Genomic DNA, 71,917 nt, shown 5'->3' on the forward strand with positions numbered 1-71,917 from the left:
ACCATGATCCCATGGATAAATTCGAAGTACACTTGATGTGTGGTGTCTGAGGTGGCCAAACAAAAGTGCAAAACACTCCTATGAGCGCAGCTAAGCCTATCGCACAAATTACACGCTCTGTGCCCTCCGAATTATGTGTGCGACCGATCTAGGTAATTTGCAAAGAAAAAGTGTACTAAGCAAGCGTTTGGATACAAACCAAATGGGGAGACGGAATGGGATTTGCTCCTCTTTGACTCAAAGGCCCGACATGGAATTCTAAATTGAAACCCGGGTCACACCGTTTACACATCATACAAAAGCAGTCTGACAGACACGATCGAGTCATCGCGAGATCCGTGTTTCGAATGCCGCGTTCCATGTTTCTTCTTCAACTCATCGCCCTGCAGCATTTGAAGAACGGACCTCGCGGTGAGTCGCGTTCGAATCTGTCTGCAGAGCGTCCTTCGTAGGATTTATGAGCAGTGTGACCCCGGCTTAACGTTCAGGTATGAATTTTATCAAGAAAATCCTGAAAGATTACGTAGTCGGGGCGGTATGTCATAAAGCAAAATCGACGGGATTGCCGTGCTGGGAAAGGACAATCAGAGATGTAAAAAAATTGCCATGCGAATATTAAAAAGAATCAAGATCGATTATCCGCGTTTCTATGAGAAAGCTATTGACGTCGCACTGAGTTTCTATTTGTGCACGAGCTCACTAGGTAACCGGACAAAAGCTCACCGACAAAAGCTCATCTAATTTTTGGCTACGAGGGCGAAACACAGGCAGGGATAAAGTGCCACGCGATGAACATTGCACCATTTTTAGGAGAACTGGTACCACATACTATACAAAGGTGTAGACAGATAAGCCATAACAGGCGAAGCAACGATTTGGGACCAAAAGTTAGGTCACCGATATTGAGTGGAGCTGATAAGATCAAGCTTGCTTAACTCAAGGTATGCCGGAGCACCCTTGCGCCACGCCGAAGAAACTTCGTGGATCGAAGTTTTGAACCCAAAGAGTGACCGAAAATGTGAAGTCACCTTTCGTAACCTCGCTTTTTCAATGTTCTTATGTCACTCTAAACACGCACATAAAGGTTAGGCGGAATCTACTCATCGATATTGCAAGAGCGCAGTTGCATATAATGGTCAATGTTAGTCTGGAAATACCTTTAGCTTAAGTTACTGGAAATAGGTTTACACAGGCTGGTGTAGGCGTGTTAGTTCTGCCTCGACAAGTTGAAGTTGCTCGAGCGCTTGTAAACTTTATTTAATTTTGTCAACGCGCGATTTAGGTGTATTTCTGCAAAGTAAAAAAGGAAATAGCATGGTACCGAAATTATGTATGTTTTGCTGTTTCTTTATGCATATTAAGGCGTCGCAACGAAAATGGTTTCATCGGGACCGCCAACTAGGGCCGCCGTTATGTCCACGCGTCTATGCCTCGCCGTTCCGTCGCGGTCAAATGCATGGGACTTTCGCTCTAGATTATTTTTATTGACACTATAATCCCTACAGAAAAGCTTCGTACCCCAACTACGGGTTTGTGGACAAAATTTGTGTCAGATAAGGAACCTCTTTGCTATTGACTAGGGAAAAATATATTCTGAAAGGTGATTATAAAATGACGGCTCAATGACTACGGCACTACCGCTGCCACAATGAGACGCAGAATGCCTCCAACATGGTGTCAAGGCACTGATAGCAGACGACAATGTTGGTTTCGATTTCGTGTCTAACCGGAAGTGACGTCAGGCGCAATCGCATACTTTTGAACAGCATGCGAAAGGAGGAGAGGGAAGCTGCTTTTGTAAGAATTTTGAGTGACAGGTTCATCATCTATAATCTTCTGGGAGGAGGATAGCGACACCTGGCGCAAATCCGGGAGGCACAAAGGAGGCTCCTGATGACAGGAAAGCTTCTTATTCCAATTTTCTCTGGAGGTCATCGGAAATGACGTCATGTGCAAGCCACGTATACATAAGCAAAAAAAAGAAAATTAGCTCACAGAAGCAGGCGTGCACATTAGGAGCGCTACAAGCAGCTAAATTTTACCTGAAAAAGAACAACAAAAAAACTGACGTATATGCACATTTTATTATACCTCACCCCAAATCAACCCGAATTCCTTATTTGATGATGCGTGTGACGACTCACTGAAGCAACCGTCATACTCCTTAAAGGGCTACTCCACCGACTTTTTCATTGTCTCCGATTTGCTTGAAATTTTGCTAAACTAACCAACAAACATCGCGAAAATAGTATCCCAAATATTAGGTCAAAATATTATTTTTTCGCGAAGTTATTGAATTTACAGTTTTGGTCCTCACCGTGTTTTTCAAGCTCGAAGTCTCTACTGGCAACAGTGAAAAAGTGACGTCAGTGGAAGGCAGGGGTTCACTCTTTGGGCTGTAGATTTTGTTTTAAACTGATTCGAAGCAGTTTCATGGGGTCAAATGAATGCTTGGGAAGCTCGCTGCAGTACCCGCGCTCCAGCACGGAGCAAATGATCGGCATATTCTATTTTTTGGCTGCTTGCTCGACTGGCAAGCCTGCCTGCCACTGACGTCACGGCCCTGAAAAGCGCGCGTATATTTGAATGTTGGTTTTTGCATCATTTTCATTTGCCGATTTCGCAATAACTATTATGAATTTCGCGATTCTGAATAGCATGCCGGAGAGAGTAAAGGCCGGGCAGTCAGAAAATATAGTTAGTTGAGGTAGCTCAAAAAATCGGTGGAGTATCCCTTTAACACTGACTTTGAACTCCAAAAAATTTCCCCTCTGTTTTGGGTTCCTACTTCCCCGGAATCTGTGCTTTATCCAGCAAAGGATCACATGAACACTTTTTACAGTGGACTTCGAAGTTCCACGAAGGAGACCGCTTTACAGAATCTTGATGCTTTATGTACGATTGGCTGGTGCACGAAAGCACCCGATGACAAAAGCCTCCCGTGAAATGACCACGACTGACACAACGCCCTTTTGCCCCGCCTTAAAATGGCCAGTTTCATCGGAGCCAATGATGCGAATCCCCAGATCAGGTAGCCGGGTCCTCACCGTGACGGCGGAGCATTTTGCTTTTAATTAAGAGACAATAGGGAGTTTTCGTAGACCGAGTTTCTCCCTCCGCTAAGCCCTCCGCAACGAAGAAGCCGCTAATGCGCCTGCACGCCGATGCCCTTGACTGTAGAGTTCCGAGTAGCATAGTGTGTTGCGGACAGCGTTGCGGGACGGCGAAAGCGATCTACGAAAACTCCCTAATAAGTGGGCACGCGGGCGCGTGTAGCGTAATCATGCCGTCATTTGTTGACCCTCAAGATATTCGATTAAGAAAGAGAGCATTGCAGGTTGAAGCTTGCACAGGGATTCTTCACGTGGGGCTATCATGCTACACACGTACGATCGCCCATATGTCGTTGGTATTTTAGACTACCGATGTGGCGCATTCCACATGTTTGTGTGCATTTATTTCTTTTTTTTGTGTGCGCATGCTCTTTTGTTTTGTTGATTTTGAAGCGTAATCTAGTTAGCTTCAATGGTGCTCTGAGAGAACGCCGACCATCGACACTTTTTGTTTTCGTTGGTAGACATTTTATTTTCTATTGTCTCCTTTTAATTTTGACAGTAGGCTTCAAGCTGAGTTTCGAGCTTCGTGTGTCTTAGTCGCTTTTTGTCCTTTTGCTCTAGAGTTTTTTTTAATTTTTATAAGCAATTTTTATCACATTCGTTTTGCGACACCCGGATAGCAAATTGGAGCAGAGACAGACGGAAGTATATGAGAAAAGGAAGAGCAAGGGGAGGGGCGAGCCTAACGGCCTCGGATCGGGTTGCTTACCAAGGTCGCTTGGCCATACCCATGCCGCACCCTCTCTTCCCCTCAGAAAAGCCGAGAGACGTAATGACATAACAGTTACCCTCCCGTTTTCCCCACACAAATCTCTTTTGTGAGCGAAGAGGACTCGGTGTCCTTGAGCGAGAAGGAATCCGTTCATTCCCAAGGTGACAGTGCGGCGGGAGCTACGCGCCCGCCGGATCAGTCGTCACCTGCCCCGCTCTCGGCGCGTGGTTACGGGAAGGAGCGTGATCACGTGGTTAAAGTTAGACGTGTGATTGGTCCACCGAGCTCCTTGGCTTCCACTACCCTCTCAGCTTAGGGGTAACGGAGTCAAGCCCGCGAAACATACCCGGAAAGTGATGTCGCATTGACCAGGGCCACACGATAAGGTAGGGACTGGAGAACGGTGGGGAGTGCTCGACTGGTTCGGGGAACTTTCGGCGAAATTCGACGAAGTTTGCCATCACGAACAGTGTTGCGCAACCGGGAACTACAAACGGGCATAAACAGCTCTTTTCTCAAAAAGAAAAGAATTGCAAGATCAACATGCGCATATCAGGACACCGTGGTGCAAGTTTTTAAGTTGTTTTAATGCATTTTATTGCTTAGCGGACTGTTTTTATTGTGCGAAGCGGCTCGGCATTTTCGCCATTCAGTTCTCGCTACCGCTACTGGAAACGGCAAGAACGGTCGTTTTAGAGCTCCGATCACCAGCCGCGCATTCCGTCTTAAAGGTCCCATGAAACGAATTTTTTGTTGGGATAAATAATTTTAGATTGGGATTTCACTAATAGCATATCGTTCAGCGGGACAAAAGAAAAAAAAAAGGTAGAAAGTCAAACGCCTGACTTTCAGTGCGAAAATTTGAAAACACAATAGAGTATTTCGTACCTCCTCCCCTTCGTAAGCTCACTGCCTTTTCACTGTGAGACATCCGCGGTTCCCAAAGCGCGTCATCGGGTGCAAACGCACGTCACACGAAACTGGACCACACTTATTCCCTTCATCCCTAAGCTAACATTGTGGTGGAAGCTACGCGCTTGCCGGACCAATCAGCCACCTCCCTTTCAACACCTATCTCATTCTCTGCACATGGGTATGCGCGAAGGAGCGTCGTCACGTAGCAAGTGTGGCTGGCCCAACGAGCACGTAGGTTCCACAGCACTGTCAGCTTCGGAGTGAACGGGTTGGGGAAAGCAACTTTTGTCTGAATTTTGAGTGACGGGATAATCTTCTAGGAGGACAATGGTTTTGTTCGGGTACACAAACCAGACTCCGAAGGGCCTCCCTTTTTTTCGTCTTCTTGAACGGTTTGGTGGAATGCGGATTTATGAATTGAGGAGGAAAGCTAAGCAGGAAAAAGTTGGAAAAGCCTTTCATGACACTTGGCCATATTGTGGCTTAAAATCATGGTTGGCAGTTATGTGAAGCTTTATTTGAAATCACAGGAAACGTTTTTTTGTCCTCCACAAATGTTTAAACGGTTCGCGACAAAGCAAAGCAATATTACGTGAGCTTCCTCACACCGAATCTAATGTTGAGGTGGCCGCACTTTGGAATCATGACGATCGGCAGTTACGTCTGCTCTGCGCAAGCACCGGAATGGCGGCGCCCACAACAATGTCGGCGAACGGAGTGCCGATACTCTAGGCGCAGGTCATTTAGTGGCTTCAGTCAAAACCATGGATATACTCTCGGCAGCGCCTACACACCTGTGATCTTCCTTTGTTGTGTGCATACATGTCACTACTAGCTTCGACGGACCGCCCTTCCTTCCATGTGAGTGATAAGGAGAGAACCTCTTGACCATCGGGGACACGTGCTCTTGCTACGCAATGTATGCTTTGTCAGGATCTGATGAGTTTGGACTGCTTCGAACTCTGTGACAGGAATCTCCGACGAGTCCAGCCTGCAACCCACAGAGATCGGCCCGACTGGCCTTGTACAGCGTTAATTGTAGGAGTCGTTTATTCTACTAGATTGTAGATACCTTAAATTGGTTATTTTTTATCTTCGAAGTCATTTTCCTTATATTTTTCCTGCTAAAATGTGTGTGTCTTCGTGTCGTAAGATGTTTGCTGTGGTTATGTCCTCCCAGTATGTCTAAAGCTAAATACCACAGAAGCGTTGGTTAACCCTTATTTGCCCAGATTCCGTTTGGCTGGAAGAGGAGATTAATTTATATCAACGTGCTATGTGAGTGTATTTGCCAGTAATTTGTTTACTCGTCAAGCTTCTTTTATGTGCGTGATTTATTTGAAATTCTTGATTGATTCAAGCGTTATGTTCTGTTCAGCTGTAATGTTCCTTTCGTATAACACTTAAGCTATTTATTGAACTGTTAATTTCGTAGTACATTTGACACTGGTCAGCTGAAGAGGGCCAGCGACTTGATTTATAACTTGTAAATATTATGGAGGAAATATTGGTACATTTGTAACTACATATTTCTGTTCCGCAAATGCCGTAAATCTAAAGTTTTTTTTTTTTTTTAAGTTAACGTAGAGATAAAGGGTGTAACTTAAATGGTGAGATTGCAATTAACAGGTCTTAAGGCTAAATGAAGGGTTGAGGAACCCTATGATGTTGCAAGAGAAAAGTTGAGTAATTTATAGATTAACCTTTCTATTATTTGATTAATTTCTTTAATAACTATCAATATTTAATACTAGATCGGTCGAGCTCTGAGTTAGGACAAGTCGGGCGTACGAAACAGCAGTTAACGCCCATGTCGGCTTGCTGGAAACAGCGTCTCAGCTGAGACTGGGGAAAGCACTGTCAAAGCCAGCGCACAAGCTGAGCGCGACTCATCCTCGTCTCAAGACGCTGGCGCGCCCCACCCAGTGAAGGTTCGTTCTTTTCTTACGATTACGTCAGGGACCCGATGACTGAGAACGTCGATGATCTGCGGATGTTGGTGGTCATAAAAATGACTGACAGGACTCTATCAAGGAGAGAAATATTAAAAGAAATGTCTATTTACAGTAGAGATGAAATCGTTGCCCGACCGACGTTCTTCACGGCCCTCGCGCGTCTTCTTTTTTCTTCTTTTTTCCTGTCTCGCTCGACGAGCTTGAGTCAAGCTCATTGGTGTCGCTCGAGCCGCAGCCGCGTCGCTCACTTTAAAGTCATGACGGAGCGCAAAGAAAGACGAAACCGAAACCCTGCGCATGTCGCGCCTCTGGATTTACGGTTGTCGTTTACGTTGACCTTCACACATACTTTGCATTGCCTTGTTTCAACCATTGTCGGCTGGGACGCTGATTCCAGCAAGCCGGCCCAGGTGTCTTACCTGCTCATCTATTTGTTATATAAGGCAGTACTGCTATCTCCTAGAATACTCACGTTTATTGTATACAAAATAACAAAAAAATAATCGCTGGAAAAGAAAGTTTTCATTATAGAAAAGTAAATATTAAAAAAGTCGGTAGGCCTTTCTGAAATTTTATACTTAGAGAAGAATTGAATCGATTAATCGAACAGTTGATTAAAGGGCGACGAATAATAAAGCTATATTTTATTTGGATATTCAAAATTGACAAGGGTAAGAGAGAAATGACAGTGACTGAATATGAAAGGTAAATGAATATTTAAAATTACAGTGGTATGAGGTAACCTAGGGGGACTGGCACCTGAATCGAGGCCGCCGCTTCAGTTCTTTCAGAACTGTGTGCCCGAAACTCTGCGTGGGATCCAATCACGTTCTTGCCCGGTTCACAGCTTGCAGTGGTGAATCCTGGCACTCACTTTTGCTTTAATGTTTCTTTAATTGAAATACATAATAAATTGTATTGACGGTAGGTACACTTTGAATTGCATGCTTTTGTCCTTACGAGGATGTAATAAATTTTCCCACAGTGAATGTGGCTTGTTTACTCCAGCTTTCTTTTCAGAAGTATATGTAGTGTTCTAGTACAACCCGCGCTTGAAATTGGATGCCGAAATTTAAATAGCCAGGGCATAAGGTTGGGAGCCAATATCGGAAAATCCAATGATTAAACGTGGACGTACTATTGGTGTGGCATTCACAATCAATAGTGGTTCAATGATGGCTTAGGTGTTGGCGAAATTGTGGCCCAACGTTGGGCTTAAATTTTGGTTAAAAGGCGGTCCAACGATGGCTTGAATGATGGTCCAATATGAGCCTAAATATTGGTTGAATCGTGGTCCTTCATTGGCTTTAGTTAATGGTCCAACGTTGGATCGGGTAGCGGTTTCGAGAAAATCAACATTAGGCCAACATTAAAACCAATGTTTGCCAGTTGCAGACCTATTTGGTGAACCAATGGTGTGCTGCTTGGGGCGCAGTAATTGTCTAAAAAATAACGCACTATTTGTTTTTTTTTTCTTTTTTTTATTTGTGAAGGTGATGTGTTTTGTCGTCTGCTTTCAAGCACGCTCTTGCTGGACTAAACCATCGGTCTTCCTCGCGCAGATTCCGTCTGCGACGCAGATGACTTCTACAGTCATTATATGGAGCTGTGACTCTAGTGTGCAGTGACATCCAAGCGTGCTTTGCGATCCGGGATCCCTCAGTCTTAGAAGACCGTTTTTGGCCCTTCGATACGATACTTCAGCGGTGCGATCGGCCATGGAGTAGTTATTTCTGGGCGCGTAACGGGCCGGCTGGAACCACCCCTACTGTTCTCGCACCAATTAGAAAATTTCGATTCCGGTGTCGTAGCGAGACTTATGGGCACCCTGGCGGCTTCCCAGCCCAGTTGCCCCACTGCGAGTCAAAGGTGCCGAACTTTTCCCGCGTGGCGGCGACGTCACGCCAGCCACGCGCACGTCGCGTGCGCCGCCTTGATAAGGCGCATCAGAGGCGGCGCACAGGGAGTCGCTGCCTGGACTCAGGTGCCGCTGGTCATCATGTTAATCGTCTCGACCATGTCCCATTAAATGTAGTTTCTTGTTGTTGAAAGCGTTGGCTCCGTGTTATTCCTCCGGGTCGTGTATGCAGCAAGGCAAACCGACCACAGACTCAACGGGTTTTAATCACGACTGAAAATAAACATCTTGCTCTCCTTTAGCTGCGGCCAGTATATTTGAGATTGCTCAAATTCGCGACAGCGAGAAATGAAAAAAAAAAAAAAAAAAACAAAGAGATGTGCATTCTCGTTTTTTCTATTTATATTCCTAAAAAGTTGACGCAAAATCCCTCATGCGTCCATGGCCTAGCGAGTAAGACGTCTGCTACTTTGGCCTACCTAGCGAATCGATTTTCTATTAAAAAATTAAGGAAACCAACCCGTCCTGGGATTCGAAACTCAGGACGGGTTGGTTTCTCTCATATTATTCCTTATGAAAGTTTTGCTAATAAACTGCCTGTTAAAAAAGATAAAAAAAGAAGAACAAAAAGCAGGTTCGACTAAACTTGTCAAACCAAACTGGTCTCCAAACAGAAAGGAACGAAGGCCGAGCGCGCCATCTATCGATCTTCTTTCCAACGAATTCCCGCGACGCCAGAGGAGCTACGCGTGTGCTGATCGGTCTAATCCCTACACCCGTTTTCGGCCCTTTCGCCTCCCTTAGCCTTGCCGCCGTGCCCGGCCTTCCCTCCTCTTTCGGCGTTGGCACCCCTCCCGGCCCTTTCGCAGTCCTCGGCCTAGCCCCCGCACTGAAATAACTATCCAAGGTGTCTCCCTTCATTGTTCCTAAGGTTATGTAAAGCACACTAGGAATGAAATATGAAGCTAAAAAGTTTTCTCAGGTGAACTTCTTGTGGAGGTATCCCAGAAGTTCCAGGCCACAGCTCTGCTGAATATTCAAACTATCCATGACCTCAAGGTAACCGTTTTCCCTCACCACACACTCAACACTATCTGCGGTGTGATATCAGAAGATGATCTGGCAGGACAGCTCCGAAGAAGAAATTGTGGAGGGCCTGCAGGGTTCAAGGTGTTGTCGCCTCAATATGAATTAATATCTGAGGGGATGGCGAGGAACGACCCACTAAACACATAATTCTAACCTTCGAGAGAAGTAGGCTGTCACCTTCAGTGAAAGCAGGTTACACCAATATCACCGGTGCGGCCATACATTCCAAATCTTCTCCGCTGCTTCCGTTCACAGTCATGGTTCGTGCACTTGCCGCGGTCGTGAGACCTGTGCCAGATGCAGTTGCAAAGACCACCCTGCTGATACTTGTAGAGCAGACTACAAGTGGGCCAACTGTGATGGTGACCACCCTGCATAATCAAGGGCTTGTGCCCACTTCAAGAAAGGATGGGAATTTTTGCGCTCAAAGCGAAGTAGAGCATTGGTTATCAGGATGCGGGGCGTCGTCTATCCGCTTTTCAGAAAGGTTTTTTGCCGAAAAGGTGTCCAGCTTGGTAGCTGCACTGCCCGAAGAAAGAATACATCACTGTAACCCTGTTTGGCAGTAAGTGTTTTCTATTGGACCGCTGACTGTGCCTGACTGCACGTCAAGCATGTCTGATTGGCCGACAAGTTAGTCTGACCGACAGCCAAACTCCAATCAGACTCCACTTGTCGGCTTTCTGATGGTTTTCTGGTGGCAGTCGGCCGCCGCGAAATGCCATCAAGGTGTCTTGGTGGCGATTCTGATTGTACATCGATTGTCTATGACTGTACGTCAAAAAGCTTTGACTTGCAGACAGACGTACGGTCAAAGGACGTAAAGTTCGTTCGGATACCACTATTTCGTCAAATCTATAAATACGAAAAATGATCTATGCACGAGAAAACGATTTCAGGACGTGAGCACATAAAACCGCTGATGTTAGAGATATGACACGCAATCGGCCGACACCCTTGATCAGAAGCCCGCCGAAACGCCGAACACGCCACTTTAGCTTCGCCCATAGAGGCTTCGCCGAGCTTCCATGAACGATCGCTCTCGACTCGTTTTGTTTGCCCGCTTGCTCCAAGCTGTCGATCCCGCCCGGGCTTTACAATGTCTTGTGTTTTAGTAGAATTTCTATTCGACAAGACCCAGCCTGTTGTGAGTTCTGACGATGTAAGGGACTTTAGCGGTGTAGTTGAAGACGACGAGGTGTACCAGGTCTACTGGGCCGGAGACGCGCGAACGAAAGGATCGTTCCAAGACGCGAAAGTAATCTACATGGTAAGTGAGTCGAATTGAAGTACGGCGAGTGGTGTACGAATGTTTGCATAACATGCTGAAGGTTTAACTGCATATGCAGCCGAAGCATTCTTTAGAGCGATGCGCTCATTGTCGGAATCTCGCGCTGCAATACCAGTATGCTCCTGACTCGGTCCGAGAGGTTTGGGCTTGAACGTTTATACCTTTCTATCTGGCATGGGCTATTGGCCTTACCGCTGTGTCGCACCTCAATATTATTGTTTCATGAAGAGTGCAAACAAAAAGCATCCGCGAGCGTAGTTCAGGTATGTCTGCTGCTCGCGTTCGTCCGTGGAAGCAAGGGCTGTCTGCCGTAGCATGTATGCTTCCTCTCTAGCTTCAACGGAATCGCATAGGTTATGTGAATTAAAGTGTATACGGTCGTCCCGAAAGGTTCAGACAACCAGGGAATTTCTTTGAAACGTGCTTACGGTGCATGTGGTCCCGTTCGTAAACGGATGTCCCTTGCGCCCGAAAAACGCAAATTTCAAAAAGGGGGAAAAAAACAAAGGACGGCTACACACTTTTCCTGATTTTTGATGTCATGTATTACATTCATTTTAAAGATTTGTGAACAGTTTCACAACCATGCAAGATGGCCACCTCGGCTTGTAAACCATTTCATAGCCATCCAAGATTGCCACCTCGGAATTTGAGCTTTATATAAAGAATAAAGCTATACGCACTCCGGAGTGCACTTCGGACGGAAATGGCTATACACACTCCGTTAAACTCGTATAAAACAAATAGTCAAATCGACTTCTCCTAAGCAATGGCATAGGCCGCATAGCATAGGGGTTAAGGTGTCCGCTTTGTACGCAAGTGGACGCGATTTCTTTCCGCGGTGGACCTGCTTTTTTTTTCTTTTTTTTTCTCGAACATTTTGTTCTGTTGAGGCATTTGGCGATATTTATGAGTGCGTATAGTTTACTCATATAAATGCTGCCCTTGTTGATGAAATTCTCTTGGCAGTGGCAGTCGGACGTCATTTGATGGACCATCAGGGCACGTTCCACCAAGGCTGACTGGCAGTCAGTGTCCCAAATTACGTATCTTGATGGAATTTTCAATATGGTGTCCAAAGCACCAGCGGCAACCCAGGTCTCTTTTTCTGACCATGGGAAACCGCTGTGATCCCTCCACGCCCAGGTTGAAAAACGCTGTAGCTGGGCAATCACTCTCAGCTGCAAAAGCAGCTGACACACCCTGTGCTATCAAGGACCCAGGTGTCACTCAGGCGATGGGGACGAATCCATCGTCCCTTCCTTCTACTCAGTCTCCTCGGAAGTTGAAGCGAGCCCATCACTCCTCTACTCTTGGGAAGACATCGCTGAGGAAGCAGTACGTTTCACGTGCAGTGAAGAATAAGAACGGGGCAGTGGGTCGGCCCGGTACGTCAACCGCCCCTCTAGCAGGGAAAGACAGAGGCTGGGGGCTGCCCCCCTTTCCCGATCGTCTGATAGCTCCCATGCTCCTGGGAGGCCTGCCAATAAGGCTCTGGACGCAGAGTTGACTGGTGATGCTGGCACAGTTTCTGCTCCATAAACTGACCTAAGGGACATGGAGTGGCAGACAACGAATCAGAAATAGAACGGGAAAGTACCACTAGTTCCCCCATATGACTTTTATATTTCTACTTTTTTATTTCTTCAATTATTTCTTTTGTAGGGCCATTTCCATAAAGAATGACTGCGATAATTCAATGGAACTGTCGTAGTCATCTGAGGAACTTCGACGATGTGGAGTTCTTCTCGGAGGAACATCGGCCTTATGCTCTATGTCTGCATGAAAGTCACCTCCACGCAAGTCATAGAAATTTTCTTAGGCGGTATTGTATTTTTGAAAAGAGAGATGAAGCATTTGTTTCTGCACGTGGCTTTGCAGTGAGTGTTCCCATGTACATTCCCTGCTCTGCTATCGATTTATCCACGACCTAAAGGCAGTGGTGGTGCCCCTCTCCCTTCACAAAATTGTCACTCTGTGTTCCTTGTACATACCTACTTTTGTTGCTGTTACTTTAAGTGGTTTTAATGATCTTCTACTCCAACTCCCGGAACCTTTTCTTTTAATTGGAAATCCTAATGTCCGCAACTGTGTATTGGGTAGAGACCAAGTGGAAGCCCGTGGTAGAATGATTGGATCAATTTTAATATCGCATTCACTTTGCCTTTTTAATGCAGGAGAACCAACGTTTTTTAACCCACCATCATTATCATCCTCGTGTATTGATCTTTCTATTGGTAGCGCTTCCTTTTTTACTTCTCTTACATGGGTCGCACGCACTAACCCCCATGGAAGCGGTTACTTTCCGATTTCCTTGAGAAAAAACATCCTCCCTAAGTGCGTGCGGGAGCGTTCTGCCCATTGGAGGTTCGGGAAAGCGAATTGGTCTGCATTTTCCTAGGCGACACAGCTTGCATGTACATCCCTTGAGAATCTCGCGGTGGACCAAGTTACAGAACTATTAAGCGAGCTTATTCTTTATGCAGCAACTCTTGCTATTCCTCTGATGTCCACGCATCTTTCGTGGAAACCCAAGCCGTGCGTGAGACGAGGAATGTTCTGAATCGCAAAAAAAACAGGGCATGGGGCATTTTCGACGTTACTCCACGCAGAGGTAATATCCTCGCTTTGCAGCAAATGAGAGTTCGGGCAAGATACATTCGCCGCGAGTCCAAGCGAGAGGACTTCCACGGGTACGCCTCTTCAATAAATAGCACCGCAACACTGAAAGAAGACTGGGATAAAGTTCATCGAATCAAGGGGCGATACCACGTTTTCTCAGTCCCGCTTCTCTCCCACAATACAGTTTTTCCAGAAAGCCTGGAAGGACAGGCTAATCTTCTTGGTCAACATTTTGCTCGTGCATCAAGTTGTGAACACACTTCCTTCGCATTTCTTAGATACAAAAACAAGCGGACGCGCATCCCGTGAAGACTTCAAGTTGGTGGCCGTGAGGTTTACAATCAACCCTGCACGCAGCACGAACTCGAAATGGTCTTTCGCCCATGAAAGCTTTCAGCTCCAGAACCTGATGGTATACACTACTGGATGCTTACGCACCTTGATCCCTTTACAGTATTCTTTATTTGGTACATTTTCAATCGCGTGTGGCAAGGGGCAGGTTTCTACTGGCAGGGAAGGTAGCCGCAGAAATACCACTTCTGAAATCCGGGAAGGATGCTTCCTCACATCGAGTTACCGCCCAATTGCCCTCACCACAGTCCTGAGCAAGACATTTGAAGGTATCGTTAATAAAACGCTTTTGCGCTTTATAGAAAAACAAAACATTCTAGATAAGGATGAATGTGGATTCTGGTTCTGCCGTTCCACAGTTGACCATTTAGTACTTCTCGAAACTGCAATTTGTGAAGCCTTTGTTCGTAAACAACACTACTTATCAGTGTATTTGTACTTGAAGAAGGCATATGATAGAGCACAATGGTATAGAATAGACTCTTTGCAAAAATCCCAAAAGCCCGCGCGCGCCGCGCGACGAATCATGGGAGTCCTTGGTACGCGCCTCCTCCTGCTACCACGTGACCACGTGCCATACGCGAGCAGGCGCAGGTTACCACGGCAACAACTTTTTAGCAGCCGAGTCGGGCAAGCGACGAGCCAGCGGCTGCCCCTTTTTCATCCCTCTCCTTTGTACCGACTCTGTCGTCTGCTGCCCCAACGCTTTGTCAAACCTGGTCGAAACCTGCCACGGTTGCGGTGCAAACTAAATAGATTCGGTGACACTTCAATACCTGAAGGCAAGGTACGACGAATAACGTATTCAAATAAATTCACTTGTCGCGATGCCCTTACGCTGCCGCAGACGGTACCCCGCCAACAACGTACGACTCTTCGGATAGGCTGGATGGCGGATGGCTGCAACGGCGGCTGGCAGTAGCTGCCGGGACGCGCGCGAAGTGGCGGAGGCGCGGCGAGAAAGCGCATGATCTGTACCGTGGGTTCTCACAATTCCCTGCGGTCGTGGCCTTGTACGTTTTGCAATAGGTCTATTCTTCGTGACTTGTATGAAATAGGAGTACGTGGGAGGATGCTTGCGACCATAAAGAGCTATCTGTCGGAGGGAACCTTTTTTTAAGTTGGGTACGGTTATTTTGAGCGAATTTGTTCAAGAGGCTGGAGTTCCGCAAAGCGGTGTCTTGAGTGGTACTCTAGTTATAGTCGAGATGAACTCAGTCGTTTGGTCCATACCTCCGTCTGTGCAATATTCCTTTGATGTGGACGATCTTCAGACCTCTGTCTCATCACGAAATCGTTCTATCTGTGAACGTAGACTCCAAACTGCAATCAACAACCTCTTGAAATGGGCAGACAAAAATGGTTTAAGGTTTTCTCCTGATAAGACAGTGTGTGTCTGCAACTCTTGTAAAGTGGAAATCGCCGTGGAACCTTTTTTACGGATGCACTAGGCTCCGACCCCTGCAAGTAAAGAACATAAGTTTTCCTTCACATATCACATAAAAAATCTGAAGATAAAATGTCAGAAATCACTGAACCCCCTAAAACTTTAGTCACACAAGACATGGGGCTCTGATCCTCTATGTCGTTTTCAAATTTATCGCTCCGTGTTCCGTTCACGTCTGGACTAATGTAACTTTGTATATACATCTGCTAGACAATTTGCGGTTAAGGCACTCGACCCCACCCATCATCAGTGACTTCGCTTGGCAATAGGTGCCTTCCGAACACCGCCTGTGTTCAGTTTCTATGCTGAGGGAAATGAGATGTCCCTTGACAGACGGCGATTCTCCTTGGGATTTATGTATTCGTTAAAGATACGATCGATCGCTCAGCATCTAGCCCGGGAGGCAGTAGAGTACAAGGAATATCAGATGACGTTCGAAAATAAGTCAAGCATTCTCCCTCCATTTGCGATGAGAAGTAGGATTGTGGCGGAGTTAGTTAGGGTAGACAGTAATCTCCGAGTTGCTACAGTTTCAAAGACGGTGGCGCGATGAGATTTTAACTGCATACGCTGCGATTTTTTTCCAACAAAGTTTAACAAGAAGGATACCACATCTGAGGTCATGTAACAAGAATTTTACGAACTCCAGTAGGAACATGATTCTCATTCACACTACCACACAGACGGCACAAAAACCAAACCATTTGTTGGCTGCGCCATGATCAGCCCTTCAGTAGGAAGTGTTTGTAGGCTAAATTCATCCGCGACTGTTTTCACTATTGAATTGCACGGCCTTCTGTTTACGCTAGATCGTATCTTCCAAACAAGTATCGCATATCCCAAACAATGTCCTTATTCTTTTATTACAAAACAAAATAGTAGCACCGTCCAGGAAAGTATGTAATGTTTTATTCTGCTGGGTACCGAGCCATGTCGGAATTCAGAAAATGAAGAGGTAGATCGTGCCGGGGGCACTTCTGGCACCCGTGCTGTAGACATTAGTAGTACACAAATTAGAGATTACTGTGCCCTAATCAAATATTATGTTAATGCTCAGTGGCAAGCATAATGAAGCCTGCAGGTTTCAAAAAAACTGCACATAATTGAGCCCTTCCTCAGTGAATGGAAGAGTACTAGGCACAGAGACAGGTTTTATGAGATAGTCCTCTGTGGACTACGCATTGGGCACACGCGGCTCACGCATGGTCACCCCTTACGGGGAGATGAGGCTCCAGAATGTAAACGTTGCCAGGAACCTTTAAATGCATTGCATATCCTTCTGGAATGTCCTCCTTAAGATGATAAACACCGTTTTTACTTCTCCGAGCTCTACAAGGAGCATGTCTCTTTACACCAATGTGTGCTGCTTGGAAGCCCAGGTGTTTAAGTTTTTAGAAAGTGTTGACAATTTAAGCATACTGTAGCCCTATTTATAGTGTAATATCCTGCTCATATGTCACACATTTTTCATGTTCATAAATTTATAAATTACCAGCTACTAAAGCTTTGCTCCTAAATCATCTTATGCAATAGTTTTATTTCTTGGCGCATCATAGCCTTAGTGGCTTTTGTGCCAGAAAACCTCAATCTACTACTATACTACTTCTTTCACTGAATAATTCATCATCCACTTCTGTCTACAAAGGTAATGCTTTGAAAACCAGTAAATTTAGGGTATCTAGCATAAATTACATTCAGAATCACTGAATATACCCGTTGTTTATTTGAATAGTTGTCGTGCACAGAAGCCTACTACAGGGGTGCCCAGTCCCACACAACAGTTCGATGGACTTAAGGAATGCAAGAGCTTTGCGGCACTTTAAATTTGGGAAGAGATTTAAGTTTTTATTTGTGGTTAGAAGACCCTGCATGATCTCTCTAATCTTGATTCGGTGTGCGACTTGGCATGCATATTATGTAAGATTATGAACGCAAAATATACCCGTGGCGATGATGCTCTTAGGTGAGAATAGTTTCGAGCTCAAGCTCAAGCTCTTCGCAAGCGAAACCAATGCTACAAACACTATAATTTGTTCACCATTAAGCAGATACTTCACTGGGGGAATACAGGACACTCTCTTTATTTGCATAAGACAGAAAAACGGCCGCGCCATGAGCCACCCTGGAGACTGGTCTATTTAACGACGCCCCCTTCCCGCCTCCTTCCTCTCGCCGCCAGAGCGCGCAAAGGCGACGCCTCGGACTACGGCGCGGTTGACGGGGTCCCGGATGCGAGGACCATGTTGCGCTTTGAGGCGCTCTTTCGCTAGGTACTCGTCGAGGACATTGAGGTCGAGAAAAAATAACAGCACAACCGGCTTGTGTTAAACGGTCTATCCGACTGCTCGTTCGCTCGCGCTCGCGATTCCCCATCCCCCTCGTCTTCTTTTAGCTCCAGGCTAAATGTCTCGTGTCAGTGGTGTTCATTGTTAGTTTTTCTACATCCTCCCCCCGCTCACGAAGTGAGGAAATTGGGGATAAGATTTACAAAGTTTCCAAAGGGTAGAGCAGCTGCACTGGCCGTCGAATTACACAACCAGACGGCAGCTTAACAGCACACGCCCTTACATTTCCATCTCTTCCTGGAAGAACTTCAACGACACGTACCAAGGTCCAAAGATGTCTTGGAGTGATACGGTCATGCAACAGTACTACATCACCAACGTTCGGTGCACGGCTGCTGAGCGGTGGTGCAAGGTGGGCCGAACGAAGCTCTAGTAGGTATTCTTTCTTCCAACGTACCCAGAAGTTGTTCATGAGCCTCTGCCTATATTTCCACCGGCGTGTTAGTGAATCTCTTCATGACGTGTGGGTTGGCTCTGCCTCTGGAAGAGTTATCAATCGCCTTCCTATAAGTAGGTGAGCGGGGGTCAAGACCGCTGGTTCACTATTATCGGCATGAAGGTAGGTGAGTGGCCGAGAGTTCAGCGCTGCCTCGATGTCAGTCAGTACCGTCGTTAGTTCTTCAAACGACAAGCTCTGCCGTCCAAGAATTTTCCGGAGGCACGTTTTCACCGACCTCACCATCCTTTCCCACCAGCCTCCCCACCAGGCTGCCCGTTCTACAATGAACTTCCAGGTGATTCGGTTAACACTGCAGAAGTCTTGAGATTCTGCACTGCGAATAGCCCCCCACAAGGCCGGCAGGTCCTTCGCTGCTCTCTTGAATGTCAGCGCATTGTCGCTATAAATGGTGCTTGGGAGACCTCTTCGTGACACAAAGCGTCGCAGGGCAAAAAGAAATGGCGCCGTGGCCGCGGTAGATACCAGCTCGAGGTGTAGTGCCCGGGTGGTCGCGCAAGTGAATAAGGCAACGTAGGCCTTAACGCACTGCCCTGCTGAGTTGACCAACAGTGGCCCCGCGAAGTCGATTCCCACGACTTGAAAGGGTTGACTCTCTTCCACTCTGTCCCGTGGTAGCGGAGCTACGGGGGCTGTGGCCGGTTTTGCTTGGAATCGTCGACAGATGCGACATTCCGCGATAATCTTCTTCACGGCTCGTCGTGAACTTAAGAGCCAAAATCTGTCACGAATTTCTGTCAGAGTGGCCTGCAAGCCTCCATGTAATACTCTGAGGTGAGCATTCATGACAAGCAACTTGGTGAAAGGGTGGTCTCCTAACAGAAGCGTAGGATGTCTCACCTCCTCCGAGGCTGTGGCTTGGTGAAGTCTGCCTCGAGTACGCAAGGTTCCTGTGTCGTCAAGAAAGGGCTGCAGATCGGTTATTCTCGATCCTTTTGAGATACTTCCGCCTTAAACCAGCTCCTGGATCTCTCTGCCGAAGCATTCTCGTTGGACATTCTTGATCCAGAAAGCTTCTGCATCTCTAATATCATCTGCCGTTAGGGGCAGTTCAGGTGACTTGTTCTGTCGACGACAACCTTGAACAAATCGTTTTATCCACGCTGTGACACGCAGCATCTTGGTATAGCTGCTGAAATTCTCCAATGTCAAGAGTGCGGTTGGTGCACTCACAGTGGTCAGCAGTATTTCCCCGACCTGTTGTCGTCTCTCCCCATCAAATCCGTTGAGGTTTTCATCTTCTGAGGTACTGCCAATTGGCCAGTTTCTTTCTTCTCAGGAAAGCCACTCAGGACCAGACCACCATAACTGATACGCACTTAGCTGCATTACCGTCTTCCCTCTAGTTAGGGCGTCTGCTGGGTTCGCGCTGCCCGGGCAGTGGTGCCAATTAGAGGGATCGCTTAGTGCTTGTATTTCTGTCACTCGGTTACCGACGAAAGGTTTCCATGCAGTTGCTGATCCTTTAATCCGACCGAGGGTTATCATTGAATCTGTCCAGTACCATAGCGTAACTACGACACCAAACAAAACAGTACACAGATATTTAGCCATGCGTGCTCCCAATAGGGCTCCCATCAGTTCTAGTCGTGGGAGGGTTAGCGTCTTAAGTGGGGCAACTCTGGACTTGGCAGACACCAGAGTGACGCTGACATTTTCTTTTCTGTCCACGGCGCGAAGATAGGCACAGGCACCATAAGCCTGAGGGATGGCGTCTGTGAAAACGTGAAGCTCCAGCTTGCTCTCACCATCCGCATTCTGTAAGTGTCTCGGAGCCATGATGCGTGGTAAGTCCTTTAACTCGGCGCACCACGTTGTCCACTCTTGCCGTAGTGCTTCTGGTAGTTCTTCATCCCATCCCAGACCATGTTGCCATATACGTTGGAACAAAATCTTTACTCGTATGACGTAAGGTGAGAGGAACCCTAGGGGACCGAAGATCCTAGCAGAGGCTCTAAGGACGAGGCGTTTTGTAGTCATGTTTGTCGAGAGAATCTCCAAGAGATGGTCACTAGAGAACGTGAAGGAATCTGTGGTTTTGTCCCACACCCGTCCCAGTACCTTTCTGACTTCGTGGGACTTGATTGACGTGATGTGAGGTGAATTATCGACGTTCCCTTCCTTTTGATTGAATAGGTTCTGCAGTTGGCTGGAATTGGTATTCCATTTGCGAAGTTCCATGCCGGCCTCTCTGAGCAATGTCTGTGCTCCATCAGCGAGTCTTCGGGCTTCGTCGGTGCTTGCGGCTCCAATCAGTAGGTCGTCCACGTAAAATGAGTCCAGCAAAAGAGCCGCGATATCTTTGTTCGAATCACTCACGTTCTTTAAGTGATGACGAATCGTCGCTCCAAGTAGGAATGGACTGGCAGTTGTTCCAAAAGGAACTCGCGTCATGCGCCACTCTTTGATATCGGGCAGCGGCTCGCCTGGTCTGGGTGTCTTCTCAAACCAAAGAAACCGGAGAGCATCTCTGTCATACTCTGCAATTTCTATCTGCAAGAAGGCCTTTTGGTACGAAATCGGAGCAGCACCGGCAAAAGTTCTGTGTTAATGGTAGGCCCTTTCTCAAGATGGTCGTTGAGAAATCCGGTGTTTGGCGCGTGTGATGAAGCGTCGAACACCACTCGAATTCTCGTCGATTCCGAGTTGGCCCGAATCACCGCTCGATGAGGCATATAATAAACGCGTCCATCACTTGAGGACTTTTCGTTCACCTCTTCCGCGTGTCCGTCCTCAAAGTAATTGCGTATCGCTTTTTCATATAGTGCGATGGAGTCATCGTGCTTGAGACGTTGGATCAGGTTGCGGAGTCTAGACCTGGCAGTGATGTAATTATTTCCAAGTGTTGTTGCTGTCTCCTTCCAGGGTAGAGCGACTTCGTAGCGGCCATTCTTCCAACTTATTTTCTCTGTGAATTGTTCGAGTACCGTACTATCTTGCTCCTTCGTACTGGTCGGTTCATCCCTGATTCCAATGGCCTCCAGCTCCCAGAAGTTTCTTAACGCTGCCCCGTCGTCTTGGGCGGTCAATGCCACTCCTAACACGCATACCATCAAGTTCGCGGTAGTATTCGACAAGGCTCTCACGGTGCCTGTTGGACCCTGAAAGGTCCATCCTAGGCTAGTTGAAATGGCCACCAGGCCGGGGATGGATGATGAGCGGCGTGATTCGCCAGTCAACAATCTCCACATTTGGCCAGCGCCAATGAGCAGGCTTATGCCTTCCTCTGCTTGGACGGAGGGAAACATCAACTCGTCAGCGATGGACCCCGTGATCGCTTTAAGAAACGAGTGTTCGACGGGTGTTTCGATGAGATCTTGGCAGATAAATGGGACGACAACGGCTTTTAAAACATACTCCGTCATCGCATACTGGCCTCGAAGGCGTAGTCTGACCAGTGTGAAGTTCTGTTTTATCACGTCCGAGCCGCTGTTGGCAAAGGTGTTAAGCTTCATGCTTCGTTGGCCTATAATTTTCAAGTTAAGCTTCCTTGCCAAGTCTTCTCTGATGAACGTCTTCTGGCTTCCACCATCGATAATACCGCGGATATATGCGCAGCTCTCATCACTCACGGCCCAGCTCCTGAAAGTTTGCAGTAGAACGCTCGATGCTCGGTGAGGAGTCGTATTACTGGTGGTGAGTATATTGGCGGTCTCTTCCGGAACTGGTCTTGTTGTCTGCCAAGCAGGATTGCACATTGACGAGACATGTCGTCCCCTGCATCCAGAACATCTCGCTTGGCTGCAGCAGTCTTTGGGCCGATGCCCTCGTTTGGTGCAGCGAAAACATCTCATGTCTTGCGCTAATCTTCCTTTCTTTTCATCAAGTGCGATGTCAGCAGTACAAGCGCCGGTACTGTGACTCTGCTGGTTGCAAAAAAAGCAGTATTTGTCTGTCCCGCTGGTTTGTAACGCGAACGTTGATGGTGGATAAACAGTTTGTATCGGTTTAGGAGCTATCCTCGGCACACTCGCTGGTCTTTTCTCGAGCGGTGCTGATCGTTCTCTGCTCTCGATTTCCACGCCAAGAAACCGCAAAAGTTTCGCCAGCTCCTCACCGGCATCCGTTGTCGATGCAGCGACGCTGACTGCTCCATCGCCAGACGTGCTAGCCCCTCCTCTCTGCCGGCGGAAACTACAAGTGGTATTCCGTAGCTTTTGTGTCAATGGTAATCCACAACGATGTCCGTTGGAAGACTGGACAGGAGTATGTCCACCATCATTGTGGCGTACGTCGCGCTTGAAACATCCAAGAAGCGCAAACCGCGAATGTTTGTCTGGACGTGATTGTATACATTGCGCAGTCCTTGGACATCACGCACTGACTTTACCATTGGAACGTTTCGAAGCCGCTCCAGATATTCCCGCTGAATGTTTTGCTTGTCGCTAAAGCGTTCAGTAAGTATCTCTATTGCATCTCTGTAGCACGCTGCCGTAGCCTGCAGCCCGGAAACGGCACTGGCGGCAGGCCCATTCAGAAGCGACCGCAGGTACTGGAATTTTTCTCCATCAGAGAGCTTGGTGTTCCAATGTATTGAGGCGTCGAACTGCTCCCAGAAGGGTTGCCACTGCGTGAGCTCCCCTTGATAGTGTAGAAGTTGCAGTTTGGGGAGCTTCACTCCCGTAGCTTGGGATGGGTGGCCCCTGTCGCCGTCGGCTCCCGTAGCGGATGTGGTTGGCGTTGCCTGCAACCGCGCGATCTTGTTGCGCAGTTCGCTGAGGGTCCTAGCCACTTCGTCTTCATATTCTGCGACAGTGATGTAGACTGTCTCCAGGTCACTATCGCTGATGTGTGGTTCGATCTCCTCGTTTACTTTACGGAGTTCCTCGTTGCTGGTTACCAGTCTGTCTCTCAGGTTCTCGAGAGAAGAGGCATCAACGGCGACGGACTGGAGCATGGTCATTATCTCGTTCATTATCTTCGTATTCTGGCTGCGTCGGACTTTACGCTTGGTCTTGAGCCGATCCATTTTCAGGTTGATTCCTCAAGTCCAAGTCCCGGGTTTCGGCACCAAATAATTGTTGCGCTTTGAGGCGCTCTTTCGCTAGGTACTCGTTGAGGACATTGAGGTCGAGAAAGAATAACAGCACAACCGGCTTGTGTTAAACGGTTTATCCGACTGCTCGTTCGCTCGCGCTCGCGATTCCCCATCCCCCTCGTCTTCTTTTAGCCCCAGGCTAAATGTCTCGTGTCAGTGGTGTTCATTGTTAGTTTTTCAACAGACCACTGCCACCGTCAGGTGTTTCCGTGAATCTTCGTTGACGTCCTTTTCGATAAATTTCCGGGCTGTGTCTTGTATTCCCTAGAATAGTATTTGCTCAAGCTGAGACTACAGCAACGCTACAAGCGCGAGCTACCCCAGGGAAAGAGCCATTCGTATGAAAAATTTCTTTTTTCCAACAATCACATATGAAACATGCAAGGTATATTGGAAGATACAAGAACCAGATAAGAACTATATAAGACATGTAACAAAATATAAGAACATATAAGAAACTTCTTACAAATTTCTTATACATTTATTATATATCTAATGCTTTTCTTGATACGTACCTTATATGGTTCTTATATAACTTGCGTGATTCATATATGTTGATTGGACACGAAAATTTATCATACAAATTAAATTTTCTATGCAGTAGTGCAGCCCACGCTACTGGATCAAACCCTCAGAGAAACATAAACATTACGTTTCGTTCATAGGCCGTTGTTTTTTTTTTTTTTACTTTTTAAGTCAGTTGAGCAATATTGAAAAAAAAAATGAAAACGGTATGTGATCTACTCATTTAACCCCAGGGATGAGAGAAAAACCCACATATAGCGGTAATTTCTACTTGCTGTAACTACAGTCGGTGCCGTAGACAATGCTGTACATGACGGCGTCATGGAACAGTGTTTGATGCACAGAGTCTTGTCACCCCAATAATAGTTTAAGCTTCGCCCCGGAGAAAAAAGCTGCAAACTTGAAAATGTTTTACTCGCGCACTTCTAGTAAATGGTCTACCCAAGGACAACGAAAAGTATTCACAACTTCAACATTAAAATATACGTTTTCCTTAACTAAATAAAGAAAACGTTTCTCGATGCAATGAAAAAAGGAATTGAGACTGAAACACGGTTGAAAAATCCTGATTCTACAAGTAGCGTATTCAACATCCCAAGAATCCTAGCTATGGTGTTTTTCGAACCTATCATCTCAGCCACTGCTCAAATCCATAGTGAGATCATCAGGCTTCATCAAGGTGGGTATGGCCCTTTGGCACTACCGAAGGTTTTGTAAGGTCAAACAGGTTCCTCCAGATATTATGGCGTTTCGTTGGGTCCAATATCGAAGTTCCTGTGATATGCCACGGGTACCATCACATTAACTTACGCCACTTAAGCAACTATCAAGGTACGCTTACTTAGCTTCTCCTATATTACGAGACATTCCCAACCAATTGACGGCCCAACAATAACAACCACACACTCTTCTGCGGTCCATCCCTAAACATCATACTCAGTATAATACTTATTCTTACTTATTCCTTGTGGTACTTAATGCCCACTGCATGGACTCATTATTCTACTCATCGCACATAGCATTGAACTTACTGTAGTAACTACGTACCTGTGCTGGTCCAGAAATAATACAAATAAACTGAGGCAGCTAGAAAAAAACAGTCGCCATTTTTATGTTTTACTGTCAGACACCTTTTCTCTTCTTTCACTACGTTTACACTGCTGACCTTCGCCTTCATTTTTCTCCTTACATTTCTCCATCTTGAGAATCATCCCTCCGGGATGGTAAAGGGAAGCCTTTCTAATTTTACAAAATCAAGCTGTATATCACCCTTAAACGCCTAATGTTATTCAAAATGCCTTGCTGCACGGCGGTCTTGACATTTCGAAAAGCGCCGATGAACCTGGAGGTTGTCCCGGGGAGGCCTTGACAAACATGAACCAAGTCATTCAGTTGAACACAGGGTATCGCTTTCCTGTGGCGCCAGTTAACCTTTTTTATATTAATGCGATACGTCAAATCTTGGTTGTTTGTTTTTAGTTGTTCCTTCAGTTCCAACTTTTCAGAAATTCTCAAGGAACTGTCTGCTAAGAGCGTAGGAGATTTTCTGTAGACCGCATAGTGTGAGCTGCATTCGAGAGTGGTTGTGTGTGAGGTTTTGTGGTGTGCAACTGCCGCCTCGAGGCAGCATTTCCATCCCTCTTTAAAGTCCGGATATACTGTCATATACACTCGAAGAAAAAATGAAGGAAAAAGGTAGCAACGGCGCGTTTTCCTCCCTTCTGCTGACGCGTCCCCAAGTGGACACGAGAAAAAGGGCGGAACGAAATGTTTTTCTCCTTCTCCAGGCAGACGGGAGAAAGCTTTCGCCCACCCGACTCATCTTTCGGTTTCGTTTTGCGAGCACGTCGCGCACGTTGTTTAATAAATGTTGTTGAATTGATTGAACATCAGCGGCAGCGAAGGCCGCCTGTAATTCCATCTTCTAGTCCAAACGCGCAGAACATTTCGGTTCAATTGACGTTTTTACCACTAATTTTATCATACGAGCAAACGAAGCCGCTAGAAACCGCGAAGCTCCGGAGCAGTGCCAGCAGCGTTACGTACACTGGATAAGATGGCCGTCTCCGGATTGCGGGACTGGCGCGGAACTACAGTAGCGGAACCACGCGGAACCACGCGGAACTGTGTCGACGTTTTTTACGTTATGGAAATCGCAGGAACTGCGTCCAAGACAGGCAGGTTTTGCTGCTGGCTGCCTGGGTGCCTTCCGTGCTGTGTTTGGTTCTGTTTTCCGATGCCGAGTGCCAACCGGCAATCAACGTGGCTCTTTATTTCTGCGTATCAACAGGATAGCAGCAACATCGTGATGGCAGTGTTGTGCGTTGTGATCAGAAGACTGGAATTATCGCCGATGTGACCGTGTGTTCGCGTATCAGTGGTGTAACAATAAGATGATATGACGTAAACTATCGAGCATTGATGCCGCTGGTCAAGCCGTGATTGGAGGTGGCGGGGTATCGCAAGTTGACATTCCGCTTTACATTAAACAGTTTAAGACCACTTGAGGGATTAGGTGCAATCAATCGACGTGCGGATAGTCGTCTTGGAACGTTGGTCTGAACAGTAAGCTCCTATCGTACAGTAGCCAATGTGACTGTCGGTTGTCTCCCCTCCGAGGACGATTGCGCTCTGGGGAAAGTACTGAACAGTTCGAAATTATGACGGAAAGTATGTATATTTACAGTGTGGAATTTTAGCATTAAGAAGGTATAGTAGGTAAAATCGAAAAAAAGCTACCCTTTATTTTGCTGTTTGAACAAACTGCCGTTCCTAGAGAAACTGCCCTCCAAGTAGCGCGCTGGGATGAGCGTTTGAAGTTTGGGAGCTCGCCACGGCGTCGCTCCGTTCACTTACCACCCGCCGCAAGTCGCGGCTTTGACTGCATTCAAGTTGATCGAAAAGCGATTTCTCTACCCGCAAAGCATCACGTCCAGCTGAGTGAGTATCCGCTCTTCAGAGATGAATTCAAGACGGTAATTGCAGCCGTGCGCGAACAGCACAAACAGAAAAACAAACACTACAATAGGAATACAGGCTACGACGTGCCGTGTGGGGAAACAAGCTCATGGCTTTGAGCGGCATTGGAGCGGCTTGATTTATTGCTTTTTTAAATAATTATGGCATGATCGAGATTTTAGTTTTTAATAAGAGATTCATCCTCTGGGCCATTCAAAATACTCTCAGAGGTATGACATTGCTGGAAAAATTCAAGATGGTGGGAATAGTTTTTATTGCTTAAGCAGTCACCGAGAAATTCCGGACGTTCAAAACGACTAGTATAAAAGACGGAAACGCAGAGCCCGGGTGTTGTGTTGGGGTTACTGTGCGGTTGTATTGACGTTTGTATGTTCCATGTTTGTGTATGCGCTAAATGTATGTTCACTTAATGCTTGTATTATGCGTAAAGTGTGTACATGTGTGTATTCTACCGGCTTCCGAAGATCCTGAAGCGCAATGATGACCTGAAAAAGCAAAAAAAGTCTTTTGTCTAACATTAATTGGGCGGTACCTAGCGCCACCTAGCCAAGCTATTTGCAATTACTCCTTGACCGTGTCATGTGGTGGCAAGCGATTTAACCTTCTTTCACGCTCTTTCACGCTTCGCGATAAACAGCGGCTTCGAGTTTGTTCTTTTGAGGGCGGGTTTTGATATCGCGGATTAGTTTGCCATTCCTCCGTGATGCGCGTTTCACGAAGGAATTGTGACTCGAAGAACATCAAAGGTAAGACATAAAGTGCGCGAAGTAACTGAGTATCGGTTGTCTCCGTTTAATATCGCAGTGCTGACGACGAGAACAATGAGTAACTGCTTTTAAACGCAAGTTTCTGTACCTGCGGGGGGAGTCTGGCTTCACAAATAAACACAGTTCGCGGAAAGCTCGTGTTGTGCTTTTATTTGCTGCTCCTCTCGCCCCCTACAAAAGACGTAGCGTCCTCGTTAGGCCTTATTGAGCTCGATTTGCTTGATTCAGGGCCGCCATAATGAGATGCAGCCGACGGAGGCGACGGAGGCGAAGGAGGAACTAGTTGCTCCCCTGCTTCAGGGATCATGCCATAAATAATTATGGCATGATCGAGATTTTAGTTTTTAATAAGAGATTCATCCTCTGGGCCATTCAAAATACTCTCAGAGGTATGACATTGCTGGAAAAATTCAAGATGGTGGGAATAGCTTTTATTGCTTAAGCAGTCACCGAGAAATTCCGGACGTTCAAAACGACTAGTATAAAAGACGGAAACGCAGAGCCCGGGTGTTGTGTTGGGGTTACTGTGCGGTTGTATTGACGTTTGTATGTTCCATGTTTGTGTATGCGCTAAATGTATGTTCACTTAATGCTTGTAGTATGCGTAAAGTGTGTACATGTGTGTATTCTACCGGCTTCCGAAGATCCTGAAGCGCAATGATGACCTGAAAAAGCAAAAAAAGTCTTTTGTCTAACATTAATTGGGCGGTACCTAGCGCCACCTAGCCAAGCTATTTGCAATTACTCCTTGACCGTGTCATGTGGTGGCAAGCGATTTAACCTTCTTTCACGCTCTTTCACGCTTCGCGATAAGCAGCGGCTTCGAGTTTGTTCTTTTGAGGGCGGGTTTTGATATCGCGGATTAGTTTGCCATTCCTCCGTGATGCGCGTTTCACGAAGGAATTGTGACTCGAAGAACATCAAAGGTAAGACATAAAGTGCGCGAAGTAACTGAGTATCGGTTGTCTTCGTTTAATATCGCAGTGCTGACGACGAGAACAATGAGTAACTGCTTTTAAACGCAAGTTTCTGTACCTGCGGGGGGAGTCTGGCTTCACAAATAAACACAGTTCGCGGAAAGCTTGTGTTGTGCTTTTATTTGCTGCTCCTCTCGCCCCCTACAAAAGACGTAGCGTCCTCGTTAGGCCTTATTGAGCTCGATTTGCTTGATTCAAGGCCGCCATAATGAGATGCAGCCGACGGAGGCGACGGAGGCGAAGGAGGAACTAGTTGCTCCCCTGCTTCAGGGACGAAAGTTTCTCCCTCTCTAAAGGAACATAGGTTACAAGACCGTTTCTCCCCTAAGGGAGGAGTATCCATACCCTTTTTTTAAGAGTGCAACCCCTGTAAACTAGGGCGAAATATTCTAGCAGAGACACCACGTTGGTGAAAAGGATCAATGCGTGACAACGGCGGCTCTTCTGGTGGTGGAGATCCTGAAGTGAAAGTGTGAAAAGGAATTCGGGTCCTAAATAAGTAATACAAAAACCCCGAGCACCATCATAGTTACTGACCAAGGCTCCCAATGGCCAAAAACGCTGCATGTTCTACGACTGAGTTTTTGCAGACTCTAGGTCCTGGGCTTTAGCACATTTCAGATATTTTTCCTCGTTTATAGCGCGCTCACGACGGTTTTGTATCCTTACCCTACTGAAAAAACCCATATGAAGTTATACCGGATCATACCGGTCCGGTATATTTATACCGGAGGCCCGATAGCATTATAGCGGCGGCCCGGAGTAGCTTTACCGGGACCGGTGTCCGTTCTCCGGAGTCCCGGTGACGCCATAGCGGCGGCCCGGAGCGCTTTACCGGGACCGGTTTACTTAGCCCGGAGCCCCGGTAGCCTCATAGCGGTTGCCTTAACTGGTGTACCGGACTGTGGCTCCGGTCATAGCGGCGGCCCGGAGTAGCTTTACCGGGACCGGTGTACGTTGTCCAGAGTCCCGGTGACGCCATAGCGACGGCCCGGAGTGTTTTACCGGGACCGGTTTACTTAGTCTGGAGCCCGGTAGCTTCATAGCGGTTGCCCTAACTGGTGTATTGGACTGTGGCTCCGGTCATACCGGGCATTACCGGAACTCCAGGAAAGCAAAGCGGTCGCCCGGTGCGCTAAGCCGGTGAACCGGATAGTCATGGCGGTCACCCGGTAACTCTACTGATAAGCGGGAAAGCTGTGGCCGTTTATCAGTTCGTGATACCGCGTAAAAACAAACGAAAAATACTCTTTTTGTATGAAATTTATTGGAGTTTAGTACCAAATGATGGGCGCGTGATGTTTTTATCATCTTTAGTTCGCAAGGTTTTGCGGAACAATTAATATTGTTTTTATAAAACCATGCCTTAGCCGGCCTTTCAGGTAGCGCGTCCCGACCTAGGTGCATTTTAACTTCAGTAGTTCGACGCGGCGCGTCCGCCGGGGGGTCGGGGGTGACCCCTGTCTAAGCCAAAAATAGAAGTCGCGCGCAGTTTCTCGAGTGGCCGCTGCGGGAGAAACGGCGTTGTGTTCGTCATTAGCTCGATGCTCGGAGACAAGTTGGGGCCGTATGTTTAGGGCTGTGTAACCCAAACAAGTGTAACCCAAACACTGTCACAGCACTCATACCCAATCTCGCTGTGAGGATGGTATGAAAGTGATCTGGGGGCCTTGCCTATCTAGGTGGTACTGTCTCGGGATGCTAACCTTTTGTGAACAGGAATTGCATGGCACCCGTATCTGCTGGTTTACGTAGGTCGACCTGTGTCTATAGTCGGGTTGACCTGTGTCTACAGTCAGGTCGACCCGTGTCGTAGGTCGGGTTGACCCGTGTCTACAGTCGGGTCAACCCATGTCTACAGTCAGGTCGACCAGTGTCTACGGTCAGGTCAACCCGTGTCTACGGTCGGGTCGACCCGTGTCTACGGTCGGGTCGACCCGCGTCTACGGTCGGGTCGACCCGTGTCTACGGTCGGGTCGACCCGTGTCTACGGTCGGGTCGACCCGTGTCTACGGTCGGGTCAACCCAACCACAAACAGCATGGTTCAGTCGGGTCGACCCGACCCGACTGAATACGGGACCTGTATGTCCATAACACCATATGACCCAAACGGGTAGGACCCGTACTAAAAGTATACGGTTTTTTTCAGCAGGGTACTACCCGAATCCACAGCTTTCCCTTCCCATCTTTCGTTCGCAGTGTTTTGCGTATACATCGTGACCAACTGTACCTCGAGCTTTTTTTCTTTAGTGGCGCAGTGGACAAACCCCGTATTAGATTTGAACCTTTAGATACGGCATTCCTTAGATGACCAAATGTCGTTACATTTTAGAATTAACTTTACCTAACAGATTCTTAAGTTCTGCCACAGATTATCGTGTCTTCCGGGCGGGGGCGTTCACTGCATATATTTCAAGTGATATGACAAGGAATGCGTCTGTTACGTGACGCGCGAGATGATATAATATTATGTACATAATGTAGTTCTTCACTTTTGTCACTTTTTTGTGCTTTCCATCAAAAAAAAATTTTTGCTGTTACTATTAGCCAAAAAAGCGGAACTTTGGTCAGTAACCACTCTTTACCAAGAATAGGAATGCGCTCCAAATACAATGCCGAAAATAGAACATAGACGATATACACACAAGTCATACACAATATTGCCCGTCTGAAAGGTTAAACAATTGTAAATATTTAACTCACTTTGTGCAGCGACTGAAGCGAGCACTAGTGCAAGGATGAGAATAAATCCACTGCAAGTCATTTCTCTGTACTTGATGCAAGTGTTATGAGTAACTCAATTGCCAGTGCAGGACTTAAAGCGAGCCCCGCAATGCGGAAACAAGCTCTTGTCAAAATGATGAATATAAATTTGTATTTCATTAATCTCCGCAGGGGGTAGCAGCACCCTTTTAAAACACCCGACATGATTTAGAAATATGCACCAGATAAATGTCTTGTCTGATATTTGCAACTTTATATTCAGCACTATTGTATTGGATGTGACCAAGATTAGTGCCCATTTCCGATTTGGACATAACATTGCTTCTTGCAAGAATTGTGACACATATAAGTATCTACATGTGAGCTACATCGTTTCGAGAGGGTTGATGTTGTTTAAGTTGTCCTGATAATGCTTTCTTTTCCTGTGACTTGCTCGCAAACACAGCTCGAGCTATTGATATAACCATGCTCGTAAACATTCCCACAGAGTTAAAAACGGGTATCCGGCGCAACAGGTCGACCGGAAAAGCGCTGTCAGACTACTGAGCACTCATTGAAGAAAGAAAAGCAGCCAGAGGAACCAACACTAACAAGTCAAAAACAAACGCACGGCAAGGTCTTTTGTGGATGTTTCTTTTTAGAAACCGCGCCGAATTATTATTACTTGTACCAATGCTTTTTAGTAAGAGATAACTTCCACGAAGTTTAAAACACTGTTTTCCCTTTGACAGACTCCCGAAGAGAAGATGGAACACTTGGATCCTTAATATGTTCAGAGGTGGTGAACGGCCAAATTATTACCTTCATTATGTAGGCTATATAAGGCTCTGGAGCAGTCTGCGGAGTGTGAATCAAGTGTTCAGTGCTTTACGCTCTTTGTGTTTGTGTTTGTTTCTAATGTGCAGTTGTAGGATGGGTATGTAGCAGTACCGTCAAACACCATAAGGAGACCATTTACTAATAAAACCAAATTAAAATTAAAAAAAACAAATTATGTAGCCAGTTTTTAATACACAGATGGCATCTTGAGAGTGAAGGAACTTTCGCTACATTTAAAATATTTCCTGCTTGATGTTTATGATATTTTTTTAATACCTTACACGTATTTGTCTAATGTGGACAATATGGTACGGATTGAATACAAAGTTAATGTGCATACTCAATATATTTCAGCTATATTTCAAGTACGGCCTCTTTTTGCCAAGGGCCCAAATCTGCACTTGATTGTCCTGCAGACCTGCTCGCAGATCGCTACCAGGAGCAAGTTTGGATACCCAGCTTCCTGTAGTCCCGAGACCTGTGTTTTAAAACTTTGCTCGATTTGATGGTAAGAGGTCTTCTTTAAGGCGGATATGGGGGCTGTGGTGGCCACCCCTCGTTTTACATTCTTGGAATGGTGTGTATGATATTTTCTTTATGTGAAAGTATTTTTGTTCAACTGGCCTTACCCGGTGATCCTCATGAAGGTCGCCAGAGAAAGTCCCTGGCCTCCATGGCGGGGCCTGCGCGTAGGTGATGGAAGTCGGTAGTGTTCCGTCTTGCTGCGACGTGGTATTCATCGTGGCCGGAGTCCTTCTTGGCTCCGACGGTCGAGAGGGGAATTCCTGGGGCAAGCCTTGGGCACGAAGGCTGGTCCAGGATTTAAGTTCGTCAACGGAGATAATCTTTCGTGGACTTGAAAATGATGAAGCCAGACATATATTGTGAGGAGTACGTTTCACGGGCCGAACACGCGGTACCCCGCGACTCCGCCAAAATGTCGCGAATGGCAGATGATGAGGCAACGAATGAATGCTGAAACTAAACGTTTAATGGGGCGAACTTGTGTTCAAAACAAAACTGAAAAAGGCTAGCGTCGCAGGCGTCGATGGCGGCATAACAGCAGGATCGAGCGCTGAAGTGAGACTGATTGCGGTTTGCCACGCGGAGCCCCTTATATACACGCACGGGCTTCTGAAACAATCGGCCTAGAAAGTTCGGCGCGTAGAACATTCGGGCCTTGATTAAACAACAGTGTTCAGGAAGTCACTCGAACGCGACTATTAGAGAAACAAGAAAAAACAACGTCCGCTCCCAGGCATCGAACCTCGGCCTTTTGAGTTGAAGCCACATTTGGTTTTGGAGTTTGCATACATTTGGGTTTGCAGTTCGTATACTATTTTGACTGAGCAACCTTTAAGAGCACCAGCCTTTAGCAACTGTTTTTTTTTTTTTAAGGCTGACGTGCTGCTCGTTATCTAAGTCGAATGGTTAAATGATGACTTCTGAATGCACGCTGAACATGTAAGGTTGACTATGACCAAATATTGCAATAGCTCTTGTGAGGTAATTAATGCTCTCTCTTTATACCTATTTAGTAAGATAGGAACTTTTGTTGAACAAACTGTTGCGAGTAACAAAAGAACAAATACGCGTTAGTTTAAACGAAATTTAGGAATACCTTTGATTTTCAGCAATCCATCCTGGGAGCAGATTTTTTACGCAATTTTGGCCTCCTTGTCGATCTGAGGAGAAACGTACTCCTGGACGCGGGAACGCATCTCTACGTTCACGGAATCGCGTCCAAGACCGAGTCCCTCAACCTCACCATATCGGCACCCATACTTGAGGCTCCATGGAACTCCCTTCTAGACAAATTTCCTCAGCTGCTGCGGTCATCCGACGCGAAAGAGCCAGCTAAACACACCATCACGCACCATATTGAAACAACTGGTCCCCCCGTATTTGCGAAACCTCGACGCCTCGCTCCTGATCGCCTCAAAAATCGCCCGACAGGAGTTCGATCACATGATCGAACTAGGCATTGTACGTCCCTCAACAAGTGCTTGGTCATCGGCACTACACATGGTGCCAAAGAAATCTGGAGATTGGCGACCCTGCGGGGACTATCGGGCTCTCAACAACGTGACAGTCCCAGACCGCTATCGCATTCCACATCTTCAAGATTTCGGAGGTGCGTTGCACGGATCAAAATTTTTCACGAAAATCGATCTCGTAAAAGCGCACCATCAAATGCCGGCCTTGCCTTTCGCTTGGTGTGGTCCTGGTATTTCAAGGACGTAACCTTCCTCAAGTTTCGATCTCCTCACTGTGCCTCCAAGGAGTAGCAGACTTCCAAAGAAAGTTCGTTTTCAAGAAACAGCGTAAACCTCAACGCTCGTCAAGCCGCTTCCTCTCTAGGGGGGGAGTATTTGTAGGATCTACGGTCACAAGGAAGAAGAGGACGCAGGGATGCGCGAGAGGCACAAAAATATATATAGATAGCACGAGAGTGAGCCAGCGTTCGGCCTTACCTACGGAAGAACAACCTTCACGTTGATTTCCTTTTTTTTTTTGTAAATATGTAAAATATAATATATTGTGGCGCTCGCGACTCCTCGCTTTCATAAGAACCCACACTTTAATTAGTTAATAACTACTCAGCTTCTAACTGTCAACCTCGCGTGTTCTCATGTGCGGAGCTTCCGCGGTAGCGCCTTAACATGAACATTCCACTCTGCGTAGAGGCAAGAGACCCCATAGACTGAAGGTCGGTAAAACGAATGTATCTGCGAAAGATGTTTTATAAAAAGAAAGTATAAACTCCTTTGGTTTATATTTAATATAAACTCCTTTGGTGAATTTGCTGAGAGGATTTAACGTTTTTTAAGGTCTAAAACTGTCGGAAACGTTTGTAACTCTGTGAATATTGGTAAAGGCATTAGACTTTCGTCCGGGCACATTGCAGTTTTATTTTTCGTGATAAAGCACGTCGTAGAGGAGAGCAGGGTAAAGCCACAGCTCATCGGGAAATATTTGCCACTCATGATTTTCCTCTTTCCTTCCAGATTGTGGCGCCCACCTCGCATGGTCGACTTAAGGCTCTGTTACACTCACACATTTAGTGTAGCATATGCGGCGTAACGCAGCACACACAGACACTCCACGCTCGCAGATATTCTGTTGCAGCTCGCCAGCCGATGAACAACGCTCGTTTTGCGCTAAGCTGTGTTCGCTGCGCTCAACGTTGGAGAGTAAAAGAGCCTTAAGGAAACCGCTAGCGCAACCAACGGAGCAAGGGTATGGTGCCAAACCAGCAGCGAAAAAACGCAACATGAAGGCGATTGTCATCCTTCTCTGTGTGTGTGCTTTCGCTAAATCAATCAAGCGCATTGAATGCGCCGTGACCTCTCACATTAAACATGTTCTTCTTATACCTTTTGAGTATACTCTGACATATTGTGAAAGGTTATACACTAGTCCTGTAAACAACTTGACGGAACTGACAGGTGAATTGCTTCCATTGGGCCGTCGTCTTATCTCCTATTTTCTTCTGCAATCTTCCTCGCCCGTCGCGTTTGCACGGCGTGTGAGAGCGCCGCCAAAGTAGGCCACCATTACCTTTATAAAATAAGAAAAGAATAAGCCACTAAACGGAGTGTGGGGAAACGTTTCAGGAATAACTATTTAGGGGGTGCATTTGTCACGCTCAAATATTTGTGCACGTTTCCTACTGAAAAAGGAAACAAAAAATAACGTGCTTTTCCTATGCGCCGTGTTAACGAATGTTCACATCGCGACACTGCTGGCGCCAACACGTCATCGGTGCAATTTCGCATTTTACTTCTAAATAGTATTAGCGGGCACAAACGTTATCGCTTACATTATAGACCGAAATGAGCTATTTTCGTAGCAGTAAAAGCTTGGATGATATCCCTTGGTTTCAAAGAAAAAAAGCTGGAAAATCCGGCGATCGCTTGTTCGCGCTAACAGTGTCGCGCGCTGTACACAGACCGTGTTGTTGACACTGCTACATACACATGACCCAAGAGGTGTCCTGGTGTTGATATTAGAGTCGATGTCTAGGCTGCGCAAACCGCCGCCCCATCCAAAATAATATGTCGGATACATCCATTCAGTAATCTACATGTTATCTATTCATTTGAGGAAGCAGAGTGCGACTGACGACTCTTTGTACCTTCTGACAACACTAATGTAATTTGTATTTCATTTATTTGGCCATGGGGGGACAGGACAATAGGCTATAAAAACTGTTTTGTTTCGCGACAAACTCAGAGGCGCCATCTATTGCGTACCCCGGCACACTTCCGGTTCACGTATATTTCCTCATATTTTACACAGCATTATTTTTTCATAAGATTGCATTGAGTCTGACAGTGCTGTTAGGGCCATTCCAAAAGACAGCATGTATATTTGACTTTGCAAATACTGCGAAGTCTGCCATCTAGTTTGGATCCCGAAGTGGTAAAGGGCTATTTGCATACTGGCGCCACAACGTCTCATCGCACGCGAGAAAGTATTACTAGACCGAAAGGCGCTACCAGAAGGCCTCCAGACACCCGACATAATTCATCGTGTAAACAATAACCATAAAACAATTTTTAATATTTTGCCTGGAATCCGCAATGATTCGTACTTTTAGGAATAATCATTGCGGATTCCAGCACGTGGCCCTCGTCAATTAGCGAAATATTGGCGAATTGACCCTCACAATTGTTTGATTGTCTTCAGTTACGTTAAAAGTTAAATCGAAGCACAGCCAATGACACCACATGTGTCTTGGATACTACTATATGGCAGAGCCTCTTTCGTTCGGCATTAATGATAGTCGGAAGAAGCTACAGTCGTTACAGGGGCAGCATTTTGACTACCACTCCTTAACAGAGTTACACAGAAAATTTACGAAGGTACTCTGGAATTACTGAGACGAGTTTGGCGAGAAAATCGCCAAATTTGCCCTCAGATTCATGTAAAAAATAATTGTCACAATACGAGCCCTTAGTTAAAAGCAGCGCCGTATCCTTTACTGATTTTATTAACGTACATCCTCAGCAAATTCTTGGTGGGTGTTTCCTTAAGGCCAGTAGTTGCAGAGAACGTATGTCGTCTTTGAATAATATGAGCGGGCATAACCACATCCAACATATATGGTTGCTTTCCACACCATCTGTGTGAAATGGGATGTCTTTGAGTTGTACCGCGGGTTGTTATAATTATATTGATGTATTTCGTTGAACCAGAGCGTAGTAACTCCTTTTCTGAAAAGAACGAAGAAACAGGATAACTGGGCGAGTTGGTATGGATTCATAATGGAACAGCGCTGTTCAATTATGAACGAAGAAACATGTCCTTAAGATGTAGCCGTCACGCAGCTCTTCGGAAGTTTGAAATATTGTCACGGGTGGTGACTAATAAACAAGAAATAAACAGGAATAAATAAATGTTTAATGTGGAGAACTTGTCCCAAAAATAAAAGGGTACAAAAGATAATAACGGAGCGTCGCGGGCGTCGAAGTGGGCGTAGCAGCAGAGTCGAACGCTGGGCGAAAACTGACTGCAGATCGTCACGCGGAGCCCGTTATGTACACGTGTGGGCTTCTGGAATAATCGGCGTAGAAGGTTCGGCGCGTAGAACATTCTGACATCGAACAAGCAACATGGTTCTCGAATTTACCAGAACATTACTTTACAGAGTCAACAAAAATGTGCCTCCGCGGCCAGGAATCGAACTCTGGCTTTCAGCGTGGAAAGCAAGCGCGATAACCGTTAGGCCACGCGCGCGTTGCCTACTTGGCCAGCTGCGCGCGCGGCATTACTCCCCCTTTTAAAAAGTGCATCGGCCCGATGCAACCCAGAAACAAAACAAATAAAAAGAACGGTAAAGTAAACAGTGATTTGGAACGCATAAGGTCCACAGTCCTATCTAGCGTAGTACGGCTTCAGTCGCACGACGTGGACGACTTCCGGTCGTGGAGGGCGGCGTGAGGAGGTCCGTGTTCCGTCGGGCATCACCTCGTAGTTCAGATCCCCGAGTCGACGAAGCACTTTGTAGGGTCCAAAACAACGTTTCAGGAGTTTCTCGCTGAGACCGCGGCGGCGAATCGGTGTCCACACCCACAACCTGTCTCCGGGCTGGAAGTGGACGTACCGACGACGAAGGTTGTAGCGGCCAGTGTCGACGCGTTGTTGAGCCTTAATACGGAGTCTGGCGAGCTGACGGACTCTTTCTGCCCTTTGGGCAACCACCTGGGCGTCGTCGCTTGCGTCGACAGCCGGTTCGTGGGGTAACATAGCGTCCAGCATTGTCGTTACCTTGCGTCCATGCACCAGTTGAAAGGGTGTCACTCCGGTGGTCTCTTGTACGGCCGTGTTGTAGGCAAATGTGACGTACGGCAACACTTCGTCCCATGTCTTGTGCTCCACGTCGACGTACATGGAGATCATATCGGCGATGGTTTTGTTGAGTCTCTCCGTCAGCCCGTTGGTCTGCGGGTGGTACGCCGTGGTGCGACGACGGCTGGTGTGGCTGAGACGAAGGACTTCTTGAGTCAGCTAGGCCATGAATGATGATCCACGGTCTGAGATCAAGACTTCGGGAGCGCCGTGCCGTAGGACGACGGACTCGATGAAAAACTTGGCGACTTCAACAGCCGTTCCTGATGGAAGGGTTTTTGTCTCGGCGTACCGCGTGAGATAATCGGTTGCGACGATTATCCATAGGTTTCCTTGCGTCGACGGTGGGAAAGGTCCGAGTAAATCCATACCGATTTGCTGGAATGGGGCAGATGGCGGCGCAATAGGCTGAAGGAGTCCTGCAGGTCTCGTCGGTGGCTTCTTCCGTCGTTGACACTCGTGGCAAGATTGGGTGTAGTGGTGTACTGTCTTCGCAAGCTTGGGCCAGTAGTACTTTTCGCGTATCCTCGCATTGTCCTGCTGTAACCAAAGTGTCCCGCCGTCGGGTGATCGTGGCAGGCTTGAAAAATTTCCTCTCGAAGACTGGAAGGGATCACCAACAGCCACGCCGCGTTGTTGTCGCTGAAGTTCTCCTTGTACAGTACGCCTTGTCGAATGAAGAAGGTTGGCAGTGTTCGTACAAAACCGCGGGGAACGGCGCTTCCTTGTCCCTCTAGGTGCTCGATGAGTGCTCGCAGCTCAGGGTCGTCTCGTTGGACTGCTGCCATGTCGCTGACATCCAGAGCGCCGAGGAAACACTCATCGTCGTCCTCTTTGGTGCAGGCAGGACCGGCCTCGACTGGGGCCCTTGACAGACAGTCGGCGTCATTGTGCTTCCGGCCGGACTTTTACACCACGGTCATGTCGAACTCCTGCAGTCGTAGGCTCCACCGAGCGAGGCGTCCGGAGGGGTCCTTCAGATTCGCCAGCCAGCAGAGCGAGTGGTGGTCTGTGATCACGCGAAAAGAACTTCCATACAAATATAAGCGAAACTTTGTTATTGCCCATACGACAGCGAGGCACTCCTTTTCGGTCGTTGAATAGTTCCTCTCCGCGTTAGACAGCGTCCGACTTGCGTATGCGATAACTCGCTCTGCTCCGTCCTGCACTTGGACTACTACCGCACCCAGTCCGGTGTTACTGGCGTCGGTGTGGATCTTGGTTTCAGCAAACTGGTCGAAATGGCCAAGAATCGGGGGCGTCTGGAGTCTTCGTTTGAGCTCGTCGAATGACCTCTGGTGTTCTTCTGTCCACTCGAACTTTACGGCGTCCTTCGTGAGGTGTGTCAGCAGTGCGGATAGCTTGGCGAAGTCTCGAACAAAGCGCCTGTAGTAGGCACAGAGTCCGAGAAATCTTCTCATGGCCTTCTTGTCAGACGGCGGCGTAAATGCAGCTACGGCGCGGGTCTTCTCGGGGTCAGGTAGAACACTCTTGTTGTTCACGACGTTGGCCAAGGAACTTTAGTTCCCCATAGGCGAACCGACACTTTGTTGGCTTGAGTGATAGGCCGGCGGTCTTGATGGCTTGAAGCACGGCTCGAAGTCGTCTGAGGTGTTCGTCGAAATCTCGTGAGAATACCACGACATCGTCCAGGTAGACGAGGCAGCTCTGCCATTTCAGACCTGCCAGCACGGTGTCCATGACGCGCTGGAAGGTGGCTGGTGCTGTACAAAGTCCGAACGGCATCACTTTGAATTCGTATAGTCCGTCGGGAGTGACGAAGGCAGTTTTCTCTCGGTCACGTTCGTCGACTTCAATCTGCCAATAACCACTCTTCAGGTCCATCGACGAAAAATATCGGGAGTGGCGCAGTCGGTCTAACGTATCGTCGATGCGGGGGAGCGGATAGACGTCCTTCTTCGTCACACCGTTCAGTCGACGATAGTCCACGCAGAACCGCAGGGTTCCGTCCTTCTTCTTTACAAGGACGACTGGGGACGCCCATGGGCTTCTTGAGGGTTGAATGATGTCGTCGTCGAGCATCTCCTGGACTTGATCTTGAATCACTTTCCTTTCCTTTAAGGAGACTCGATACGGCGACTGGTGGACAGGTAGTGCGTCGTCGTCGGTAACAATCCGATGTTTCGCCATTGGTGTTTTGCGAATCATCGATGTCGTGGCAAAACAGTCACTGTATTCGGCAAGGAGATCAACCTGTTGCCGGCGCTTCGTACATGGGAGCTCGGGGTCGATGTCGAGCGGCGGCGGCGTCGTGCTCTTCTGCTGTGGCGAGGAGGATTCCTCGGAGATTGCGGTGACCACCGCTGGCGCCTGAAGCTGCTCGACGTGGCCCACAGTGGTACCCTTCGTTAGGTGCTGCGGCTCCTCTCGAAAATTCTTCACAAGAACAGTTGTACGTCTTTCTTGGAGATCCGTTACGCCTCTTGCGACACCAATTCCTTTTTCCAGGAGCAGTTGGACGCTGCCTTCCAGAAGAGCTTCACCGTGTATGGCTGCGTCGGTTATAACGGTGACGAAAACACTCGACCGCGGCGGTAGGTTTGCATGGTCGGTGATAACTCGGATCGCGGTTCATGTCGTGTTGGTCTCCACCGGCGGTAAAACAGGTTTTCGCAGCATCATCTGGTTTGCCCCGAGGTCGATGACGGCGCCATACTCGCAGAGAAAGTCCATTTCGAGGATAACGTCCCTCGAACAGTCTTGCAGAATGACGAACTTCACAGGGCACGTTTCACCATGGATCTCGACGCGAGCAGTGCATCTCCCGACTGGCGTGATGAGATGTCCTCCGGCGGTTCGTATTTGGGGTCCATCCCACGGCGTCATGACTTTTCGCAGGCGGCGAGAGAGCCTCCCACTCAAGACTGAGTAATCTGTTCCGGTGTCCACGAGTGCCGATGAGTCGAGGCCGTCGATAACAACGTTTAGGTTGTTGGACACCGAAGCAGGAGCGTCGTTGTGATGCCTAGCGTCGGGAGAGTGGGAGCGCTCCGTCGTTCGTGGAGGCTCTTTACGTCGGTCGTCTTCGGCAACTCCACCTCCAGGGGTTGCCGCGCCTAGTTTCCCCGGCGAGGAGCGAGGGGCGACACGCTTTCACGTCGGGGTCGGTGCATCCGCGAAGCTGGACGTCGCGGTGACGGCGACCGGAACTCTCGGCGGGACGCAGGCTCGGGGGACTGGGATCGTCGCAGGTACTCGTCGATCTCCCGAGGTCGTTCACCATACCGGGGGCGCGGGTCGCTTGGGTGGAATCCGCGCAGCCCGAGTCGTCGGTATGGGCATCGGCGGTACACATGGTCAGCTTCCCCGCAGTGGTAACACAGCGGGCGTCGGTTGGTCGTCCTCCAGACGTCTGTCTTCCTCGGCGCAGGCCGCTCTGGGGGAACGTGCGCCTGATCTTTCTGTCGTCGGGGGTACTGCGGCGTTGGGGCGTCTCTTCGGGGCGGCGCCGTGGCTTGGCGGGAAGCTTGCAGCGGTCGTCGGGCCATGGCGGCGTAGCTCAACGTCAGTTCCCCCGGTGCCACCGTGGTGACGGGAACCTCTGGTTGGAGCGCCCGATGCACTTCTTCGGTGGTGGTTGGCAGCAACATTCGCAGTTTCTCCCGGACAACCTCCCGGATAATTTCGGAGATGTCCGTACCAGGCGCGTTTTCCCCGCTAAGCAGCGCAGTTGCAGTGACGTTGGGCTGCCGCTGGTAGTGGGAAGCGCACGCTTGGAGGGCGCGCTCGATGTTTGTCGCCTCACTGACGAAGGCGTCGACGGTTGCCGGCGGGTTGCGGACGAGGCCTCATAAGATGTCGTCCTTCACGCCCCGCATCAAGATGCGCAGCTTCTTTCCCTCGGTGGCCTGAGGATCGGCGCTGGAGCTCAGGCGGAGCACGTCTTCCACAAAGCTCGTGACGCTTTCATTTAGTCCGTGGGTCCTGGTTCGCAGAAGATCCTCGGCTCTCTCTCGGCGGTGGTGGTTGACGAACGTAGCCTTCAGATCGGTCTTGAAAATGTCCCACGACGTCAAAGAGGACTCATGGTTCTCGTACCAGTGCTTGGCGGTCCCCTCAAGCGAGAAGTAGACGTTGTGCAGGCGTTGCTCATTGGTCCAGCCATTGTGGCAGGCAACGCGTTCATACTGGTCAATCCAGTCTTCGACGTCTTCGTCGAGTTCACCGTGGAAGGGGGCAGCCGTCCGCGGTGCGACAGGCATGTAGATGACAGGAGAAGCGGCGGGGGCTTGCGACTGTTTGGCCATTGCCGTCTTCTGCGGCTTGGGCTTGTCCAGGAGCAAACCGTACTCAGGATCCTCTCCCTTGGTGCGGCGGCTGGTCCGAGTTTCAGGTTCTGCGGTGAGTGGTCTTCTCACCGAGCCGGGAATCGGACTTGCACTGCGGGCCCTTGGAGGGGAACCCTGCACGGGCATGCGGTACCCCGCACCTCCACCAAAATGTCACGGGTGGTGACTAATAAACAAGAAATAAACAGGAATAAGTAAACGTTTAATGTGGCGAACTTGTGCCAAAAATGAAAGGGTACAAACGATAATAACGGAGCGTAGCAGCAGAGTCGAACGCTGGGGCGAAAACTGACTGCAGATCGCCACGCGGAGCCCCTTATGTACACGTGTGGGCTTCTGGAATAATCGGCGTAGAAGGTTCGGCGCGTAGAACACTCAGGCAACATGGTTCTCGAATTTACCAGAACATTACTTTACAGAGTCAACAAAAATGTGCCTCCGCGGCCAGGAACCGAACTCTGGCTTTCGGCGTGGAAAGCAAGCGCCATAACCGTTAGGCCACGCGCGCGCTGCCTACTTGGCCAGCTGCGCGCGCGGCAATATTATTTACGGAACTGATCCCTGGTGAAACCTCTTCGGTAAGCAAAATGCTTTATAAGTTACAAATCAGGAAAGCATGAAGTACGTCTAGCTATTTAATTAAGACGAAATTTAGAAGCCTGTACATTGAATGAATAAATTAATGTAGTGAACATACCACAAGCCTTTGTAGAACTTAACTAATTTTTAAAAAAGATGGATATAGCAATTATAATAATAAACACAAAAAATCAACCAAATTTCTACGAGTAGACACACGAGCTGGACAATAGCCACAAACATGCATTAAGTCATTACATAGAACTTTTGCATATATTTTTATAATTCTGGTTACAAATGCTTACGCATGTTTTTTGTGTCAATACGCTCGCCATTTTTGCAAAAGCAGTATCCACTGAAGAAACAAAGTTTTGCAATCGACCGAGCGTTATTGCTGTTACATAAACCCGGGAGAGTTTATTTGATGTTTCATTGACTGACTTGATGTTATATTTAGCTGATAGCTTAACTCACTGAGACTGCGGTACTAAAGCAGTATAATATTTTACCTTACAGGCATGTATTTCCTACATTGTGAGCTTACGCGACATATCATCAAAGGAAAATTGCGTAGTATTTCTAGTGCAAAATCATCCCATGGATATAGAAGTATGAGGCCGTAATATGCCATTCATATTGCACTTGACTGCTTATGTGTCAAACTGATATACTGCGTCATCTTTAAACACCACTATAGGAAAACATCGTTCTTTGTAGACAAGATTATAGGCTTTCAGTGCAGGAATAAGACTCAATTGTGAAAATTTGTCATTTGTATCTTGATTGCTTTACGATATTTGATATAGTGCCCATTATCCGAACAAGACGAATGTCTGACGAATATATCTGCATATTAACACGTTACATTCTGTTTCACACCTGGATCTAGCTGAGTGGACGACGTTACAATCCCATGAAGCCGAACAAGGGGCGTTAAAAGTGCCTCGTCACGGCGCCCGTCGTCTTCATGCCCTAGCTCTCCACAACTCAACCATTCATGCACAAGGACTGCTCCATGATCCTTAATTTTTTTATGGGCGTGAATTGTTTCTGCCGCTGTTAGCACACGCACAAAGACGACGAGGGCCATGGCGACGCACTTATTGAGCTGCTTGATTGGCTACATTCTGCTGTAGTGTCGGCCTCGCTTGGACCTAGTATGGTATGGCATACAGCAGACATTGGATATCAGTCACACCAGATTTTTTCGGGGCTTATTTTGGCGTATATGAGGGATCGAAATATAAGAAGTTTCTTGTCTACAACGTCTACTAATTCATCACCTCTAGTTAGGCAAACAAAGCAACAAAGGAGCATCTGAGGAAAAAAATAGCTACAACAGGATTCTTCTAGAATTCTCAGAATGATAGCCAACGTTTTTTTTTGAGACGCTTAGTTTCGTTACCAAACGGTCTGCTGTAAGTTTACGACGTTTCTTTATGCGCTCAGGTAAACAGACATTGAACAAATCTTGACATATAAAACCTGTAGCAGAAGTGAAGTGCTATTTAACTGACCTGAAGGAACAAAATCGGGCTTAGTCAGAGTCATACAGTAGATATTTTCGCCCATTTTCTTGTAAGGGTCCGGTTGTGGTGGTCGATGTTCAGTAACATCAGTTAGGGCAAGCCTTTCCGTCCACTGCTGCGCCCATGCCTGTAACTGCGTCAAGAGGAAAGAGTATTGAAAAATACACTGAAAAGTGTTTCGTAGCAGCTGAGGTTCTCATAGATAACCCCAGTTTTTACCACAGGGATAAGCACGTTTATGAACTTAATACTACCTTGGACATTGCAACACTTCAAGAAATATGAAGATTTTACTTTCCCGCATAGCAGTCGGGACAGCTGATCGCTTCACTCACCGGAGAGTGCTCGGCGACTGAGGGCTCTGAACACATGTCTAGGCATATCTGCACTCTTGCTGTGGGCACGGTGAAACGTCGTGGACATTGCCAGTGTGCAGACAGCTTTGGTTAGGCCTAAACATTCGCTGAACTGCCTCCGTAGGTTGAAGCAATTGACTCTTCCAAGGGCTTTGTGGGAAAGAAGACACTCAAGTATTTTAGAGGGAAGATTAAAGTCGATTTAGTTTCTACTTAATCTCGTAAGTCATTTGCTGAATCATTTAGCGCGATGATGACTTTCATTTGCGCCTTTCGGTGACATCTCCGCTTTTAAAGATTTTCGCGCGTCTGGCACAACAGTGGGTCACGTACTTCAAGTGGCGAGCTCAGGGAACATTATGTCAGTAAAATACTCTGCCATGTAGAGAGGTTTCCGGTGTAGTGTTAAGTATGACGTTTTACGTGTTCTGGGCCACCTGATTGTTGTAGCATGAGTGCTATTTCTAAAGGAAGTGTTTTATTTTTGGACACATAGTTGACTAAAAATGGAGAGACTGCAGGCGAGCTAATGCAAGTTGAACATCATGGTAAACATCAAACTGGGTTTGGAAAAAGAAAACCCAAAGGAAGACAGAAAAAAAGGCAACCTCTCAACAAGCTTCAAAGTATATCTCATGCACGCGCTGCATAGTATGTCTCCAATGCCTTGACTACAAACACCAGAGGCAAAACACCCCACAACAAATGGACAAAATAAAAAAAAAGGTAAAAAGAAAACAGAAAACACATACGCACACAATTTTAACAGGAACGGAGAAAAACCTTCGTTTGTTTTGTTTGTTTGTTTGTTTACGGGTTTATTCAGATTTTGTTGTCTCCCATAACAGGGCAAAGGTCAGATATGTACTGCTGACGTGGCCTTCTATACATTCAATAGTGTATAGAAAAAAAATGATACATCATTTGTTTACACTAGCAACAACGTAGTTGTGGTATTTAAATATATAGCAGGAGAAGGCGCTTATAAACAACTAAATTTTAACACGGATACAAAAATGTGGTAAAAGGTATTACAATATATGTATAAATATTTTGATCGTGTCACGTAATAGAAGTACCTTTTGATTATATGTACATACATGTGGGTAGACCCAGAGTTTCGGAAAATTTCATGAATGTTTCGACGCTTCTTTATGATATCTGGTGTTATATATGCCAATTGTTGGGTACCGTAAATTGTCCTCAGCAAAGGAGTCCTATATGTGTCATGTCGGAGATTCTATTGTGTGTGTGTAGAGAGGTGTCTGTCAAAAAATGCAGATTACTCTCTCCTTATCTTATTAAAGATATAGATTGAAAGTTTAGCCGAAAGGTTGAACTATGTCACGCAAATTGTATTTGAAATAATAAAGGACTGCATGAGCCTTTCGCTGAAAGTTGTCGATGCAACGTACTGCCCTCTATCTCCCTTTACGTTGGCAACAAAACATTTACACAGAAGGTCACCGTTCAGTACAATCACCACCTTGCCGTCCTTAAACACACGGGGTTTACAACTCAACACTTACAAACAAAATTGACCTCCGAGAAAGAACCAAACAAATGCTAAAACTGCCCTTACTCTAACAAACCACATGGCCCATAGATACACACGAACACAGTGCTAACACTTCGGAACTGCCTAGCCGGATCCGCAGCCTTGTAACCATCTGAAATTTTCCTTAAAAAATAAGAAAAAGAACCTAAAAGCGCAGAAATTTGTTAGACTCGTCCCAAAACTGCAGACGTTGCATCACTTTATTGCGTGTTTCTTTGCGTTTTTCTTTTACTAGCAGTCTCGAATTTAAAATCCTGTTTATAATTGTCCGAGTATTTTGCCTATATTGCACTACTACACCGTATTTGTACGTTTTAGAAAAATACATGTCCGGTCAACTTTTAGAGTGGTCTACTTAAATATAGTTTAGTAAGTAAGTTCTCATATTCGGCAACTCTGATGGACAAAGATGTTGCTGTGGTTCTAGTAATAAAGAAACCATGCATTATCATATGACGTACGAGTTGGTAGAGCAATTTCCGACGTGAACAGAATAGTGAATTATGGGAAACAACAAACAAAATGCTATAAATATATTTACGTTGTAATTATAGAAGAGAGGTGACGTTGCACGTTGTTTTCTATAGTCGTTATGCCACTCCAGCATGTATTCCCAGAACTCAGGGTCAACCTCGAAAGATCGGAGCTTCAATCTTGATTTTTCGATTGCGCGGTGTGTACATACCGGATCTAGGCTGATGATATTGTAATCATAAATGTAAAAAATATCTTGCGGGACTAAACCCCGTTCAATCTCGGGCAAGATGCCAGGTCTGCCTTCTAATTTCTAAACAACGCCTCTTGAATGATACCTCAGTTTCAAAGTGTTTATTGAGAAGAATTTGTTGCGACAAATTGTGTGCAACAAAGGATATCGGGTTGTAATAATGCGATATATACTACTCGAGCGAAATGCTGGTTTTAAATAATAATGCTGTCCAAAATGACCGCACAAAAAGCAAATATTTATTATTGTTTTACGCAATATTGATCTAGGCATTGGCGCAAGCTCAGTCTCAGCCCATTTGTAGTGCTAATGGTTCGGTCCGGATCTCAAACTTTCAGGGGTAGCCGTTATCTAATTCAAAAGTTTAAAATGACTCTCTGAAAATTTAAATAGGAAAATGAAGTCTGTTTGCGGTAGTTAACGCCATTTATTCCCATGTGTTTGTTTCTTCCTCGACCATAATTTTATAAAATAAAAGTTTTTCACAATATCTTGTGATTTCTGAAATAAATTACGGTTAGTTCGGGAGCTGTGGCATCTAGTGCGGACCGCTAGAGCGACACTTGGGCGGGGAGCAAGCGTCTGGCGATGCATAGTTTAATTTTAAGGTGAAACTAACACTGCACAGCTTTTTCAGTGACAGTTTTTATTTTCTGGGATATGCTATTTAATTAAAATACTGGTGGCAAAAGTGTAAATTATGCGTGCAATTTCATGACTCAATAGTTACATCTTCAACATCACCCTTTCCCGCTCCCGTACTAGCACACGCATTATGTATTGGTGAAACAGTGCTGCGCGTCATCATCTGACGACCCTTTCAGCATACCTATGTGTTTCTTTTTTACCTTGTTTTACAGTTTGTTTATTGCCATTTTTATTTTCTGTGGCGGGGGAATTGGCATCTGCATCTATGTTTGGTTACATCTGATTAGCTTTTCCTGCAACTCAAGTTCACTTAACCGCCATTTCTTAAAGTCAGCGCAATTGTCTTTCCGGCTATTTTCATCCTCCTGATTGAGGTTTTCGGGCACCAGATATTAGCGCAGACTTTGCGAATGATCCCTTGGTTATGTAAAAATTGTCGTATAGTCTTTTTATCAATGTGGACCAGGTCAGCAATCAAACGATGCAAACAATGCTAACGATTTTACTACCGAATGGTTCGGCACTTCGTACGTTGTTACAAAGCCCTGCATAAGATGGCGTGCGGTGTCGACGCAGTCACGGACCTATGCTGTCATTTCTCGGACCGTCTTCCGACTGTCAAAAGATTACTTTGGCGTTCCTCCTTTGTCGTAGTTTCTGTTGACTGTTTTATGGAGTGGTGTTCAAACAGGACAATGTTTGCACAGTCACCGACTCTTCTGTACCGGAAGTGGAGGTTTTTCTCTAGTTTGTCTGCTTTTGCAATATTTTTTTCGAGGGGGGAGCGGATATTTTTATACTTGCGTTCTTATAGAGCGGCTTAGAGTATGTTCATCACGTGGGTCATGACAGTCACCCACGTGCTCTATTGGCTCTCGTCAAGAGCTCAGATGTTGCGAATCCCTCATCTCCGGGGAAACGAAAAAGGGGATTAGACGACGGCAGGAGGGCGTTGACGAAATCTGTGATCTTTGAGTGGTCGATTTTGAAAGTAAAACCCGACGGGCGCATTGCAACTCGCACCTCTTTTTGAAGGAGATGTAAGCTTTGTTTGACGTGACAGCATTTACCTATTCTTTTTGCACAGCACTAAAAATAACACTTAAATGAAAACAAAAGCGTTTTCTTAAAGAGCCTGTATGCGACATGTTTTTATGTACAATTTTTCCACTAAATAAATATTCTTTTGAGCAATATTTGCACTGTTTGGCGGCAGGTTCGCCCGCCCACGTCTGACTGTGCGTGGCTTTCCCGTGTATTGGGGAAAAGGGCATCCTGGTGGTTGAGCCGAGCCCGGGGCAGAATTGGACCCTTCGGGGGCCCCCGGGCGAGGCAATACACCACTTCGGCCCCCGCTTCTCATAGACGGGAGTCCTGGTAAGGCGCGGCCAGGATGATTCAGTCTAGTCGCCATTTCTTCTACTATCCCCTCCGATCTTTCACTTTTACCTTTCCTGTTTCCTTTACTTCTCTCTCACTTATCTTACTGCTTTTTCACCCCTCTTTGGCGGCAAGGGCTAACCTTGAGTGGCAATGGACCTCTGTCTTGATCCACAGTTGGGTATAGTTTCCCGGCATCACTGTTAGCGTAACGTCTCCAGCCAAGCCCTTCTTGTTATGGTGCGTTACCTAACCCTTGTTGGGCTCGGTGGTGGGCGGTGCACCGCGGATTCTGAACACTCTTTGCCCTCCTATGGCGCCCCACCCCTCTAAACCCCGTTCAGGGCAAGCCCTTAAAAGGCGTTGTCTTGAATTCAAGACCACTGACAAAGATCCTGAAATTGAAACATTTACAAAGTTTTTCATTGTTCATTCGCTCGATGAACATAAACCTGTTGCAAAGCTGTCGCCTTTTGTTGTTGCCAAGGTACTGGAAAACATTGTAGGGTTCTCCTACAAGGCTTAAAAGCAGCACTCCGGAGACGTCTTAGTGGAGGTAACCACTAAAAAACAAAGAGCAGCGATCCTGAAGTTGACTAGTTTTCTTGATGTCAAAGTGTCTGTTAGCCCTCACCGCACGCTCAACACCATCCGTGGGGTCCTCTCCGAGGACGACTTCTTGCACACTAGTGAGGAAGAACTCCTCGAGGGACTCCAAGGTGTTGGTGTTGTTGCTGTTAAGCGCATTATATTCCGAAAAAATGGTGAGCAAATCCCTTCCAAACACGTCATTCTTACATTTGAACGACACACACTGCCAGAAACCATCAAGGCAGGATACCTTAATTGCCGCATCCGCCCCTATGTCCCCAACCCCCAGCGGTGCTTCCGTTTCCAGCGCTTTGGCCACGGATCGCGCAGCTGTCGAGGAAAGGAGACTTGCGCAAAGTGTGGCAGCCACGAACATCTAGCCGACATCTGTGAAGATGCCATTTCCTGCGCCAACTGCAAGGATGCTCACCCTGCCTACTCTCGCGCTTGCCCCTTGTGGCGACAAGAGAAAGAAATCCTTACCCTGTGAGCCAAAGAAAACGTATCGTATCCTGAGGCAAAACACAGATTCTCTTATCTTTCTAAAGGCACATACTCCGACGCGGTGCGCAGGGGCCCTCCACCGCGAACGGAATCGAAGGCCACCCAGGTCTCGCCTGAAGCCCTGGCAGTGGCCCTTCGGGCCCCCATCCCCCCGCAGGGGCAGCAGCTCTCCCCACCTTCTGGAGGCAGCACACTAGCTGCCCTCGAGTCTAAGGACAGGCAGGCAATGCCATTGCCAGTCCTTACTTCGACGCCTTCCCCCGGTGAGAAGGAGCGACACTCTCGCCCCAACTCACTGGAGAGGGCCTCCTCCAAAGAGCGGCACAACTCCCGTGCTGCTCCCCCAGTACCCAAAGGGTCGGAGCAGGCAGATTTGAAAGATGCTCTGCCCAGCACCTCCGCTGCCTCCTCGGCTGGTCGCGGCCGAGGCGTGGCTCCCCGTGATCTAAGTCGAAAGAAAACGCTGGCTAATACCAGCGACACAACTCAAGAGGCAGACTTGTCCATGGAGTTAGACGATTCGGCTGCTCCTGCTTCTGACCCGGATAGTATGGAGTGGCAGACGCAGACCCGTGCAGGGAAGAACAAAAAACCAGTTACTGCGCCGAAGTAATCCAAGTTGTCTCTCTCCTGAGTTTTAATCTTTTAACTACCGAGTTTCATTAATTTACATTTTCCAATATATACACATTTTATAAATGACAAAAGTAAATTTTATGCAATGGAACTGTCGCGGACTTTTAAGAAATATTGATGATGTAAATCATTTCATGGATGAGCTTCGGCCGATAGCTCTTGCTCTTCAGGAAACTCATCGTTATGACCGCTCTCCTCATATTTTAAGACGTCACCGGGTCTTTAGGAAAGACCGTCTTAGTGACACTCCCTCTGGTGGCGTGGCAGTGGTTGTACAGGGTGGGGTTGTCTGCTCTGAGGTCCCACTCTGCACACCACTTGAAGCTGTGGCAGTGCGCCTTCTTTTAGACCGCCTCATAACTGTAGTATCACTTTATTTACCACCTAACACTCCATTACATCTTAGTGAATTGCAGGGTCTTGTAGGTCAACTCCCACAACCCTTTATGATTCTAGGCGATATTAATGCCCATCACCCCCTATGGGGTAGTATCCCCCTTAGCAAAAAGTCGTTCAAAATCAGTATACTGAAAGTATACTAATAGTGAACTTAGGGTATGTACCGAAATCGTACTAGTTTCACATTTTTATGAAACAAAATAGTATACCTTTAGTACACCCCAAGTACATATGTAGTATACCATAAGTGCACCTCGAGTGTACTTTTAGCATACTATAAGTGCACGTTTAGTACACTCCATGTATGCTTTTAGTGTACTAAATGTACACTATTAGTACATATATGCGGAGTGTCCCAGATAACTTGCACCAAACATTAAAAAAAAAACAAAAAACGGAGCGTTCTGCGAGAGTGAAACCATCTGTACACTGTTAGAAAGTCTCTTGCGAAAGTGCACGAAATTGTTTTAGTGCGCCCATTTATTTATTTAACAGTAACAAGTTAACTTTTGAAATCTTTGTTTAAAAGCCGAGGTGTGAAATGGAAAGTTGTAGAGCGCATTAAGAAACACCCAATTAAACCATGCTCCTTTTTCCTAGCCTTCAAAAAAACGCCCGTGAAACACAAAAAAATACCGCGTGACAACTCGCTTCCCCAATCACGGCGTGCGAGCGCGCCGCGAATGTACGTTCTTTGCAGGTCGAAAAAAGCACGAAAACATATTATGTTTCAAAGACTTTAATTGGGTGTTTCTCAATGCGCCTTGCAACTTTACAATTGACATCTTGGCCCATAAAAGAATATTTTAAAGGTTAGCTCATTAATCTTAGTTATTTACATAACCAGGTGCATTAAAAAAATCTGTGCACTTCCTCAAGACACTTGCTAACGACAGTTGACTTCACTCCTGCAGAGCCCTCCGGTGTTTTTTTAAGTATGGTGCAAGTTATCTGGGATGCCGTGTATGTCGGGCGTTCTCAATGGAAAGAACGGTCTCAAATTGACCAGAAAAATCGGCGCCTGCATTCAAAAAGCTGACTTTTCAAAGGTGTTTCTTTGAACGGCTGAAATGTTAACGCCGTTGACAACTCAGTTGATGATGATAATGCAGAGCCGCAACCACCATCTTTTAAGAGTGCATCACTCTTAAAATTGAGTCCGGAAATTAACGAGAAAATCTTTGGCAGCTCTATTCCTCGTGAGAATGACGTACCGGCGTCTTCTGAAACTGTGTGAGAAAAGCAATAAAGAAGAGGTGCATTGCATTTTTCAACTGAAAGTATGTATGTGTAGCCTACAAACATTATGATCAGTGTTCTTCGCGTAATTGAGAAGACAGAAATTGAAATCCTACTTATCACTTTATTCAAGTTTCCGAGCATGCCTCACTGTACACTCTCGTTTGTGATGACGGTATGCCATATTACAGCCTGCGTAAAAAGAGAAGAGAAAATTACCCTATGCCACTCTATGATATAACATCACATAATTCGCTCAAAGGACCACTATGTGAGGAAGGCAAGATAGTAACAACTTCATCCTGACAAAAGGGCGAGGAAAATCAGACAATATCGTTTCTGAAAACCTGATACCTGAAAGAAGCTCTAACACAGAGTAAACAAAATGATTGGCATTTTCTTAATGCCTCCTTTTCTTTTGCTGTGAACACAGGTACAAGTCATACGCTATTACACATTCAGTGGTGCGGCTTAATTTATGATAAGTACTTGTTTTTATATAACTTCGAGCTTTTAGAGAAAAGATTCAATATAATGGGTCGGACATAAATGGTTGCTATGAACTATCCTATATATTTACACATTATCTGATATCATAAAAGCACTAGAGCAGGGTAGGGCTGTACTGCATCACTTATAAATTTCTAACCAATTAAAAGTTGGCATTTATTTAATTTATTAGTATTGGCTATTATTCTTTGACGAAGAATAACTGGGCGAGTTGGTACGTTGGTAGTCTTTCAACTCCATCGAATATTCAGGTCCTTTTAACAATTTTTTCATGCTTTTGCTTTTTCTAACTGCTCTGCCTTTTGTAGCGGCTTTCGCCGCCACTAAAAAACGTGACATCCAAACTCACTTTATTCGCAACACAAAATCGCAAACTTGGAAAGCGTGCCGCTTCGGCATACGCAAAGAGATCGTCCGTCTCTACGGCACAGGCATCAGCACGGGCAAGAAATCATGCTGCTCGCTCTTGTAACGTTTTCCACGCTACCACTTTATGAAACAGATCGTTGACGAGAGACTGTTGGAACCACACCTCAGAACTAGCATGACCTGTGATTGCTTGAACTGCCGTCAGACTGTACTTGAACGCTCCGCAAAAGCGTCGTCGGGCGACCGTCGTAGGGACGGCGCCCAGGAAAGGCCCTCGGCTGGCCCTCGGTTCCGCCGCACGCGAATCTTTCTCACTCTGCGGAGAGAGCCATAAATTTTGAAGATACGCTCTTTTCAAATAACGAAATAAAACCGGGTATAGCGTAGTAAGAGTGAAGCATAGCTTAACAAGCACACGGTACAAGACAAAGTTTGAAACAGCGGCGCACTTCGCAGGAACAAAAGGAACTTCCTCACCTTCGCTTGCACCAGTCGGCCATGACTGTCCGCCATTTGCGACGCTGTGTCTCACAGCACTCAGTAATCGCTTGCTATTATTGAACACGGTATTCGTAAGGAAGATATCTAAAATATTCGCAAAAACAGCAAAAACGTAAAAAGGAAGCGATGCTCGAACTCTCCGGAACTCCCACGGCGGCCGAACGGAAGCTGATTGCAATACCGATGGTCTTGCGCAGTTTTCAAAAGTCTCTTCTTTTTGTTCTGTTTTTTAAGACAAAACTAAGCAAATCAATATATTAATAATAATAATGTCACTTTATTATATTTGTAAAATATTAACAAAACGTTTAGTCTATCTTAGGTTTTATCTAAACTTTCGGTTTTCTTTTTCAGTGTAAAACCGAAACTATCTCAAGCAATTTCTCCCTTGTCAGCAAGGCTATTTTGATTAATCAGCGCATGCTTGCACCGCTGGTATTTCGGCTTTTCTGGAAGGATCGGCTCTCGCGGCACATAAATAACGAGGGCAACCTCGTGTTTTGAAACAATCAGCGTGCCCGTCTTTTTTGACGAGGGAAAGACACGTTAAATTTTCGTTGATTTTTACAGTGTGGAAATCTCGATCGACGGTGTTGGTCGTCGTTGCAATTGTCAATCTCTTTTCAAGTGAATTGAGATGTCTTAGAGTTTTGCAAGATAAATCTACACCATGAAACACTTTCGGTGAAAGCTTTAGGTTGTTACATAAAGGCGCCGATTTCTCCAGCCAATTTCAGAGCGAGCTTCCATTCATAACATCACTTCGCTTACGCGGTTCGGAAGTTGATTTGCGCTGCATGCGACCATGCAAGGTGGAGGATCTTATGTCCCCATTATTAGCCGTGGTTTCTTTTGCCTCCTGTCCTTTTGATTGCTGTGGATGCAGATATCTGAAACAGCGTATAGTACGCTGAGACCTGCATTACAAAAACACCGGATTATCCTACAAACGTAATTTGTCTACTAGCCTATGAGGCAGCACGCAAGTGGCGGTGCACTTTGAAAACAAAGTCATGTGCATGCTTTTTCATCAGCAGCATCAAACACTTGGTGCGATTGCCCTCGATCGCCCAGCTTCCGAATAGTGTTAACAGTTTTTTTACAGTAAACTTTTATTCTTCAATAAAGGTAACAAACACAGCTCAGGGAAAATAAAAGCTATCTTTGCAATAAAAGTAGACTTTTCAATTGCTAAATTTATAGAAATGACTAGCTAAAATAATTATTGACAAGTTAGATAACGCTACTTTCCGTGGCGTACAATGTAGCTAATTTTTCTATTTGTGCTTTTTTTAGGCGTAAGTCCATGTTGCATTTGCAACGTAAATATGCTCTGACACTGCCGGTCGTTTCCCCGGGGAACTTTTGGACCACGTGGTCTGCACTGAAATGAGAAATGAAGCATCCCTTTGTCACATTATGTCAGCTATACCCGGTGATATTTTTTAATCAACTGGTTTTAGGAAAATTGGGGGCTCATGTCATGTTGATGCACTTTTCATGCGTGTCGTGCGACTCGGCGGTCATTACATGGGTGAATAACCGTGGCAACATCTTTTTAAGTATTTAAAATCTGTAAATTTACTTTTTTTATTATTGCTGTTTTAGAGGCAGTCGTTATTGGAGCCTAACACAGTCAAAACTATTCACGAAACAGCAAGGGGCTTTAAGATATTTATTTATGAAATTTCGCACTTTTTCTCTCGATTCAAGAACCACGCGCGGCAGGGGTGGGCAAAGTGGAGAGTGAAATTAGCGGTTTTGACATGGCATATCGGTGATGGCATGTTTGTTTGTGTTAGCGAGAACTTCTCATACTGAAGTTCTATGCATTATTTAAATTTCTAGTGAAGTTACAACCCTCATAAAGTGCTGTCGCATTCAGCATGAACGAAGTTGCACTCTTTTGAAACCGTGCCTTTGGTGGATGCTCCAGCATCATACTTCCAACGGTTCGACTGAAGGGAATACGTAAGAATAGCATCCTGCGCTCTGTCCAGTGCGCTGCTTTTAATCAGGCGACGAAAGGCAGAGTTTTAGCTATGAATAACCCAAAACTCGTCACCTTTTCGCAAATTGTTTCAGTTGGGCTAGAGTTTATTCATAGCCCCTTTAAAATTAAAAATTCAACATGGTCAATTACACTGTCAATTAAGAAAGCTAATTAGACAACGTATATGACGTTTATTTACTCCTCTAATGTCCACCGAGCCCCACAAATATTCTGTGAAAACGGCATCGGCCTATCTATCGCGTTTTTAGTGTGTTGATGTTAAAAATCGCACTATATATATATATATATATATATATATATACCCGTTATTATAATTTGAGTACACCGACTGCAAGCACTGAAAGTAGACCTTTAGTATACTTAAGTGCACTTTCTGTATACTGATTTTGAACTACTTTTTACCGCGGGCACTACGATTCTACTACATGTACTAGTTTTGTACGGACGAGTATACTTTCAGTCCACCGTGATTTTTACTGGAAGTAAACTTTAAAGGGACACTGACACCCCCCAAAAAAATTTTTTTATTTTTTGCCAGGCGCTTTATTATGGTGTCGGAGGACTACCCAATTAATATTTTGCAACAGAGTAGCGTATTTCTTTATTAAAGCCAAAAGGCGCAACTGCTCGAAACCGAAACCGAAACCCGACGGAGGTCGGAGAAGTGGAGAGAAGACAGTGACTGGCGTAAGTCACGTGGCTACACCCGACCGTGCGGTTTTTTTTTGTTTGTTTTTTCTCCTCTCCGGTAGCAGACGACACGACATGCGGCGTGCGATGCGGCGTGCGGGAACTGCTCGTTGTTCTGTACTCCAAGATGAGTTGTTTTGTACATTGAGGAGTTCGAGATGAGTAGTGAGTGTCCGTGGTGAATTTCCGTGATCGGCTCCGAAAAGAATAAACCCAAGATGTTGCGTGAAGAGCTGGCTCACATGTCCTGCATCCGAAAAAAAGTTGCATTGTGCGACAGAGTTTCCGAAAGATCAACGGGATCGGGACCAATGGCTGGCTGCAATTCCTGTAGAACATTTACGGGCACCTCGGAAAGCGGACGCTACCTGATTTATATGCTCCTTGCATTTTGTGGAAAGTGATTACATTGAGTTCGCAGGTGTCAAAACGGAAATCCCATACCGTTTAATTCAGCGAAGTATCGTCCACAATATTTGTTTGTTATTTTTTTGTTCGTTTCTTCAGTGATGATTGTAAAAAAAAGAAAAAGATACGTAAACATCAGAAAATGTTTCAAAAAAAAAAAAAAAAATTCACGAGGGATTGAACCCGGTCCTACCGCGTGTGAAGCGGTCGTCTTTCCCACTGAGCTACTGGGGCATCTCGTTTCTGGTGGATCTCTTTTCTTAGTAATAATTCAGCCGGTAAACTGTAAGTTGGAAAGTTTGCTGTCGATTTTTCTCTAGCAAAAGCACTCCCGGGTCGAAGTCGGGAAGCACCACGCTTTGCGGACATTCGCGCCTAGTAAAGAAATCGTACGCGTGCATATTCAACTCGAAGTAGACACGTCGTGCTTGACGTTTGCGCGAGCGTTGTCTTCAGCCACGAGAAGGGAGCGACGGCTCGGCGACGTCTTCGTGCAAATCGGCTTGGTGGCAGGGCGTGTCGTACGGGATGAATACCAATTCTTTTGATCAGTCCCAAATTTCTCTTTTAACGGTAGACAGAATTCGCCGGTACCGCGAACGACACTTCTGAAATAGAGGTCCCACGCCCGTCGTCCGCTGCCATCGCCGTCTCCGCGAGTCCCACGATACGCGAAACGACGAACGCACAGAATGCTTCCGGTTGTCTGTGGAACTTTTTTTTTTCAATCAACGTAATTACAGCTTTTTAGAAGCCACAAAAAATGGGTTTCATATTTTTTTTCTATTTTTAATATTGAGTGTGTGCCTTCAGTGACCCACGACTTTGTTTAAATTTGGTGGTCGCATCGATACCTTAGAAAACGGCCCGTGACCGCGAAAAAGAGAGTGAGCGAGACTCGAACCGGCCAGTTGTTGATCGGCGGTTTTGGGGCGGAAAGAAACCGAATTTCGAGGCGCAAATTCTGTTCTGGGTAGTTGAGCTCTCATAAGTCACGTACAACTAAAAACCTCGGCGAGCATAAATACCCTGTCAGTGTCCCTTTAAGTACACTTAAAATATACAATCAGTACAAAGACCGCACTGAAAGTATACTTTTAGTATAGACGCTTTCAGGCAGCTGTGCATGGGCGCCGCCATAACTGACCTTCAGTTTTTGTTCCCTATTATTCCGTTCGCCCCACTTCCTCATTACCACAGTAGGACCGGTTATTACCATTTTAAATGTTACTGTGTCCTTCTCCCCAGCATAGGCCCTTGTGGAGGCTCGTCAACGCCCGCTTCAGTGGCTCGGCATCTCGGTAAGACAAGAGAAGGTCGGCGATGGCGGCTCAATCTGGCGCGCGCTGAAAGTGTCTTCAGTACACTTCGAGTGTACTGATTTTGAACGACTTTCGCTAAGGGTCGTCAAGACTCTCGTGGAGCTGTAGTTGAACGTTTTTTATTGGCATCTGGGCTATGCCTTCTTAATGGGAGAGAGCCAACATTTTTCAGTGCAGCTCACACCACATTTACATCCATAGATCTGACGATCTCATCCCCCTCATTGTTTCCTTCGTTACATGGAATGTTCTCAACAACCCTTTTGGCAGTGATCACTTTCCGATTGTTTTAGAGAGCGTTGTTCAGCTACCCTCACTTTTGAAACGTATCCCTAGGTGGAAGTTAGATAAAGCTGACTGGTCACTTTTTGGGTTACATTCCACCTTGGACCCTTCTCTGCTTTCTTCTATGTCACCCGAAGATGCTACACTGTATATTACTGGGCAGATACTAAATGCTGCTGAAGTGTCTCTTCCACGAACCTCTGGTAATGTGCCAAAAAATGCAAACCATGGTGGAACAAGGAGTGTGCCACAACCTTAGCGGATCAAAACAGAGCTTGGAGCAAACTTCGCAGATATCCCACATCATGCAATCTCGCAGAGTTCAGGCAGCGGAAAGCCAAAGCCCGTTGGACCAGGAAGCAGTCAAAATGGAAAGACTGGATGAAGTATGTTTCTTCTATAAATAGTTTTGTGCCTGTCAAAGAGGTTTGGGATAGATACAGGAAAATAAATGGAGATTATAGGTGCTTTGCAATTTGTACTTTTGATGCCCCCTCTTCATCTTTAGTTGACATCGGCGACATCCTTGGTGAACATTTTTATAACACATCCAGCTCGGCAAACTACAGTGATTCGTTCAGTAGATTTAAATCTCGAGCAGAGCGACTAAACATTTCCATGTCTGGAGGAGACTGTGAGCCTTATAACCAGCCTTTTACACCGTGTGATCTTGAAATGGCACTTGATTGACATAACGAGGGTTTCTGCTCCAGGGCCCGACGCAGTTCATTATGAAATGCTTCGTCGCCTTTCTTCTGAGTCCCTGAAAAGTCTTCTCTTGTTCTTCAATTTATTCTGGGAAAAAGCCTGCTTTCCCCATGCCTGGAAGCATGCACATGTCATCCCGCTCCTAAAGCCACAGAAAGACCCTTCACTACCATCAAGTTACCGTCCCATTGCTCTGACGAGCTGTGTCGGAAAAACATTTGAAAGGCTTATAAACAGGCGGTTAGTATACATAATAGAAAGGCAAAAGTTCCTTGACAAAAATCAGTGCGGTTTTCGCCGAGGTCGATCTACTCTCGATAATTTGGTTCGGCTGGAAATCGTTATACGCGAGGCATTTGTGAACAAGCAGTACTGTGTTGCAGTGCTTTTTGACTTAGACAAGGCGTATGATACCGCTTGGAGATATGGTATCCTGAAAGACTTGTATGCTTGCAATATCCGTGGTAGGATGTTGCAATGCATTAAGAACTTTCTAACAAACAGAACCTTTCAAGTCCGACTTGGCAACACCCTGTGTAAACCTTTTGTTCAAGAAAACGGAGTCCCACAGGGAGGCATTTTGAGCGTCACTTTGTTTGTACTGAAAATGAATTCTCTCGCACGAATACTACCTCGGTACATTTCCTACTCTCTTTATGCTGACGATATACAGATCTCCTCATCTTCTTGCAATCTTTCTAGTTGTGAGCGGCAGTTACAACTGGCTATAAACAAACTTTGTAAGTGGGCAGACGAAAATGGTTTCAAGTTCTCTGTTGCAAAGACAGTCTGTGTGCCTTTTTCCCTACGTCGCGGGCTTTCCTTAGACCCAGCTTCGGAACTAAACGGTACTCTGATCCCTGTTAGGAAGGAGCACAGGTTTCTTGGTGTCATATTTGACAAAAAACGTACCTTCATTCCCCACCTGAAATTTCTCAAGGAAATTTGCCTTCGTTCCACAAACCTTCTGGAAGTTTTGGCTCAAAAATCATGGGGGTCGGATTGGAAATGTCTGCTGCATTTGTACACCGCGCTTGTGCGATCTCGTCTTGATTATGGCGCCGTGGTGTACGGATCAGCTCGCCCATCTGCTCTCAAGATGTTGGATCCTGTACATCATCTTGGCTTGCGGTTGACAACAGGTGCTTTTCGGACATCGCCTGTACTTAGTATGGGATGTTGCTGTGTAAAAGACGTCAATACCTCAGCCTAACCTACGCGTCTAAGATCCTAGCAAACCCTGATCACCCAACGTATCATTCAGTACAAAGGTCTCAATTCTACCGTCTCTTTGAAAATAAGCCAAGCATCGTCAGACCGTTAAGTTTTTGTATAGAGCAATTTTGTTCCTTACTTCAACTTCGTCTGAACGAACTTAATCTAATGCAGAACAGAGTCTGCGTGGCGCCCTGGAATATGGTGCGTGTTTTTTGTGACTGGACTTTCACTAAGTTTAATAAGAATAGCATATCAACTCTTGTGATTCAGCAGGAATTCCTTGACCTGGAAGATAAATATAAAGGTTATGCTTACTTTTACACAGACGGTGCCAAGACTTCATCCTTTGTCGGGTGTGCCGTGCATTCGGGTCGTTTTGTAAAAGTTAAACGTCTAGAGGAATTTGCGAGTATATTTACTGCTGAAATCTATGCTGTGTCTTTTGCATTGGATTATATTCTGAAGACTAAAACTAGACGAGCCGTAATATTTGTAGACTCTCAAAGTGCCATTACTGCAATTTGCTCTCTAAAAGCCACTAAGAATATGCTTGTGGAACAAGTGCGAAGTAAACTTAACGGAGCTTTACGTAAAGGTCACAATATAAAATTCTGCTGGGTTCCGAGTCATGTGGGAATAAAGGGTAATGAGGAGGCAGACAGGCTCGCTGCATCTTCAGGTAACCGCTCTCGATATCAAGCTAGCTTGCCCTATCAGGATATCAAGTCATTAATTAAGTCGTCTCTTTTTCGTCTATGGCAGGCAGAGTGGGCCGTGGAGTCTAATAACAAGCTCCATGTAAGCAAACCAGTCCTTGGGTCTTGGGAGAGCTCCTTACTTAAGAATCGCTTTCACGAAGTTGTATTGTGCCGGCTTCGAATCGGGCACTCCTGCCTCACACACAGATATCTCCTTTATGGGGAGGATCCACCAGTTTGTGAGCACTGTGGAGAAAATCTTACTATTCTTCATATTTTGTGGATCTGCCCGGAATTCGACACTGAACGACGCGCTCATTTTCCTGAGTTTTTTAGGTTTTGTATTCCATTTCATCCCGCTCATTTGCTGGGAAAACACCCTCTCGTTTCTCTTGATCGAGTTTTATCATATATTACTAGTACTGGCCTTATACACCAGATCTAGTCCCAGTTGTTTTCACGATAATTTTTTTGTAATGAGGTAACTATGGGCAAGTTTCATTAGTTAATTTAGTCTGGCGCAGTATGGCCTTCGTTGCTGTTGCGCCAAAAAAACCGCAAACAACAACAATGCACTGTTTGGCGCAATTTAGCTGGAGGTCCGGGCCCGCTATAAGCCCCGCCCACAGATCAGTGGCCCCGCCCCTTACTATTGAATTGTATTGGCTGCTAGGCCGAACAAGCTCGGAAGCCTAGTGTCTCCCTTTCGCGACATCCGGTGCACCTAGCCTGGACTCTGACACCGCTTGCTAGTCGTGCAAGCATACGCGAGGCAGCCTCCATATGCTTGCAGCCACAACCGCCAGTCGTAGTCTGCAATGCCCGAAAGACGCGGACATGAAAGCTGCTCGTCGGCATTCGTTTTCGCCTTCCTCCGTCTGCTAGAGCGCCGACGTCTGAAAACTTCTAGAACTCTCGAAAAATGCGACCATGCGACTAGAGTTCCATCGTGCATGAGCCACGGTCCACAAGAAGAATCTGTCCGCGTCTGTCGATATGTGGTAAAACTTGACCGAGAGGAATCAAAATATCAACGAAATAAATATGCAGACATTTCGAATTTTCTTTTCTTGTTATTTTTTTTTTCGATGGCCCCTCACCCAAACGGCTCGCAAATTCATATCTGCGTTGGTAACTTAAAGGTATTGAAGCAACTGTCGCAACCACGGTAATAGCGCAGTTCACAATAGTGTGGGGCCTCTCCTACGGGAACCAACACCTTTATTAAGGCGAAAGCCCTCTATAACTCATCGTTCAGTCGACCTCCAAGGTCCTTGAGCGAAAACACGTCGACAACAAGAAAAGTGCGAAAACACGTCGGGGACACGAAAAGCACGAAACCGCGTTGGTTACACCAGAGCCTTCTCTACTGGGAGAGTTCGGCGGTCTCTTAATCCGGCCGCCAGTCAGGCAATGACGCCCGAGCACTCTAGCAACTAGGCGCGTCGCGCTCCGATCTTGAGTGTCTCGCGCCTGCTCGCTGCCCGTAGGAGACACGTAGCGTAAAACCCTCGATAGAGCCAGCATAGAGCAAAAGACAAGGACGGAAATGGTTGTTGAGCACGTGAGACGATACGTCTGAAGAAAACGGGGTGCTGCACTGCCCTGGGCTGCTCCAACAGCGCAAAAAAAGGTTCTGAAATGTACCGATTCCCGCAAGGGAAAGAAAACCGCCCGAGAAGCAAAACCTGGAAGGCCAGAATGAAGAGGGCTAACTGGAAGCCGACCTCAAGTTCTCGCCTCTGTGAGGTAAGTTTATTCTGTTTATATCCTCAACTTCTCTGCACCTTATTTGCGAGCGTGAAACAACGCCCACACTGCACGAGCTCGCGTGCGAGTCAGGAATGTGCCAATCGTTGGGTTCGCTCACCTTATGGCTTTGACTTCGCTCGATCCTTAGGTGAAAGGGAGTATAAAGGCTGACGTTGCTCTCAAAAAGCGTTGGAAATCTGTAACATGCCCATTTTCTATGTGCCCTTTGAAGATAGTGAATTTGAAAGGGATTGTCTCGACCGCAAGAAGCTCAGGCACAACGCGATCCCGAAGGTGTTTCCGCACAGCAAGCCAAGCAATGTCATAAAACCACCTAAACATCGGCCGGTGAGAAGTTGTAGCTTCTTACATTGAAAAGTTACAGCAATGTGGTGCCTACAGAAAGATGCTGTGTCGCTAAATTGTATCCTCAATTCTCGGCCTCGCTTTGCTATTTTCGCATCAGACAGGTCACAGTTGTAACACGGCAGTCCCCGGTCGACCCTCGAGTTGTGAGCAAGAAATAATTTGATATTATATCACTGTTTTGTTTTGACAGAAAGGGGCTTGACACTTCGTAAACCTGGCTTTGTTGGATAAACCTTCTGCTCTGCAGATGCTAACAAGCACTATGGGCTCCCGTTCCAACAGTTTTGCGGCAGACTCAACGATGCCTTCCATCACGAGCGACTGTGTTCGTTGAGTGGTTTGCTTGCATATATGAACATAAACAAAATTTGCTCCCATTTTAGGAGTTCGGTGCCAGTAACAACGCTGCCTGGCATCACGAGGCACTTCAGATACCCTCTCAACCAGCGACTTCTGCTCAAGATGCTGCTCAGATGGTACGGAGGCGTAAACTGACTCGATATTTTGCAAGTGCCGATGATGGAAAGAAGATAGTCCGGGTGCTTCGGGATGCGTCAGCTTTTGCCGCCTTCAGTGTGCGTGGTGCTCAGTTTTGCTTTACGTTGAGAGCTCTATTCTGAAGAATTTGCGGCAGTTGTACCCGCGGGCGCTGGCTTTTAAGAAGCTCAAGTTTGGGTAACCAACTGCTACGCTGCTGCCCTTGGGCGAATGTTGTTAAAGTAGGCAACGTGTACCCCGCTAAATTTAGCGAGAAAATATTCCCGCTAAATTTAGCCGGATGTTTACGAACATTCTCCCGCCAAAGTTTGGGGAAAGTTTCGAGAAAATTTTCCCGCTTAACTTCGCGGGCTAACTGAATTGCAGTTGAGGTCACGTGGCGCATATTTCCCCGCTAATTATAACGAAGAAATATTTGCGGTAAATTTATCGGGGAAGTTGTTTCGCTAAATTTAGCGGAGAACTTTCCCACCAATTATAGCGAAATGTTTTCCAGACATATTTAGCGGGAAAATTTTACCCTCGTGACGTAACGCATCAAGTCAAGTGTGACGTCGTTATGGGAAACGTCCCTTGATGCAACGCGCTGTTACGCCGACGCCGATGTCGACGGCGCTCAACCAGGAAACGGGCACCTAAGAGCTGCGCTCTAAAACGGGAAGTGTCCTTGTGCTTGTGGTATGCAAGTCGGCTCACGCATCTGGGAAGCGTGTGAAATAACACGAGATGCTTGGTTAGATCACAGTTACTATTGACTAATCTGATGCACAGCCCAAAAGGTCCGTACTTAGCACAGATGTCGCCAGGGTCCAAAGACACCATCTGGCAAGGTGAGCAGTTGACACTTTTTAAAAGTCTATGGAGAGACATTGGCTGCCACCATTGCTTGCTCACGAAGCGCGTTATTGAATCCTAGTCTTCGCCGAGCGCTGACGTCATACTCGGTTCTAATAAGAGCTGAGCCGAGTTCACGCCCAACGCTGACGCAATCCTCGTGTCCAATACGTGCTCAGTGCATGTGAGCAAGCAATGGCGGACATGCTATAGCGCGGAATTTTGAAAAAGCTCAATTGACTATCCTGCGAACCTTTTTTTTTTTATTCTTTACTTCCTAGAGTGCTAAGCACATATTGCGTGATTAAGCTAGGTACTTGGTTAGATCACGTGTAACAACCGTCACCGCGCCTTGGATTATGGGTAGATTTGCCCGCAAAATTTAGCGGAAAACTTTCTCCGCAAGTTTTAGCGAAAAAAGTTCCCCGCTAGCGAAAAAAAATTTTCTCGCTAAATTTGCCGGAAAAATCTCCCCGCTGCATTTAGCGAAAAAATTTTCCGCTGAATTTAGCGGGAAAATATTTACGCTAAATTTAGCGCGGAGTATAGTGAAATTGATGACGAAATTGTATTTCAGATTGCCAATTAAGACGTCAAAATAAAGGCGGACCGTATAATGAAATTACGATACAATGTTGAATTGAAGGCTTAATTGTGGGGTGTCAAAGTGACACAAAACACCGCGATTTTAAAATGACGGCCTGCCGTCATCTTGACGGAATAAGCTTGTCAATGGAGCTCCCAAAACATTTCCCGTCAATAGAGAGTTTTAGAGAACCGGAACAAAATACGATCGATAAACAAAAACGATCGATACCTTGGATCGGACGTGTGGACCGATCGTGTGCCTTGAAACGGCTTTGGGGGAACCGTATTTGCAGACGATAGCAGACGATCGGTACAGGTCGCGCCCCCTGGCGACGGAAACCTGCATCCGCCTCATCGACAAAAGACAAATTTGCGTGTGTTTGTAGAAATCGCAGAAACTCAAGTAAATAAAGATCGCGCCGTACATATATAGAGAACCTAAAATATTGTATACCTACTTATAGTTCGTCTTGTTTTTTTACTGGAATGAATGCGCTTCCGTTATACAAAAACTGGCGCACCACGGCGTGTCGCCCCTAGCACAGCGAAGTTCTAAAATGTTCGTCTGCTAAAGAAGCAGACGAGCTTTCCGACAACAATGGCGCTCGATCTTTTTGACCATGGCTTGGAGTTGGCTCTATTCAGCGAAAGCAATTTATAAAAAGTGATTTTGTACGACTGTCTGCGCACTAAGTGTGGCGTGAGTCTCTTTTGAACTTTCCGCTTTCTATAAGCGAGGCACGCACGCGCGTGCCGTGGGGCCCGTGACTTGTGCAGGGGCACGAGGGAATAAACATTCTTTTTGGTTTACCGTGACACGGAGTCAGTCGTATTTCTTTCGGGTGCCACCGAGCACCGATACACTAAGAGAAGGCGCTTGTTGGCGGCGAAGGCATAGGACGTTCAACTTGGCGTAGCTTTTGAGTAAACAAAAAAGTTGTGATACCAGGAATGATTTGCGGATACCACGAATGATGTGCCAGCGTGTTTTGGGTCTTTTTTTTCTTTCAGTTTACCAGATTTATATACTTGGGGAATAAAATAATGCCTCGACAGTACATGGTAACTTAATTTCTAATAAATCATGCGTTCTCAGCGGGCAAGCTTCGGTGTTTTACATCAACCAAATATGACGTCTACACCAACCACGTCCTGATATGCTGAAACGTTGCCGAAAGCAAACTCGATTTGGCACAAGAACACGCTCGCGCGCGCTTATCATCAACATTCGAAGTCGTCTGCTAGCGATCCTGTCTCTTTCCCTCGAGGCCCAATGCAGGATCGAGTATTAAGAAAGCTATGGACAAATAAAACTAGAAATATTAAATCTCGAAGAAAATACAAAAATAACCGAAATATACTCACTTTCTCAAGTTGATGCGGTCACTTTTCTTGTACAAAGCAATTCAATTCAATTTTCAATTCAATTCTGAATTTAATTCAATTTTTATTTTAAGATCAAGTCATACAAAATAAAGAGCTGGCCCGGAAAAGCAGCATTCTGCTTGTATGTGGGGCCAGGCGACCAACTACAATACATGTTGTTACAAAAAAAAAAAAAAAAAACACTCCGCAGCACAAAAAAAAAAATGAAAGGAACACAAAATTAGCAGCACAAAGAAATACAAAAAGGAACACTTTAGAGCATGAAATATAGTGTTTACAGCGAAGTCTACTCACGCAACCACGAAATAAAAGTACGAAATATCTCCAACGGTTAGGCTACGATATCTACAGCTCAGATGCTTGACACCAATTCCTTAGTTTCCTTTTTAGTACCTATAGTGGATTCTATATTCATAAGGGACTCTGGGAATTCGTTACTTTCCATACAGTGTGTATATTTTTGAAATGACGTATCTTTCAGTACGTCTAAAATCTGTATTTTTATTTACGAGGAGGTCAATCCGTTCCTTCGCTCCTCGCAACGATAAGTTATTTTTCAACGCTGCGTCATTCCAAAGTGCTGGAGCGAAAAAGGAGTAGGGCCTAGCACCTCCCGAAGTAGAATGATGTTGTCTACTACTGTAAACCACTTGCGAGGAGGAGGCGGAGGGACGGAGGTAGATGCGGCGCTCATGTTGCTCTCTTACGGTACAGATAGCAGACGATCACGGACGTACGCCCGCGTACCGTTCGTTGCGCCGTGTACGGTACGACCACGAAGAAAATATAAAGGAAAACCTGTAACTTTACTGCTGTGCACTTATTAAAACTATCACCCAATATTCAAAGGGCTCGTTTTATAGGATATATGTGATTAGCATTTGTAAAGAAATTTTTAATTCATGCAACATTTTTACACTAAAAAGTATCCAGAGCCTTGATGCAGAAGGCTGTTGCACACTCTGTTGCCACTACAGATAATCCTCAGTCATAACAGCAGCTGTAAAAAACGGGTGATAAGTGCTCAAAATGCACATCCAATGTTTGTATTACAAAAAAAAAAAAGAACTTATAATATGTAAAGAAAAAAAAAAGGGCGTATAGGCCAGCGGGATTCGAACCTTCAACTACCGGTCCTCTACGAGCTCAAGAATCATGTCGTATTACACCTGAGACTGCGGTGGAAGAAATCGGAAGAACTTTCAGTAGAAGGAACAGACACAGAGAACGTCTCAATGAGACGTTCTCTGTGTCTGTTCCTTCTACTGAAAGTTCTTAGACGTTCTCTGTGTCTGTTCCTTCTACTGAAAGTTCTTCCGATTTCTTCCACCGCAGTCTCAGGTGTAATACGACATGATTAGCTACCACCAGCTCGCCTGCACTCTCACCGTCTTTTCACTAAGAGCTCAAGAAGTCGGCGCTCCAATCCACTGAGCTACCGAGCAGACGATGTTTTGGCTGCGCTAAACACCAATCTATTTCTATTGAAAAAGTCCTATTGTGTTTTGTTCTTTATTCTTTTTTTTTTTTTTTTTTGCTGACTAAAACTTTATGGACTTGCTGTCACACATGGCGCTCCTGCCAGCCACTGCCACGATTTATGTTATTCATGTTTGGCGCCACGGCACGCTCTCTCCGCCAGCGAAATAGCCGTTTTGCTAACCAAGCGAGACTGTCCATGTCGGCCATTGGTCGTGCCGGTCGTGCCTTACGGTTCCACCAGCGCATTACGGTAAGATCGCAGAAGACAGGCGCATGCGCAGTTCGTACCGGAGGGCCCATCGTACCGTATCGGATGTGCAGAAACGGTTCCCTAAAACTCTCTATTGTGAAGGAACGTTTTTAAACGGTGGGCTGTGTTCCGCAGTTCTGGTGACAAGGAGTTTTTGACGCTGCATGCAACCAAATGACAACAGAAATTTACGACACATATATGGAACGATGCGAGGAGGGCACGTGCATCAGTTCTGCACAAACTGCGCTGTATGAAAGCGAGATATGATATCGTGGTCTGTGTGAAGTGATTTGTTCAAAACATTGTTGTAGCAGTTTCTTCGTGTTCTTGCGGGTTTTTGTGTTTTCTCAATACATTTCAGTTTTAGGCCGGTGCTCAATGTTTTTTTTACTTGGTCTTGGTCTCTTTTTTGTGCAGTTTTTATTTCGTTGTTTGCAGTAGGTTTAAGCACAATGCCTTGGGTTACCGGTGAGCGCACGTAGTTCGTTGGTAACAGCTTCATAGCGTTTTCGAAAAACATATTAAAATTGTGGAATCTGGCATACATATTTATTTTTTAATTAGACCTGCAAGCGCAGAGTGCAATATTGCAGGAGTACGAAAAAGATACCAATAGACACATGCACTCAAATATAAAGATAAATAGACACATATTTACACACACATATAATAGGAGAGCAGGTTTCAGTTCAAAGACGAGAGTTCTCAAACAAGCGTGGCTGGAGGTCTTTATTACACTCCATGGCATCTTTAATTCTGTGCATTCCATAGCTCGAATGGTTTGTTATGCTGTGCAACCGCCAACGGCCATAAAAACATTTAGAACTAAGCCCTGTATAAATTTTTCCTTGCACCCTTTGATGACAAACGACGTACGATATATTCGTGAATGGAGTGTGAGATGACTTGCAGCCTACCCATTGGGTGTCCTTTCATGCAACTTGCGCAAAATATTTCGTTCTGGGATCAAAGTAAGGTCTTCTCTAGTCGTACAGACTAGCATCATTGACCAACTTGTACCCATATTTAAGGAAAAAAAAATACACCGCTTTCTGATTATCCGGTCTTCCGCAATCGCAGACACCATGTGCACTGCTCGAGGTATCTGCTTTTGATTTGGCTTTTGAATTTTAAATATACATATATTTTTAGCTTTTTTACTTTTAAATAGACACCTACGTATTCAGTACTTGAGCGGCTCTCACGTTTTCAGCCATTACTTTAATCGCGAGATTAGCTCTAAAAATAAACACTTAAGCCCATTAAATTGAGAGTATTATCATAAAAATAACTTTGCGGTGGTTCTTCAGGCTCCCTATACCCCTTAACCTGCCTCCAGCTATTTTTGGCTGCTTTTGACCATGAAGAGCAGTCTTGTGACCGAAGATTTTCGACGCGCCTCGCCTTTGTGTCGGCGATATTCCAGAGGTCGGAACAGGCCCACAGAATAGTTAGCCTTCGTTGCGCCTGGGAGGTCGTGGTGTCGACGTTGCGAAAAATGTATACAGAATTACCGGAGTGGCTACGTACAGAAGTTACAAAGTTTCTGCTTTCTGTGGCATATATTTTTTTATTCGTATGTTCTATATTTTGAGGGATTTCAGACGGTCATATTCCTATTTGTTTCGGCTGTCTTTGGAGGTATCATACTATAAAGCAAAAAAACAAACACCTATGAAACTTAACCAACAATAGGAAGTGGCGCGTCTGCACAAATCACACTCTCTTCACTGGCATCCCACATCTCCACTGAAAGCAAACACGCCTGGTGCCACCATGCCAAGATTTACAAGTCCTGAGCCTAGCACGCGCGTGTTTGTCGCTTCGGAAATTGAAAAAAACTCACGCGCCATAGACACGAACGCTGAAAATACAGCCTGCCAGGAACCCTTTTTCTTTAGAAAAGTCTATACGCACCTTACCTGCGCATCAGTATATTGTGCAATGACAACAACAGGAAACAAAACGAAAGACATTGTACTTGGAGGGTGTGTTCCTCAGGTAATCAATAGCACTGCGTGTCAATCAGGTTGCTACTGTGTAGTCAGACCTGTACGATACTCGTTAGCTATATAAAATATTACATTCGATCGATTACTTTTTAGAATACATTTGTAATTATTTTATTGTCTTTATTAGGTAGTAATGAGTAGAGGAATTTGATTACTTTTGAAAAAAATCAGATTGTTTGTAACCGTCACTATTTTAGCATCTCCTTCCTAATTGAACCCTTTTTATCCACAACCTTCCTATACTCGGCGACAACTTTTCTTGGCAATGCAGTGGAGGGTACAGGCACGTGTTTTCTATAGAATTTTGAGCGCTGGATAAGGCTGTGCGTGGGCTATCGTCAACTTCCTCTGCATTGCCAAGAAAAGTTGTCGCCGAGATTAGCAATGAATTCTCTAACCAAGTCTCCGACACGAGGACGGCCTACCAAAACTGGCATATTCAGAAGATGAGTAGCTGATAATCCGTTGAATCCAATCTAATAGTGCGCAACGCGAAAAGCCCGTTTTCAGACCGCAGAAAGATATGACTGAATTACGGTTTTTTATTGAGCTAGTTGGTACTACATACTGTTAGTATGTATGTACCAACTGAGGAAAGAGGAAAAAGTAAAAGTCAGTTGTTAGCCAGTGTTGTGTCCAGTCCTTTACTTTGTATCCTTGTTTTTAAGTGTCCAACGGACCTGATTACCAAAAGATATGAAGTTTGTTACATTTGAAGTAGTCCGAAACGTAATGGTTACTTTTTCTAGTAACGATTCAAGTAATCATGCAATCAAATAGCATAATTTAGAACCATGATAAATAGTAGTAATTTTATTTTAAATATCGTGTACAAAACGGCTGATAGTTTATGGCGACATATACAGTATTTGTCGAAAGTTCAGAGCCCACCTCTCACCAAGCTGAAGCGGAAGTGTTCCCTTGCTGCGGCGCTGCTATCGTCCGCGCTAGCTGTATGCACGGGCATTAAGAATGAGAAGAAACTACAAAGTATTCGTTTGGCTCTTGCGCCTTCCGCGCTCGCCGGTTTTCCTTGATAAAACAAATACTTTACGACCTTACTGCGGAATATATCTTACTCCGCGAAATTCCAATGGCCTTGGTGCCGACAGGTTTTGCGTAGTTCGTACTGCTGGAGGCGCGCATCCTCAAAGTTTTTTTCTTTCGAGTGGAGAAGAAAGTCCACCGCCATTTCCCATCCTGGAAATCTTTCGAGACAGAG

At 46.1% G+C, this 71,917-nt stretch overlaps 3 protein-coding genes across 3 annotated transcripts; all 3 read right to left on the bottom strand.

Annotated features, from left to right (window-relative positions):
* Positions 1-19,433: 19,433 nt before the first annotated feature.
* On the bottom strand, positions 19,434-20,339 carry LOC120838912. Its single transcript, XM_040209048.1, has one exon. It carries the CDS (start codon positions 20,337-20,339, stop codon positions 19,434-19,436), a length of 906 nt encoding a protein of 301 aa, XP_040064982.1.
* Positions 20,340-22,320: 1,981 nt separating this feature from the next.
* Positions 22,321-23,127, bottom strand: LOC120838911. Its single transcript, XM_040209047.1, has one exon. It carries the CDS (start codon positions 23,125-23,127, stop codon positions 22,321-22,323), a length of 807 nt encoding a protein of 268 aa, XP_040064981.1.
* A 13,896-nt stretch (positions 23,128-37,023) lies between these two features.
* On the bottom strand, positions 37,024-47,281 carry LOC120838918 (Golgi-associated plant pathogenesis-related protein 1-like). Its single transcript, XM_040209055.1, has 4 exons — positions 47,216-47,281; positions 44,749-44,893; positions 40,760-40,765; positions 37,024-37,202 (listed from the first exon to the last, which is right to left on the bottom strand). Exons 1-4 carry the CDS (start codon positions 47,279-47,281, stop codon positions 37,024-37,026), a joined length of 396 nt encoding a protein of 131 aa, XP_040064989.1.
* Between the last annotated feature and the right edge of the window lie 24,636 nt (positions 47,282-71,917).

The sequence above is a fragment of the Ixodes scapularis genome, unplaced genomic scaffold (assembly GCF_016920785.2).
Source record: "Ixodes scapularis isolate PalLabHiFi unplaced genomic scaffold, ASM1692078v2 PGA_scaffold6__148_contigs__length_123643588, whole genome shotgun sequence".
NCBI classification, from domain to species: Eukaryota; Metazoa; Arthropoda; class Arachnida; order Ixodida; family Ixodidae; genus Ixodes; species Ixodes scapularis.

What these genes read in the sequence shown, in the direction of transcription:
- LOC120838918 (XM_040209055.1), bottom strand. Translation starts at nt 47,281, where the DNA reads ATGCTGGAGTGGCATAACGACTATAGAAAACAACGTGCAACGTCACCT. An exon ending in CTCTCTTCTATAATTACAAC is followed by an intron (nt 44,894 to 47,215) that starts GTAAATATATTT and finishes CTCTTGACGCAG; the next exon opens with TTACAGGCATGGGCGCAGCA.
- LOC120838911 (XM_040209047.1), bottom strand. Translation starts at nt 23,127, where the DNA reads ATGGATCGGCTCAAGACCAAGCGTAAAGTCCGACGCAGCCAGAATACG.
- LOC120838912 (XM_040209048.1), bottom strand. Translation starts at nt 20,339, where the DNA reads ATGGAACTTCGCAAATGGAATACCAATTCCAGCCAACTGCAGAACCTA.